This window comes from Musa acuminata, chromosome BXJ3-1 (genome assembly GCF_036884655.1).
Source record: "Musa acuminata AAA Group cultivar baxijiao chromosome BXJ3-1, Cavendish_Baxijiao_AAA, whole genome shotgun sequence".
In the NCBI taxonomy this organism is placed as follows: domain Eukaryota; kingdom Viridiplantae; phylum Streptophyta; class Magnoliopsida; order Zingiberales; family Musaceae; genus Musa; species Musa acuminata.
In genome coordinates, this window is record NC_088349.1 from 16703442 (window position 1) to 16775530 (window position 72089).

Genomic DNA, 72089 nt, shown 5'->3' on the forward strand with positions numbered 1-72089 from the left:
AAGAGCTCAAAAGTGTTGTAAAGCCTTTAAGTCTCCTCCTTCTGTTCTTCAAGTTTTCAGTTGTAAAGTGAGGAGAGAAAGGTCTGTAAAGGTTGTCTCCTGAGCCTGTCAAAAGGAGAGAAACTGTAAAAGGGAAGTTTGGCCTTCGCCTATTGAAGGAAGGCCCCTAGTTGACGTCGGCAACCTCGTCGGTGGAGGAAGCCAAAAGTGGAGTAGGTCAAGGCTGACCGAACCACTCTAAATCTCTGGTTTGCGTTTATTTTTGAGCACTTTATCATTACTGCAAACCTCCTCCATTACTACTGCTCTCTGCGCTCTCACGAACAAGTTCTAAGTGATGTTCTTCCGAATCTGCATTCAGACGTAAATTCGTATTTTCGTACATTACAGTTTACGTTTACGTTTGATTCTGCAGAACTGTCTTCCGTGCTTTTACGAAAGAGTTTCTTTGCAGTTTACACTTACATTTTGATACTATTGATAACTGCAAACTGTCCTCTACAATTTTACGAACGAGTTTCAACATTTAGACGTAAAACTGCATTTAGACGTAAATCGGCTTTCCTCTCACAATCATCAGTTCTCAGTTCACGTTTACGTCTTGATTTCAACTGCATACTGCCTTCTGTGAGTATACAAACGAGTTTCAAAGTTTAGACGTAAATCTGCGTTTAGACGTAAATCTGCGTTTAGACGTAAAACTGCGTTTAGACGTAAATCGGAGTTTAGACGTAAACTGCGCTTAGACGCAAAACTGCGCTTAGACGCAAACTGTGTTTAGACGCAAACTGCGCTTAGACGCAAACTGCGCTTAGACGCAAACTGCTCTTAGACGCAAACTGTGTTTAGACGCAAACTGCGCTTAGACGCAAACTGCACTTAGATACAAACTGAGAATTAGCTTTTGCATCATAATAGCTTTTATTGAACGAACGCAGCTTTTGGTTTTTAATCGCTGTAAGATTTCCGCTGCACTAATTCACCCCCCCCCCCCCTCTTAGTGCTCTCGATCCTAACAGTGCAGTGCCTCACCGGGAAGTTAGCAGCACTCAGCAGGTTCGTGCCGCATTCAGGTGACAAGTGCATCCCCTTCTTCCGAGCTCTGCGATAGGCCGGCCAGTTTACGTGGACCCCGGAATGTGCAGAAGCCTTCGAAAAACTAAAGACATGCCTCGCCCACTTGCCTCGACTTGCTTCGCCTGACCTAGGTGAAACCCTCAGTCTCTACCTAGCGGCATCAACGCAGGTAGTCAGCTCGGTGCTTGTTCGAGAAACGCCCCCAACGCAATAGCCCATCTATTACGTCAGCCACGTCCTCACCAGACCCAAGGCGAGGTACTCCCCGATCGAAAAGCTGACCCTCATGCTGATAAAGATGGCCCGAAAGTTGTGTCCTTACTTCCAAGCCCACACGATCAAAGTGATTACCGACCAGCCATTACGATGGATCCTCTCTGACTTCGACGCCTCAGAGCAGATGCTGCGATGGTTGGTCGAGCTCAACGAATTCGACATTCAGTACTCACCTAGGACCACCATCAAAGCTCAGGTATTGACTGATTTCATATCCAAGTTAACCCCTAAAGATCACACCTTTGAGCAGGAGAATGGCGAGAACACATAGATCCTACACGTGGATGGGTCGGCCACCGCCGAATCAGTTGGGATCAGACTCATTCTCAAAAGCCCATCAAGGGAGACCTTCGAGAAATCACTCCGATTACAATTCCGAGCCACGAACAACGAGGCCGAATACGAAGCGCTACTCCACGACCTCCGCCTCACCCTAGAGATGCATGTTGCTAACCTCGAAGTCTACAACGACTCCCAATTGGTGACAGGACACATCAACGGGAGTTGTGAAGCCCAGGAGCCAACGATGGCGCTGTACCTGACAGAGGCAAAGCGGCTCACCCGCCACTTCAATCGCCTCTCGATCACTAGAATACCTCGAGCACGGAACACATGGGCCAATACGCTAGCCAAATCAGCCTCAGCCCATGACTTGCCGACAACCCCAACATTGGAGTTCGTATTGGCCCTGACAGCACCAACTTGTGAGGTCGCCGACACAAAGATCTCCCTAAACTGGATGGAGAAGATCCTCCACTTCAAGAGAGACGGGACGAAGCCCGATGACCCCGCAGCGGTGAGACGATTGAGGCGGAACCAAGCTTAGTACTGCGTGGTCGGCGGGAAGCTGTACCGCATAGCCTTCTCTCAACCTCTCTTACGCTGCCTCGCATAACCGGAAGCTGAGACGGTCCTCGCTGAACTTCATGAGGGGATCTGTGGGGAACACATTGGTGGGCAGACTTTGGCCTTCAAGACCCTAAGGCAAGGATACTACTAGCCGACTATGCGCCAAGATGCCATGGCATACATACGACAATGCCAACAGTGTCAAATGCATGCTCGACTACAGCATCAGCCGGCGATGCTTCTTATCCCGATGGATGCTGCGTGGCTTCGCCCAATGGGGGCTGGACATCCTCGAGCCTTTCCCTCCTGCCTTGGAATAGCGGTGTTTTCTGATAGTTGGGGTCGATTACTTCATGAAGTGGGTCGAGGCCGAACCTTTGGCCTACATCACCGAGAAGAAGGTTCAAGGCTTCACATGGAAGAATATCATCACTCGGTTCGGAATCCCAAGGGTTATTGTCACTAACAACAGAGCTCAATTCAACAACCCTAAATTCAAGACCTATTGCCAGTCGTATGGAATATAGTTAAGGTTCAGCTCGGTCATGCACCCCCAGAACAATGGACAGACTGAAGTGATGAATCGGGCGATTCTAGAGGGTCTCAAGAAGAGGCTCTCGAGCGCACGCAACGCTTGGGTGGACGAGCTCCCTAATGTCTTATGGGCGATGCGGACGACCCCCAAAACTGCCTCGGGAGAGTCCCCATTCAGCCTAGCATTTGGAACCGAAGCAGTAATCCCGCCAGAGATGCTATTCCCGACCTGATGCACCTCCAACTATGAACCAACAAGCTCTGCCGAGGGCCTGCGAGCAAACCTAGACCTCCTCGAGGAAAGGAGAGCCAAGGCGCATATGCATACCTTGGCGTACAAAAAAGCGGTGGCCCAGATATACAACCGCAAAGTTTGACCATGACCGATCAAAGTTCGAGACCTCGTCCTCCGAAAGTCAGAGGTGAGCGACCTGACCTGAGCGCGAGGTAGACTCGCGCCTAATTGGGAAGGCCCCTATCGAGTATACAATGTGGTCCGAGAAGGGACCTACCGACTCGAGACCATGTAAGGAGCCCCTCTACTGAGGACATGGAACGCGACGTAAAGGCCGAGGGGCGAGCCTCCCCGAAGGAAGCATCTAAATACATGGTACAAGAAGACGAGAAATCGGAATTCCAAAATAAAACCTTTCAGTGATAAAGGCATATACACATCAAGGACAGGCGATACAATTTCAAAATTCGACCCGACCAAAACAAAAGGAAAGGGAGAAAGTACAGCCCCTAGCTCCGAAGGGGGGTCTCGGGCCCGTCATCAAAGGGGACGCTTGCCAGCATGTCGACATCTTGGTCCTCCGGCCGGTCGGCAAACGAGTCTAGCTCTAGTTCTTGATCCGGGTACCTTGCTCAAAAGCGAGCATAGGCTACACGATACCCGAACTTGTATGTCACTCACCCCAACCTCACCAGGTCGTGCTCAAACTCGGCAGATGACTTGTACTCGGCAAGTGCCTCCTTTATCTTCCCAGGCAGCGCCAGCGGCTCCTCCTTCAAAACTTCTTCGGCGACCAAAGCCGAAGATCGGGTGGTCTCGATGTCATGGGAAAGGGTCAGTAGCTCATCGTCCAACATCCGAACGCGCGACCGGCTCTCCTCCAGCTCGCCCTTGAGGTGTGTCACCTCTTCCTCTAGAGCTAAGGTGCGCTGCTCAACCGCAGCAACGACTTCTGAATCGCCTCGATCCCTCAACTCCTAATTCTCTTGCTGAAGGGAGGCATTAATACCCGCCTGGCACTCGATCACCGGCCAGCATCGAGGACCCAGTCGATCAGCGCCATGGCGTAGTGTTGACCCTGCACAAAGGTCTGCGTTAGGACTCACGAGAAGAGAGGTTTGGACCAGGGTAAAAGCCACCACTTACCCAGACAATTGACTTGGCTACCCGGTCCACCAGTGCTTCCAAGGGGGAGCACTAAAGCTCTTTTGCCATTGCTGGATGAAGTGCCCCGCGGAGAAATTCTCGGGCAGTGGAGCTGTCGCCCCATATGCGGCTGTCGGCTTGGAGAGACTTCCATTGAGGGGTGTAAGGGGTCCCCGGCTCCCCCACTGGAAGATCGGCCATGGCGAGGGACTCGAACTCCTCGCCGTCGGCCCGAGGGCGGGCGCGACACAGATGCCGCATGGATGTCGGGCGCGGAGGCACTCTCCTGGAGGGGGGTCACTGCCAGATGATCCAGCCACCACCTTTGCACTCCCCACGCCCCCGACCTATGGAGCAGCCTCGGGTGATCCCGAGACGGTACTCCCGCGAGCTGCCGAACCCGGGGGCTTCTTTCGAACCGTGGTCTTCGTCTTCTTCTGAGGGCGGCTCGCCTCGGGCAATCCCGTTCTCTTCAGTGTGCCCTTCTGCGGGGTACTCTCGGTTCGGGAAACATCGCCACCTCGGGACGAAGGTGTGGTAGCCCTGCCGTGGGACGATCCCTTCACTCGCTGAAGGTTCACCATTTCTGCAACAAGAAGCCCGATCGGTCAAGTGCCTCGGGACGAGCATGCGACCCATAACACCTTAATAACCATACCCTTGGTGGCAGGGCTCAGCCCTGCTTTAACCAGCCACTCCTCCCTCATCACCTTGACTGCCCGAGAGGAGGACAAGAGGCCTCTCAGCCGATTCATGTCTGCCATTTCTCCAACATAAAGCAACGGGGGGGTGTTGTCGACGGTTCAGGAGGTCCATCCAGCACTAAAGTCCCACTCCCGACTACAACTGATGAAAAAGAAGCGGCTCTTCCAACCTTTGTTGTTGGAAGGAGCGTCGCTGATCTTAAACCCATTGCGAGCGATAAGGTAATACCCCCCTTGACCCTTACACAAATAGAAGCAGGCCAAGAAGAGAGTCCTGGTCGGCTTGATCCCGGCTCCCCTACACTCCTCGAGAAACGCCACCGAATAATGCCAAGAGTTCGGCGCCATTTGGGATGGTGATATGCCCCACTTACGGAGATATTCCTCGATAATGGGATGTAGCAGGAACCATAGCCCCGCCTCGAGGGCCCCTGCGGTCAACTCGAACCCATTAGGAACCCGACCATATGGTCGCTGGCCGGGCTGAGGGGCGTAAACCTTATAGCACTCTGGGATACGGTAACAATCCCGAAGTACCTCCAAAAGACCCTCGGTCACCACCGAGTCCATGTCGTGCCACGATTTGAGGCTTTCAAGTGCAGAAGAACTCCCTGTGGCCCCTGAGCGAGCACCGTCAGAGGACACACTAACAACCTCGGCCCAGAGTCCCCTAGAGGAAAAAGTCGAAGAAGAAGATGAAAGCGAAGATGCAAAAGAAGAAGACGAAGGGGAGGATAGAGACATCCCAACCTCAGGGCTGAAAGGACGGAGCTAGGTGCAGGACGAAGGACCGGGCAAAAGTAGTGACGACTACTTCAGGAGAAGATTATAAAGGGTAGCCTGCCCTGCTGCTAGGGCAACGGTTACTTCTTCTTGAGGAGAGTGATGGACGTCGCATTTAAAACCCATCATGACTCCTCGGATACACCAGATTCATCGCCCTCGAGAATCCCACCATAGGCGCCTCGTCACTAGAAATCTCTCGCCAGAAATCATTCAGCTTCCCGCCTAGTCCTGGGCCTCATCGGGCCCGACCGCCATGTTGTCACGACCTTAGCTGGTTTTGCCTAAGGCGTGCGGCACCCTCGCGCGTCCGTTCGCAAAGGTCAGCCTCCCCGAAGCCTCCCATTGTCCCTTAGGACCAACAAAAGAGAGAACGGGTTAAAGAGAACGCCTCAATCGGGATCCACAAGCAAACATGTCCGAAAAACACTTCATAGACAATGCAAATTACAAACAGACTTTACAAGCTCTGAATAGTTGCACAACAAAGGGTAAAATGGTCCATTACAGACCGAAAAGCTCTCGCACGTGTCCACATGACACAACCTTTATTTACAAGCCTAAAGAGGCCACCAACCCAACTAACATGGGACTATTTAGCCTTCGGCCGCCCCTCTACCTGCTGTACAAGGCATGAACATGCCAAAAGACAACGGACAGACATAAGCATTACATCCAACATCTTGTTTAGAAGTTTGTCCGTTACATTCTCCCCCACTTATCCCTTCGACGTCCTCGTCGAAGCCTTTGTGAACACTGCAACTCTTCGCCTTTGCTGAGTCTTCAATCTTCCGCTCCAGCTGCAATGCGCCTCCTGGCTCCCAGCTGCTCTCCGCTGCTGTTTCTGAGTAGTCGAACCTTTGATCCGCCATGCTGCTTCAACTCGCCAATGACTCTGACTCTGGTGTGGGGTTGGCTGAGTTGTATTGATCCTCGTTGATTCCTGCGGATCCACCAAATGAAGGAAAAGACCATCCTTAGTGTGCCAGTCTCTCAAAATTTCCACATGCTGCTTGAACTGGGTGGATGCTTGTTGGAGCTTTAACGAGCATCGCCTCGCAAACTTCTAAAGTTTTGGGTCCTTCCTCCACAAAATCTGCTCATTGGCTCTTCTTTCAGTTAGTTGTCACATCCAAGTATGTTCGCATCACTTCCGCTTTCGATTGGCATTTCGTTGGGAAATGAGGCGGACAATCTACTCTCAGTAGCACTGATCACCGTTGGTGAGGATTTGACAACTATTGTCTTCCATTATCTTCGAAGGGTCTTTGAACTTGTGCAGCGCTCCTCTGCTGGATAGATAAGAGAATTGGGGTACTCGGTTTCGCCCATTCTCTTAAGAGTTGAGAAGGCAAAAGTTACTTGACTTCGCCCGCCTCCTCGAGGTTGTACTTCATGCATCGAGCTGGTTACTGGCCTTCGCCTGCTCTTTGCTCACACTTCTGAAGCACTTGAAGTGTTTGCACTCCTTGCGTTGAGTTAGTTACTGTGATTCACCTTCTCAATGCCATTGAACTTCTGGAATGCAGGAAGTTTTCACCCCAACTTGGAGTAATTCTCTGATAGATGAGGTCGCCTCTGGGATTGTACCGTCTTCTCCATCAACCCTGTCGCCTACTCCACTGAGTAGCAAAGGTACAGCACCGCGTACTGCCTGCTTCGTTCCTTGGTCGTGCACTCTTGCATGACCCGAAGTCCTTCACTTACGGCTATCTTGATGAGAAACTTGTTGACACCGGTCTTACGAAGTTTCTTGGCCTCTGCCCTTCAGCCTTGTCTCGGTACTTGGAGATTGCCTCTGCATGCTCCACCTCCTCGGCCCCTTTCACGACCAAGCGCTCTCCCTCCGTGAGAGCAAGGGATCAATGACTTGCACGGAAGTCCCGCCTCTGCGGTACCATGGCGCTGCCATGCCCCATGGCCCTACTATCCGTCGCCTCGCCTCTGTATCCCTTTCCTTCACAATCAGTAGAGATGTCTCCGTGGCACTCCTCTGAGTCCACCTCCATTCTAACTGATGCTTGATTTTGGGTAGCTAAGTCCCTCTGGACTCGTCGTCGCTTCCTCGCCCCTTTCGACCCCCTGCTTCAACACCACTGTGTTCTCCAAGCAGTCCGTTTGGTCAATGGAAAGACAGATTGCAACTCTCATCCATGGCCTCTGCCATCACGTTGTAGAGTTTGCACCGATTCTGTTCTCCTTAGCTTCCTTGGTAGCAACGTTCGCTTACTCGACCTTGTCCTCTGACTTGTCGGGCTCCCTTAAGCGAATATGAGCTCTGGAGCAGTCCAACTCTCCAGCTGCTTCGATCATACCTCTGTATGATCAAGTCCCTCCCATGGAACTCACTGGTACTTGCATTCGAACTTTTCCCTTGGTGGAACCCAGCCCCCATATGCTGATGACCAAGGTTTTCATCCGATGCAAAATTCGGTGCACGCCCGGAAGACCCGCCTCTGCGGTACCATGGCCTTCACTCCTTGAATCCATAGCCCTTCCTGCCGTCGTGTTGTTCACCAAAGCGGAGCTCCCAGTAGCTCCCGATCATACCTCCATATGATCTTATCCCTCACGGGACTATGTCGTGTGTGTCGCATTGCCACGAACTGTTCCACCATGATCCGCTGCACCATGTCGCCTCCTGGTGACATCTCCATTGCATTCTGATCCTTGTGGAATAAACTCGAATTGTGAACCCTCCATGTGTGGCCTCTGCCAATACATCGCAGGGTCTCCTCCACCTTCGATTTTGTTCGCTCCTTTGGCAATCGACCTTCATCCACCCACTCTTGGGTCACACCTAGATAAAGCACCGCTCTAGGACAGTCCGTCGCCTAGTAGCTCCCGAAGTCCACCGACTTCACTGTAATTTGTGCACCATTGTCTGGATCCTGGGCCTCTGCCCCTACCAGCACAATCTCCACTGCGCACCGCTTCCTTCATAGCAACTCGAATGGCAACACTGTGGCATATTCTTCAAGAGTACCTGCCTCTGCGTCCTCTTGCCCCATGCTAAGGCCTTCTGTACCCAACTTCGCCTCCGCAAATTGAGTCGCCTTAGTTCCTCCATCAAATGCTCCTCCGAGATAAGGTGCATGTGTCCCGAAGCTCCCTTCGTCTTTGGCACCATGCAAGATGAGTCCGCTCTGTCAGAATGAAGGACCCAGGGAACAGCATGATTCTACTCCTGCCTCTACAAGAGTTCATGTCCTTGACCTCTGTCTAGGGAAAGCGTTGTGCCTCTGCTCCATGTTCCAACTTCTATGCTGGCTCCCTTCATGCGACTTGGGTACTTCGCCAAGTTACACCCAAGTTGCTCCGCTCCTCGTTTTTGCATTGAGTCGATGGTGGCCCTCGCGCCCACCATTCCATGGGTCAGCCCTCCCTTGAGTTGCTTTGGGTCACTCCCCCACTTGATCTCGCAATGCATCCACCAATGCATTCTCTCGAGCGAGATCATGCGACAACTCCTCGCTGCTTGCTCGGTCCATTGAGCTTCGTGGAGTTGTTGTTTATGAGGTACTTCCTCCTCAACATGTGAAGTCCGTCTCACATGATTCTCCCTCTGGAGAGCCGAGACTTATCCCTCCTGGATAACTGTCCCGTTGGAGCAACATCTCTCTTCGTTTCGGAGACCACCATCCCCTTGGACTACTCCGATCTGCTGAACAAACTGTGCATTGTTCTGCCTCTTGCAAACGCACTTGCTAGATTGCGCCTCCACGTCAATACAGCCACCGCTGCACCCCTCAAGGCCTAGCAACATGCTGAACTCGTTGCACACTTCAGCCTCCTCCGGACGTATCCTTCGCATGCCGAAGAGAAAGTTTTAATGCTCCATGGCGCCGAGTCTCGACTGCCTTGGGATGGCCACGAACATTCCATCGTCCGCATACAAGCCCATGCATGAGTACCGAATTCTTCAAGTTAGCAATTCCCCTCACCTCTGTGAGCTTTGCACAACTCTTTCGGTCGCTAAGCAACTCATTCCACTTTGCATGGTCTCGTCCTTTTGCCAAGCGCCTCGCTTGCCTTGAGCACCATCAAGTAAAGTTGTCAACGTTGAGCCGTAGCTCAAACTCAGCCATCCCAACCTTTGTGCGCTCCGCATTCTTCCAAGCTTGCCTGTTCTCGTGGTGCCTCTCGCGCGAAGGGTTGGCCATTCCTCTGAATGCCAATGTCAGATGCCCGCTCCTTTGAGCGACTCTTTTCCCTACATCTCCATGCCCGTTTTCCCTCAAACGGTCGCGCGTTGCTGACTGCCCTCCATGCAGCCCCACTAGGTCCCCCACGTTTGCATATCAAGTGTTTCTATGAGTGCTTGTCCGGCTCTGATACCATAATGTCACGACCTTAGCTGGTTTTGCCTAAGGCGTGCGGCACCCTCGCGCGTCCGTCCGCAAAGGTCAGCCTCCCCGAAGCCTCCCATTGTCCCTTAGGACCAACAAAAGAGAGAACGGGTTAAAGAGAACGCCTCAATCGGGATCCACAAGCAAACATGTCCGAAAAACACTTCATAGACAATGCAAATTACAAACAGACTTTACAAGCTCTGAATAGTTGCACAACAAAGGGTAAAATGGTCCATTACAGACCGAAAAGCTCTCGCACGTGTCCACATGACACAACCTTTATTTACAAGCCTAAAGAGGCCACCAACCCAACTAACATGGGACTATTTAGCCTTCGGCCGCCCCTCTACCTGCTGTACAAGGCATGAACATGCCAAAAGACAACGGACAGACATAAGCATTACATCCAACATCTTGTTTAGAAGTTTGTCCGTTACAATGTGGCACACGATTTTGGGTGAAATTTGGTGCGTCGCCTGACAAGGCCCCCAGCACACAGGTCCAATCGGCCCGAGCCGCTCCAGATCGATTCCCGTCTTGCGGCTCGCCGGCCCAACTCTTGCCCGGGTCACTCTAGAACAGTTCCTGACTTGCGACCCGTCGGCCCCAAAACCCGAGCCCGAGCCGCTCCAGATCGGTTCCCGACTTGCGGCTCATCGAACCAACTCCTACCCGGGTCGCTCTAGATCGGTTCCTGACTTGCGACCCGCTAGCCCCAAAACATGAGCTCGAGCCACTCTAGATCGATTCCCGACTTGCAGCTCGTCGGCCCAACTCCTGCCCGGGTCACTCCAGATCGACTCCCGACTTGCGACATATCGGCACAGCTCTTGCCCGAGCCGCTCTAGATTGGTTCCCGACTTGCGGCTCGTCAGCCCAACTCCTACCCGGGTCACTCCAGATCAGCTCCCGACTTGCGACCCGCCGGTACAGCTCTTGCCCGAGCCGCTCCAGATCGATTCCCGACTTGCAGCTCGCCGACCCAACTTCTGCCCGGGTCGCTCTAGATCGGTTCCCGACTTACGACCCACCGGCCCCAAAACCCGAGCCCGAGCCACTCCAGATCGATTCCCGACTTGTGGCTCATCGGCCCAACTCCTGCTCAGGTCGCTCCAGATTGACTCCCGACTTGCGACCCGTCAACACAGCTCTTGCCCGAGCCGCTCCAGATCGGTTCCCGACTTGCGGCTCACCGACCCAACTCCTACCTGGGTCGCTCCAGATCGGCTCCCGACTTGCGACCCGTCGGTATAGTTCTTGCCCGAGCCGCTCCAGATCAGTTCCCGATTTGCGGCTCGCCCTAGATCGGCTCCCGACTTGCAACCCGTCGGCACAACTCTTGCCTGAGCTGCTCCAGATCGGTTCCTGACTTGCGACTCACCGGCCCAACTCCTACCCGGGTCGTTCCAGATCGGCTCCCGACTTGCGACCCGCCGGCACAGCTCTTGCCCGAGCCGCTCCAGATCGGTTCCCGACTTACGGCTTATCGACCTAACTCCTGCCCGGGTCGCTCTAGATTGCTCCCGACTTGTGACCCGCCGACATCGAAACCTGAGCCCAGACTCACTCACTCGGCCCGCAAGACCAACCTTTAGACCGAGTCACGCCTCGCGGCCAATCTAATGCCCGAGTCACATCTCGGCCGACCCAACGTTTGAGCCATGTCTTGCGGCCAATCTAATGCCCGAGTCGCATCTCGGCCGATTCAACGCCCGAGCCACGCCTCGCGGCCAATCTAATGCTCGAGTCACATCTCGGCCGATCCAACACCCGAGCCATGCCTCGCGGCCAATCTAATGCCCGAGTCGCATCTCGACCGATCCAACGCCCGAGCCATGCCTCGCGGCCAATCTAATACCCGAGTCGCATCTCGGCCGATCCAACTTTCGAGCCACACCTCGTCGGCCTAGTCCATTGTCTGAGTCGCTCCACGACAATCCTTGACTTACGACTTGCAACTCGCTCCATCACGATCCATGACTTGCGACTCGTCGTCCCAGATCCCATTCACGAGCAACCGACGCGGTCACACCACTCCGATTCCGGCACCCCTCTCGGCCCTTCCAAGACCCCATGACACGCCATGTTGGGGGTGGGGGGGTGGAGGGTGGGGAGAGAGGTGATAGGGCCTATTTTGGTCCAAAATATGTCACAGCCGGTATCACACGCCATGTCAGAATTCGTACCAAGCCGCTGCTTAGCAGGTCTCGGGAATCCCAAGATGGCACCGCCTCCAAGACACGACAAGTCTGAATCCATACCAAGGCATTGTTTGACACGTCCACCACGCCAACTCGTGTACAACTGACCCTCGGACAATAGTATAAAAACCTCTGGCCGGCATCTGGCTCAGGAGGGGAAAAACAATTTCACCAACAACTGATTTACTCGTCGGAGGGGCCACAGTCAGGAATCACCCGACGAAGGCCATTTTTTTGTAGGAAAGCGGTCACCCCGAGCCACGAGCGCCTCAACCCGAAAATCGCCACCCAGTGAGGGAGGGTGAGCTGTCACCTATCTCGGGAACGAAGAGACGCAACTCGACGCAGACGGCGCTTGGACCAACAAATGCTGACCAACACCCCGTCGCGAAGGCTCAACCCACCTAGGCGTCCAGCTCAACCAACAGAGAACTCCCGATATTGATTCGTGGACCTAACCGTGCTGACTCAACAGCCACGACACCTTTGTTCACTAACATATATAACAACCAAACATTAATTTTTAGATTTATTTTCTTTACAAGATATATTTTCATATAATGATTCCTGGTTCTCTTAGTACATTTGGTTATAAAATTCCCGATATACTTATCAACTGCGACAAAATCGAATGAAAATGCATAGAAAAATTCACTAGGAAATAAGTTAGTCTGTGCCGAAGCTTCAAGTTTTGGTGTTCAAGAGAGGTGAATTATAAGTATAAGGCCAGACTGCAGCAAGCAAACCAAGGAAAGAGAAGCACTCGTGTCCCGATCCCAAGTCACCTTTTGCACAGATCTCCACTGAGCTTAAATGGCCAGAAGTCTCCCATTAAACAAATGAATACCTCGTCACTCATCACTCTGCACAGTCTCACCCACACACACTCCCCCCAAAGAAACAAGGAGAAAGAACAGGAGCATTTGCTGCAGGGACGAGTGCTTCGAACTCTCCTGTAGTGGGTTGTGAAGGCAGCGAAGCCTTCCGCTGTCGGGCGTGCTCTCCGGGTAGTCCATCGAGATCTATACAATAAGGTCGGAGGAAGAAGGTGAGTAGGGGAGACGGAGGTCAACATGGTAGACGAGCGCAGCGACCTTAACGGACGCGCCCGTCTCGGGTCGGGCGCGGTGTGTCTGCCACTCCGACCCGACAAAGCAACTAAATTAACGGATGGCTGTTTGAATCCATCCATCCATCTTTAAACTATTTTTCCTAAAATCTCTCACTAATTTTTAATACCAAAAGATGAATTTATTTGATACTAAAATATATTCTTCTTCTTCTTCTTCTTCTTTTTGACAAGTTTGTAAATGTTTAACCTAATGTTGGAAAATAATAATAATAATAATATTCCTACAATAAATTGCCTATAAAACAAGTCACTACTCTATCATTCAATTGATTAGAAAAATATAATTTACGATTCACTTTACTAAAACTTGAAAATAATATTAAGTAGTTCTATTTATTATTTGAATATATATCAACCAACTTAATTGATAAAAATTCTATCAAACACCACAACTTCCAATAGCATATTAGGTTATTGTTGGCTCATTATTCATAATATATGAGGAGGGTTAAAGTGTCAATATGACTCGAGATTCGAATCGGAATTGAATCAGAACCATATTGATCGACGACGGTTCATTGATTCGAAATCGAATTAGAATTGAAGTTGGGTTATGATTTTTGGATTTGGGAAATGGAAACCGATGATTCTACGAATCGGAATCAAAACCATCCGAAGCCGAACCGGAATCAGTCCAATTTGATTGGGTTCGAGTTAGTGATCTTGCAAAACAAGTCAACTATGGAGGAAAAGAAAGAAATCAATTGGAGGTCTAAATTCTTCTCGGGATTGGGTTATCAATCTTCCACCAACCCCATGAAGGAAACTCCTCTATATAAAGTACTCAGCCTCTCTCCCCACTCTACCTCTCAATCCTAAGCTCCTCTTCTTCCTCCTCCTCCAGCTTCCTATCTGTATGCGTAGGATGGTCCTCTTTGTAGTCTTCCACAGCTTTCTTGAACTGCTTCCGTTGAATGGGAGTGAAGACAATCTCAATTGCAGTTCAATAAAGCTGTGGGAGATGACAAGGAGCGGCCAAAGAACCAAAGCCACACCATGTGGATGTCAGTCAGTCCCTTCTACCATCCTCCTCCTCCTCCTCCTCTGTGTTTCTCAGGTCGGTTTCTGCACTTACTCTATGTCAAACACAGGATAAGAGTAAATTATCTGACTTGTTATCCTCTTCTTTTTCATCATCATCTTCTTGATCTCTTTTTTCGATGAGAAGTAGAGTCTTGTAGAGTTGCTGTGGCAGCTGGTTTGTTTGATCTGAGGATGGTTCTGTTGAGTGGGCATCTCTCTATCTCTCTCTCTCTCTCTCTCTCTCTCTCTCTCTCATCATGGAAGGAAAGGTGCATTCCTGATGGGATATCAAGCCAGGCTTTTTCTTCTTCCACACATTACCATCCTAGTTGCTGATGTTCCTTTTTCTTCCTCTCAATTAATCCTTTTCTGGTACATTTTCCTATCTGCAGTCATCAGACAAGGTTAGAAAGGAAGGCAAAAGAATTGCATGTACACTTTCACTAGTACTAATCTTTACTCAGATATGAAGGAAATCCCTTCTATATATCTGCCTGCCTCACTGGCTTTACTACTGATACAAGGGTCTGAATCACATACATATTTGTTCTGAGATGTTAAATCTAAATCATAGTCCACATGTTCTAATAATAAGAAGGTTATAGATATTTAGTTCATGAGACATCTTTAAAAATTATGGATTCTTGTGTGGGGTGAATGCCTCATGAAATTTCTTAAATATCTGAGAAATTACAAGGTGGCAATAAGTATAGGCCTTTTTCTATTTTTAACTCAATATGATTTATCTGTGATCTCAGTTTTATATGGTCTAGATAAAGATTTTCTTTATGTATCTCACTTACTATGTCAAACTAGAATATGATATCTCCTAACAAGTAAAAAATATGTATATACAGACAAAAAATGTCATCTAAAAATTTTATTGAAATTGCATATATTTTAATTATGATGATATTTATTTTTTAGTTGCCATGGAGAAGTCAATAGGTATAATGATATGGTGCTTGTTTTGTCATGAGGATTGTGATTAGGGATACCCATTTCAGAGGTTGCATTCTGTTTGATCACTCAGATTAATGTGACAAGTGATGACCATCCAAGCTGGTCCAAAGCTTCAGGTCATGGCTTTCTGAAGGTAGGCATGGCTTTTGAACTAGAGCAGCTGAAGAGGTTGCATTTCAAGATTCAGATAAGAAAAGCCTAAAACTATGACATAAATAGCAGTATAGTATGTTTGTACAATCTTCTCTGTCCTCTCTCTGTATAATGAGATCTCAATGAATGTAACCAAAAAAAGCAGAAAGAGAGAGAGAGAGATGAATTCTGCAAAGCAAGCGTTGCTAAATCTAGATGGAACAAACAAAAGGAATCAGACATGGGATGATGAAAGCTCAAAGCCCATAAAGAATGATGAGATCTTGAAGCCACCCTCTCATAATTACTCAACCATGTTCATGATTCATTAATAATTAAGCAAAACATAGACCCCATATTTGATGATGACAACAAAAACAACTGGATTTACTTGTTGAGCTTTTAAATTTTGATTTCATTTCCATCATTCAGAGTATAAATCTGGTATGTGTTGGAGGACAGAAGACCTCAAAATTAAAAGAGAAATTCCGTAGATCAATAAGTAAATAACAAATTAGTAAAATCAGATTTTTTTTACTATATTAAAAAAATAAATACAAGGAATATATTTTTTTCTTAAATTAATCCAAACCTAAACTCAAACTCAATACTTATGTAAACCATCATCCTATACAACCTTTGAAAAATTCTTCTCTCAACCTTACTTAGTTTTATTGGAAAAAAAACTAAAAACACCCAAATTGCTTCTTCTATACCTCTCCCTCACCCAAACTGTGAGTTGCATTAAACACTTTTTTTATTTTAAATAGTTTGATTTAGCTAATAGCTAAATCGAAATGTATGTGATGGAAAAAAATTAAAGATAAGAATAATTATCTTAGGAATGTGGCTACAGTGACGTTGGTCGCTGGTCGAAAACAAGAGCCGCTTTTCTTAGCGGTGTTAGTCGTTGGTAGATGGCAAGGGCGAAGTTTCGCTTTTCTCACTACTCTGATACCATGATGGAAAAAATAAAAAATAAGAACAATTATTGAAGAAGTTTTAACAATTAATGTAAACACGTTGTATCCTTGTTTGTGGTTTGAATCCAAGGTTTAATTGTAATTCCATTGATATGACAATGTTAGTGTATATGTATGTTTGAAGCAAGCAACAACAACCATATATATGAAATTGATCATCACCATTTGAGTGAACAAAGTAGATTTTTGGACGAGTGATTCAATCTCTCTAGTAAGATGATTGTTTTAATAACCGAGCTGATGTAATTATTCAAGAGTAAAATATTGAGCATTTAATCAAATAGAAAACGAGTACATAAAATTGTTTTAACTATTTTTCCATTTCGCACGATGTTATAATAATAAAAATAATAAATATTTACAAAATAGAAACTAAAATATAAAAAAATGCTACCAATGAGCTGGCAAAATAATACGTATCGTTATGGATATGACCTCCTGGCAATGAGAATCGTGTTGTTTATGTAGAACAAGAAACAAGCTATTGTTGAAATGATTTTGTATTATTATTATTATTTTTTCTGGATGAGATTTTTTGCCAAATTTCTTCTTATTCAGCGGAATTCCCAAATAGTCAAAAGTAGAGTAGGAATTAATTAGGCAGGTTTGACTCGTTAACCGGCTTCCTTCGTTGGTCGTCGCCAAAGGTCAAACACGGGCGTCGACTGCTACTTACTCAGATTCATTTCACATGCTCTTCTTCGCCATCGCTTATCGCTTTCCCTCACCAACCATTCAACTTTGTACGTAGTCGAATCCAACCCATGCGATCATTCACCATCACCATTGCGTAGCTAATTTTCCTTTGCTGCTGTCACTCGGTATGTTGACGACCTATGAAGCGATTCATTTAACCCATCCCTCCCCTATCAGACGTTGACGGCTTATTTCCTAAAAATAATTGTAGTCGACGGTCAAAGCCTTTTCGTCAATTGAAAAAGAATAAAAGAATAAAAATATTGTTTCCTCCGCCGCCTCTGCACCGCTGTTTCCGTGGCGGGCGCCGCTGTCACGCACCGCCGACCTCGATTTTTTTCTGGACGCGCCGCCCTCCGCTGTCGGTCGTTGGATCGGACCTGGAAACCTCCATCCCACCGTCGGTGCTGGTGGCGGCCGCCTCCCTCGTGATCTTCCGTGATCCGGGAGGGCAAGTCGCCGTCGACGTCGGTGGCGGTCACGTGCCCTCGCACAGCCACGTCGTCGGCACACACCTACACAAAAACTAGTAAATCTTTCGCGCAATACTTTGGCGCACCGCTTTCCATTTGTCGGCCGAGTCACGTGGCGGTCGACACACAGCCGTCCTATTTCCCGGCTTTTGAGCGCCTCCCTCTTTTTGTCATTATATTACGCTACGCGTTCGCTCCAAACGATGTCCGTAACGTCCCGTTACAGCAATTACGGATTAATTAGTAAACCCACCCGACCAACTCACTTGTTTTATGGGACCAATTTTTTTTTTTAATATATATATATATATATATATATATATATATATATATATATATATATATATACATCATTTTCTCTCTTTCCTCTATATTATTTTTCTGATCATATTGAAACCACTGTAACACGATGTAAAAAAATATTAGAAACATAATATATTTTTTATTTATATAATATTATAGTGTTTTTAACATTATTAAAAACAATTATAAAAAATAATATTTTAATATATTAGATAAAATATGGGGAAAAGTTAAAAAAAAGAATTTGTTTTAATCTATAATATCAATATTAGTTAATTTAGACTTTAGATAGGCAGTCACGGCGTTTTCCTCGTAGGAGACTCGCTCGTCGTCACCGTGCTTGGCTCGCTATCGGATAAGCAACTCCAACAGTACCCAGCAAGATGTGCTTGCTATATATTGCACACCCTAGAAAACCACAGCTAAGATTTCCCAATATATACGATCGTAATGAAGAGAGGGAGCTCAACAAGAAGAGAGGTTTGAGAGAGAAAGAGAGAGAGGGATGGAGATGGAGATGGAGATGGAGGGGCAGTTGCCACCAGATAAAGCGGCAACGAGGCCGAAGGAGAGGCCCTTCCGAGGTATAAGGATGAGGAAGTGGGGGAAGTGGGTGGCGGAGATCAGGGAGCCCAACAAGCGGTCCAGGATATGGCTGGGCTCCTACTGCACCCCCGTGGCCGCCGCCAAGGCTTACGACACCGCCCTCTTCTACCTTCGGGGCCGCACCGCCCGCCTCAACTTCCCCGATGACATCTCCATCGACGACCGCGGGACGACGACCGACATGTCGGCGGCTTCGATAAGGAAGAAGGCCGCCGAGGTGGGCGCCAAGGTCGACGCGCTCCAGATGAACGCTGCCGCGCTGTTCGGCTCTCAGGAGTACCCGCGTCGCGAAGGAGAGACTCGGTACAAGAACCCTGACCTTAATCAGGCGCCGACCCCCGACACCTCCGATGACAACTGGTGTCGCAGTGAGAAGGAGGAGATGTTCATAGGCTGTGAATAGAGAGAGAGAGAGAGAGAGAGAGAGAGAGAGAGAGAACTTTCTTTCTTTCTTTTGATCTCTACTTGTAGGTTTTTAATTTGTTGGTGAAGGAAGACAGATTAGAAGATGCTTTGTAGGAGTTGAACTCTTCATTATCCATGTAAAGAGCTTCAATGCATGATATAACTAAAAGAAATAGCTTCCTTTTCGTTTCCACTTCCACTTCCATGCAGTCATGGAGAGAAAGCATAAAGAGAGAGAGAGAGAGAGAGAGAGAGAGAGAGAGATAGAGAGAGGAGTGAAAGGCATGCTTCCGCGACTTCTGGGTTAAAAGGCGGTTGCCTAAGACACTAAATCGCTATAGGGTGTCTCCACACACCGATGAATAAATCTTCCTATTCTCCCTCTGCCATATTAACATCCCAAATGTTTTAATGGGTCATTATGTGGTGTTCGAGCTGCTTAATTAGCTTAATCTCGGTGTTACTATAAGTTGTGCTATAAATCTTTCATTCAATTCATGTGTTGACATCGTAGCATAATAATCCGGGCGTGCCTATATACGAAAGATTAGCTGCTTTAGGCATTTTGGTGGCACATTGTTGCAGGTTTTGTGGTGGGGATTCTGACTCAGTCCATACCTTGTTCAACTCTCCTTTGTTGTTAGGTTCTAAAATATGCTCCAACTTAAACTAAACATCCAATTCCAACAAAGAGGGGAGTGGATGAAAGGAAACAGTAGATTGGATTTGGATCCAATGATCCTTAAAAGAGTGTTGATAGCTAATGTTTTATGGCTACTTTCGGAAGACTAGAAATGAGGCCAACAAATTTAATGATATCCAAGTACTTTTTCTCCAAGAGATTAGTTGTCTCTTAAACTACTGCTGAAAGATCCCCTTTCGAAGGGAAACAAAAGAATACAGATGGATTTGTTGATTCCACCGATGGTTTTGGGGGTGATTAGGGATACTAATGGAGAATGTATTGTTGGTAGTGGTAGGTTTATTTTGGAACATTTCCCTAAATGCTACGAAGATGCTGCTTTGAAATGCCACAATCAAAGAGGGGTGTCGCTTGTTAATCTTGGAGAGATATTGCTCAATCTAATGAACATTATTATAAAGGACATACAAATATTATTTTAAATTTTTCGATATTGTGAGAGTACTTACTATATGTGTTTTAGAGAGTGGTTGTGATAGCCAATCATACTAGAATCTCTCAATCCTTTATACAAGAAATTTTAATTTTAATTTTTATCTTTATAAAATAATTAGATTTGATATAGCTAGAAACACTTATCATAATTTTGCTAGGCTTTAGAATCATCTTTTTTTTTTTGATAAAAAAAAAATCTCATAACCACTAGACCTAATGATATCTCTATGCATTCTTTTTTATTTATATATTTTGAATATTTTCACTTTCTTCCTATAATCCTCTAACCTAGTTATTTATCCCTATAAAAAAAATCTAACTAGGAAAATATCCTCTCTCTTTTTTTTTTGTTTTTTCTGATCAATCACTCCCCCCATTTCAAAAATCTCAAAAATACTCAAAAAATTATGTTCTTGTTTCTCAATCTCATCGATTTTGGGAATCACCCTAAGAATTGATTTATAGGGTGCGCCAGTCCATATAGATGGATCGATCGATTTGGTCCGTGGTTTACCCTAAAATACTGTTTAGGTTCAACTTTCTTTTTTTCCCTCATTTCTTCAAAACAAAAAAAAACCAAAATAACTCTTGTTCTTCTCTCTAAACAGTATAATATATATATATATATATATATACATATATATATATATATACATATATATATATATCATGGAAAACATAAATAATCTAAATTTTTTTATTGTGACCTTCCTTTTTCTTCACTCTTTTTTTTTCTCATATAGATCTTCTTATATAGTCTCAAGCAACCAAAAATAATAATAATAATAATTTTTGTTTTATGTTATAGCTCCAATTGTTATATAATCCTCTCATTTAATCGAGGCTTATCCAATTACTTGTTGTCACGTCTTAATTATAGGAAAACTTCAAAGTATAAAATTATGTTTTGATCCTCATATTGAGAAAATACAACTTTATAAGATTTTATCTATGTTATTATATTTGCACCTTAATTACTTAAGTTTGCGGAATCCTTAATATTTATGTATATTTTTATTTTTAATTAATGACTTGAATAAATAAATTAATGGTTTTAAATTCAAGTCGATCGACAAAATTATATTTTAATTATTTTTTGTGTACCATATTGCTCATTTTTTATACAGCATACTGTTGGAAAAGGACATTAAGAAATCAAAGAATGAAAATAATTCTCTGCCATAGGCAAAAAGAGGTATCTCAAAGTCGGAGAAGACAAGTTAATGTACAACTTCAACTTCTAGAAGTTGAATATTCCAAGATTCATTTTAGCTCTACAATTCCATGTTTCTTTGACCTCTTTAATGTTTTGAAATTGTGCTTCACATTAAACAAAAATACAAAAAAAACATCCTTATCATATTTGAAGAAACGTGTATGTATGAGACTTTTCATAGGTAGATGTGTTTGCTTGTACATCAAGAAATGCAAATTTACCATTTAAATTAGGTATTTTTGTATTTATCCCTTTGAGCAAGTTCAATAATTAAAAACATGCTTTGATGCCAAAAATATTATATATATATATATATATATATATATATATATATAAAAGGAAAGCTAAGCGAGATGAAGGATAAATATCCCACAACCCTACTAAAAAATAATATAACTATATAGAAGTAAACTTTTTATCCATTATAAATTCGACTAAAATAAAGAAACTAGTTTGTATTGATTTTTGAAGCACTTATAGTGTATTTATATAAGTGACTATTATGTTATGGTTTTTATAGAAATCGATGCCAAACACTTAGTCATACATCAATTTTCAATTATTACTATTTATCGATCTCCTCCTCCTGAATAAAGATGGTAAAAATTAATTCTTAATGGGTCACGTTGACTATTAGAGGAATCAATTTTATATTAAGAATAATCCCTTTCCTTTGTATATTAATTGTAGGTATCCATATTAAAGATGGATAGGATAAAATGAATCTTTAGCTATGAAAGAGGAGTTAGAAGTTACTAGCAAGCAAAGGGTGTATAACCTCCTGATGGAAATAGATTCTTCTTTTCTTTTACAACTTACTAAAGATATGATCAACCCCCATAAGCCTTACAAGATATTGCTTGTAATATTCTTGATTTATTAATTTTTTCGAAAGAAGATATCATTTGATGAATTGAAAATAGACTACATGAGATGGATGATTTTGGTTGTCATAATGTTTTAGAGTAATATAATTTTTATTAAAAAAATAATATACTTATTTAAATTTAAAATAATTTTTTTTATCTTATTAAAAAAAATAATATAATTAATATAAATACAATACAATTAATTATTAAAATATAATTAATATTTTGGAATAAAAAAATTATTCAAAGTTATAAAAAAAAAATGCAATAAATGGGAAAGAAAAATAAGAAGAGCCTATCAAGTTGCAGAGAAAGGGAAAGGACAAATATCCCTTAACACTTTTATTACTTTTCCTCCTAAATTGAGCGGTCTCTTCTCCTATGCTTCTCCGAACCGTCTCTCGCCTCCTTCCGCGGGTCTCTCTCTCTCTCTCTCTCTATAAATACCAGTAGAGAGAGTCTCTGCAAGGGAAGAAGGGAAGTAGAGACCGAGCGCGAAGAAGAGAGAATAGGGATTAGTTTAGAGAGTGCGAGTAGGAAGGATGCTGTCGATGGAGTCTCTTTTTGTCCGCCCTTCTGCCACCGTCGGTGTTAAGCCCGTCCGCCACAGCCGCGGCAGCCACCTCCTCGACCAGCAGCGGCCCCGGCGTTTCCTTCGTTTGGGCGCCGGTGCCGTTGGGCGGGATGGGGCTTCGGCGACTAATTCTTCCTTGCCGGTGAGGCTCTCGCTTCTCCCGTATCCAAGTCTTCCTTCTCTTTATCGTGGTTCTATTTTGGGATCCAATTCGAACCCTAGGTGGGCAGCTTTGGATCTTTTCCTTCCTGTCACTCCTAACTGGATGGTCCTGGTTGTTATGCGAAGCTTTGTGCCGTATGTTTCCATCTTGATGACTGATTTGCTTATTGTATTGCATGTGTTATATCTAATTTTAGAATTTGTTGACCACTTGTTGCGTTACTTGGTTGTAGAGCCCATTTGTTTTAGAAATCTAGCAACAATTAAGTAGCTTTTGAGCCTTCAATCTTATAGCTACTTGTGTTTGTTTTCAATCTACATGGCTGGAAGGTACTATTATTCCTCGGTTACGTTGGATCGACCTTAAATTCTGCCCACTACACCTTGTAGAAGATCATGCCTGAGGTGTCACGAAACTTTATAGCTAGCTGGTTAGTCCACGCTTGACAATCATCTTGGCTCTTAATAACGGGAAGCAGCAATTCAAAGTCTTTCACATGATGTTGGCTGTTTTACAAGTCAGTTGACATTTTCTTACCTTAAGTATAGGGTGAGACATTTAAGCGGCTGAGCAAGACATCGTCTTACTTTACTTTAGTTAAAAGATTCGTGAAACTGCAGACCTTCTTTCGGGAATAGAAAGCCTGCTGAAATTTTGGTTTTATAATTAGGAAGAGTGATATTAGTTGACGTTTGCAAACTTCATTTTCATAAGCAAAATATTATGTACATCTGGATGGTCTGCAAAAATAGTGATTTAAAAACTAAGAGACAAAGCAGTTGGGTAGGTTTTGTTTGGGAACACATTTATATTTTTAATGTGCAGTTAAAGAAAGGGTTTTGAGTGAATGTACAGTTGTGGAATGCTTTAAGCGTTTGACAAATGGTAGATCAAAACTGTATTTTAAATATATATTGACGTAAATATTATTTGGTAAAATTGTATTTCAAAGGTTCATTAAATATTTTATGGCAAATTTACTCTTCTAATATTTTTAATATTTATTCAAAAGTGAATACATAGTTTTTATTTAAATTAATAGGTAAATAAATAAATTTAATCTTATAAAAAATTTTATATGGCCTAAATATATAATAAATAAAAAATATAATCATATAAGTAAATATAAAAATAATATTTTAAAAAACTAAATAAAATTTTACCTTTATAGAAAATATAAATCATATTAGTTTCTCACTAAATCATTTTGACAATCTTATAATTTTAGATAAAGTCATAGGGTACTTTCGAAATTTGAAAAATTATATTAACATCCCGCAAATGTTGAAATGTTAATGCTACCCGAAGGTAGCATCAGCATTTGAGCATTTCTAATGCAGCGTCCAATCCATATTTGAAATGTGCATTTGGCCCTCAATGCACATTTGAAATGTGTTCCCAAATGCACCCATAATAGGATGGTTTTGTTTGCAAAATTTTCAAATTAGGTAAATTATTATTCTGTTCAGTTTTCCTTGTTTATTCAACTTGGTTTCCTTTTCTTAGTTTAGTTACCTGTGATGCCCTTGTATTGCATCGGTTCTAAGATGAACATCATGTTTAGCTTATTTTGTGAGTGTTGCATAAAATCTCTTTCATTTTGTTGAGACATGTATCAGACTAATCTAGGTTTATTTATAGAGCTCACAACCATTTTCTATATTTCAGTAAGATTATTTTCTAATGTTTCAATTTGAAAATATTACTAATTGATGAGTTGCTCCCTTTTCTTTTTTGTTCCTAGTAGAGTATCCATCATATAACTTCTAAACAAGATGTTTTTAAGTTAATATTTTCTGGTTTAATGAGTTGCAGCAACGCAGTGGTGTTTATACTGTTAGTGATTTTATGGTCACCAAGGAAGATCTTCATGTTGTGAAGCCTACCACTTCAGTTGATGAAGGTTCCACCAGTATCATTTATTAGTTAATCATTTACTCATTATTTATTTATTTATGCTTGGATCCTGGAATAATTGCTTAGCTGATCATTCATCATGTGATATCAACAGCGTTGGAGATGTTAGTGGAGAATATGATCGCTGGCTTTCCCGTGATTGATGATGACCAGAACTTGGTATTCACTTTTTTCTTCTTCTCCTATCCCTTTTCTTGACCAAATTTCTTCCTCTGCTTCCTGAAACTCTTGCTTGTTTGTGATGATTAAGTTATTAGATTAGGTCTCTTCACCAAATGAACTTTTATGTACCATCTTATTGTGATGAAAATTGATGGCTCCTTGGTTTAATCTGTCATGCATAATTCTTTTTTCTGAAGATATAGTAATGCCCTAAATATAAGCAATTATGACAAAAGCTGTAGGTTTTATTTCATGTATTTTCATATGATTATGCACACAGAGATACATTTTGTCCATTTTATCTTGAGCTTTTAAGAATAGCATTACTGTTTGCAACCCTAAAAGATATAACCCATGTGTTGCTTAAAGTTGAGATTTCCCTAAACAGAGCTTGATGACTGAAAAACATCAATGTAACTGACAACAAGTGGTTGGGATATTACTGCTTCTTGTTGTTATTTGCTTTAGTCGGTTGACAATCCAGCCATCTGGTTTTTTGTTAGAAAGGCGGTCCGGTTTCTTGTTCCACAGCCTAAGCTCCGAAGTTTCTACTGGCTTTAGTCTCAAGACTCAAGAGTATTCTTGTTGTCACCAATTTAGAATACTTATATCATGTTGAAGTACTTTCATATGTCATCTGTATGATTGAAATGACGTTGCTCTTCCATGATGGCCTTCTGAAATCAAATGCTTAGTTGAATGTTGATTTGGTACTGCAAGATGTTTGTTGAGTATGAAGATTGGTCTTGTTTGTGCTTTTTTCTTTGCATCCATCTCGGAATAACATTCTTTTAGCATGAATAGCTTATGTACCTGTTTTGGAGTGTTTGTCTTACAGAGCCTGTTTCCTTGTCCTCTTTGCAGGTTGGACTAGTTTCAGATTATGATTTATTAGCAGTGGACTCCATTTCAGGTTTTCTTAGTTAATTTTTTGCTGTATTTTTGTTAACTAATTCCTTTCAAGGTTTTATAACTATTCAGACTCGTGGTTTAAGAACACAGATACTTAACAATGTCATGAGCACCACAAACCTCAATAACAGGAAAAGAACCGACCCCAAATAGTTGGTACCCAAAATGATATAAACAAAACCTACACACCTGGCATTTTTTTTAACAGTGTGATGATATAGTTGGTACCCTTATGCATGCTTAAATTTTCTACCATCCAATTTGGCGTTTACTTTTTAGCTGGATGTAATGGCGAAGATTTTCAATTCTGAAGCCTAAAAGCATTGCTAGATTATTGGAAATCTTGAAACCTTTATTCCACCTGGCCTTAGCTTATGTTGTTTAAGATTTTGCCTATTTTGATGTCTCCGGTACCCTTCAGTTTGTGATCACTACCTCATTTTACTTGATCATACAGATAGTTAGGTGGATCTGTCTTCTTAGAAAAGTGGTTTTCCATCCCTTGTCATTCACCACAAACTCAAGGGGGGAACTAAAAATCTTTCTGTTATTTCTCTGAGCATAGTCTATTTACTTGGTGAGTGAAGAGGTCAAGGAAAGGAGATTCTTAAGTTGAACTTAATTATTGGAATTATGGATGCCAAGTTTTTCAAATAAAAAAATCATCAAAGGTCTCTTAATATGGATAAGTAAGCTTTAAGAAACATATCTGAGAAAAAAAAGAAAAAAAAGGAAGCATATCTGAGACAGAGAGGGAGAGAACGTGAGAGATCCTTTTTAAAAAATGATAGATATTATGCTAGTTTATGTAGAGTTTGATACCAAGCAAGCAACACATGTATTTAACAATTTGTTCAGCATTGTCAACACGGATGTGCACTTAACTCATAGATAAGCAAACATCACATGAATGCACGTTTATCATGTCTTTTTAATAACGCACCTTTGATGCAATATATTTGGTAAAAACAGGAAGTCTAGGAAAGATGATGGAATAATGTGATAGGTTGTTTGATAACCTTGAATATAGTTGACTCATAACACATCCATATTTTGAGATAGCAATTAATGAATGTGAGCTCTCACCTAAAAAGTTGGAATTTCATTTTTACGAGTACATTAAGCAAAGTAACATAATTAGTTATTATGCTAGAAGAATGTTACGACACCCAAACACAGAAACATTCCTTGTCATGTATTTCAAGGTGTCTTCTAATCTCCTTCCCTTCGTCTTCCAATTTTTGTAATAGAAATCTTAGAGTCAGCCTTTGTACAACAATGAGATTGTCTTTATACGACCTGGGTTTTCAGAATTCAAGTCATGAAAACTTGTCTATTTATAGGTGTAAGATTTAAAGACTACATAATTCTCCCCAAATTCCTAATTGGTGGGAGTCTCATACACTAGGTTTGCCTTTTTTATTTATAAATGAAAATTTTCCTTGTGAATCAAGAACATTTGCTATTAGATCCATCATGACTCTAACATAAATTTAATGCTCCTTTTCTGCTCAGGAACTGGAAGAATTGATAGAAGCATATTTCCTGAAGTTGATAGTACGTGGAAGGTATGTATGATTTTGTTCTTGTAAAGGATATGATTATTCAATTTATTTGTAGATTTTGTTGTCTTGATAAAGTTTTATGTATCATTTGTGATGAAGTTCTGCTTCTTGTGATATATTTGATGATTGACAAGGAACTAGAAAACCGAGATAATATTTGTTGGGCTTTCAGACATTAGATAGAACTAATATGATATCTTCATAGCATACTTAATGCATATTAAAAGTCGCTTCCTTGATGTCTTCTGACAGAGTATCCATACATAATCGAGTTATAAATTAGTCAAGTTGATGAACTCAGAGGCATATGCCCTATTTCTTAGCAACCTCATATGACATTGAGGGATTTTTTTTTTTCTTTTTTCTGTCATACCTCCTGTATTGACTTGTCAACCCAGATATAATATGTTTAATATGCACAGAAGGTATCATGGTCGCAACTTCCTTACTCAAAATTATATGAACTCACATTCTATAGGAGGAAAAAGAACCACCCATATATAGTTTGCTAGATTTGCAAGTGATCCAAATAAGGAGATTATCTATTGGCTGACACACATGATGATACTAACTCCTAGACTTGGTATATTGTTTATTGCTAAGCATTTGGAAGAATAATCCTCGTAAGCATTATTGGGAGGTATTTGTTTATAAGATAGGATGTATATGCTTTGCTATGCAAGAGTCAGATGTAGAGAAGAAGGCAAGATCGATCACACGAAAATTGAGTTTATGTGTTTTGTTACATTGAATATGTAGCAACTAATTGCTGTTTGACATTCTATCTAAATTTTGATATACGATGTTAGGCCTTCTCTGGTGCCACTGTTGTACAGTTGGACAGACAGCTAGATTATGTTATTCTACCAGACTGGGGCATTTTCTCAGTCTACATTGTGCTTCACCTTTGGCCTTTGTCGAACATGGATGATGGTCACATTATCATTAGTATGACACATATATCTGGTTTTCGTGCCTACTCCAGATGATTTGTCAAGGGAGATATTATACAAAAGAAACCACCATGTTCTATCCTGTTTGTACAACATAATGATTCATAAAGCTGAACTTACATTAGCCTCCTGCTGCAGGCATTCAATGAAATCCAGAAGCTGCTAAGTAAAACCAATTGCAGAGTAATTGGCGAGGTGATGACTCCGGCCCCTCTTGTAGTTCGCGAAACTACCAACCTTGAAGATGCTGCAAGGTTCTGAATACCTAAATTCTTGTTGTTGATGTTCTTTTCAGCTTTTAACGAAATGCTAAAGAGCTTGTCGTTTCCAATCACAGGCTACTACTGGAAACAAAATATCGTAGACTTCCAGTTGTGGACAGTCATGGTAAATTGGTACGTGAATCATCCGCTAAGCTTTTTTTTTACCTTGTACTTCTGCTCAGTGCTCGTCATTAAATGTTTCTCGATGTTGCAGGTTGGGATAATTACACGGGCTAACGTAGTCAGAGCAGCACTCCATAGAAAGCATGAAAACAACAAAACCTCTCCAGTCTAAGGTGGAACTCACATAGCAGGTGATGTCTTCACGGGAAGAGCAACCCCATTATTAGTAGGATCATCACTACTAGTTTAGTGCAGCTCATTTTTGTGATGTATATATCTTTTGGAAACATCGAATTCTTTTATGTTGGAAGTGAAACCTCAAAAATACCAAATGTATCTTCTTCCATGCCTTCAACCTTGTCGCCACCATGCGTATCTTGGGCTTGTTGTTACCGTTGCCACGGGCATGTTTAAATTTTATTTATTTAGTTCGATAAAAAATAATATAGGTCCGAACCAAAATTGGTTTGAACCTTCCTAATAATTTGGATAATTCATATATAATTTAAAATAATATATATATATATATATATTCGAATAAATTATATTATAATTAGACCAACATAATAAGAGAAATTATAATATTTTAAATTAAAATTAGAAATTTGAATCGATTTGATGAATCAATTTATTAGTTGATATTTTTTAATTATAATCAATTCAATCCAAATCTATTAATAAATCAAAATCAAAGAATGAACTGATTTGTATAATGGATTCGATTCCGATACTATCTGGTGATATATGGTTTTTTAATATGTTAGGACCGGTATTATTATATTAATACACTGCCATGCACGCCACGCGAAGGCATCCATCGCGGTCACCGAACGCACCGAAGCACAGGTTTGCGCCTCGATCCATCCCTGTGATCCGTGCGACACGTTCTACGGCCTCGCTGCGGAGAAGCAGCGACGCTCGGTCGGTCACATGCGTAGGCGTACCGCATTCCCTTTCGCTAATTATGTTGTGGCGCCCCAGTCCCCACGTGCCCCCTGTGCCGCTGAGTCCCAACCCTCCCTCGCACTTGGGTTGGATCCTCTCCACTTCCACACGGATGCAATTCCCCTCCCGTTCTGCCGTGAGACCGCCGGAGACCGTCGAATGTTGTTGTATCATCCAAAACGGAGAGGATCCCCACTCGGCGGCCTCCGCCTGATACCTGATGAGACCGAGGAAGAAGAACAGTTCCGTGAGCTCGTAAACCACTTAGCAATGGTGGGTGAAGAAGCATGCAAGTTGACGACGTAATAAACAGACAAGTCCGATGGGAGTGTGTGCGTACGTACATGTCACTTGGATTTGGAATTCAAGTAGACAGTCTCCTTTCTGTTCGTGGGACTTGGGACCGTATCATCTGGCTGTGTTTGGGTTGTTGGTCAAGTATTTTTAGATTTTTTTAAAAAAAAATTAAATAATAAATCTTAATATAGAAATGATCTTTTTAAGAAGGAAAAAAAAATTATCAAAAATTAGGAATTAATTATTTTATAAATATCTTGTGATTTTGTTGGGGAAAGAATGATAGAAAATATTTTGGGTGTGGCTATTGGACCTTTGAAAGGCAAGACGAAAAAAATTCTTATGAATCTGTGTAAGATAATAGAATTTATCTTTGAGTCGGAGTTAACTTAATTAATTTCATGATAATGAATTTATTTTTTTTTGTATTAATACAGGTTACGAGTACAAAACCATGTTAGTTTTATGTCATTTTTTTAGTATATTATCTATTCGTCGATCTTTGTGAATTTTTTTTTTAATGTATATTTTAGAGATCTTCTTCTCACTTAATCTACTTAAATGTAAGCATTATTTCAGAAGGATTGGAGTTAGGGAGGATGTTTTAATCCATATATATACTCGAGATAGTATTATAGAGAGAGAAATAAAAATGTTTTAGAGAGATAAATCTTGATGTTATAGAGAGAAATAGTAGAGAGAGAATATGAGGAGATAGAAATTATATTGAAGCAAGGCTTGTGGGATCGACGGATTAAAAATTTAATCATTTTCAAAAGAAAAGATTGAAGGTATAGATGATGATTTATTTTGGATATCATTATTACCTAGATTTGATGGGGAAAAAAAAAATTGAAGATGAAAAATTATGAAAAAACCTTTTCAGGAGGTTTAAAAGAAATTAGGTTGGATAGTTTTAAATATATGATATACAGTAAAGATTTTGAATAGAAAAAATAGTTGATTTTTAATAGAGAAGAAGATAAAATAACATTAAACCTTATCTCTCAACCAATAGTAGAAGACGAAAGTATTAACAGAAAGAAAGAAAAAATTTGATTGATATTAGAAGATATTTGTAAAAGATGTATATATCTTATATCTCAACTAAAGAAGACAAAGAAGATGCGATAAATTATCCCAACAATATTCTTATTGATATTCAAGATATCAAGATCAAACAAGACCTAGATTGTGACGTAGATAATATTGATTTTATTGGAACAGATGATTTTAGTTTCATTGAAAACATAAAAGTGATTTTACCTCCTTATAATAGAAGATTTTACTCAACCAATTATTAAAGATTTAGAAGATGTTGCTATCGCTATTATGAAGATCATCATCTTTGAAAATATATAAGTAATAAAGATTGATAAATATTTTATGATAAAGAAGTTAGATATCTATGCATATAATTATGTTAATAAGATTAATTTTGTATTTATAGATTGGTTTAAAAAATATGATAATATTTATTTCAAATAAATAAGACACATGGATAGCTATTGTGAATTGTGTGGCTTAGAATTTAGGGATTCCATTAGACACTACATACAATAATAACATCATATGCGATTGCATCAAACTTCAAAGTTTTTCATAACATTACTTGTAAGTTTATTTTAAGAGAAGATGTTGGAATATAAATTAAACTTTATGATTAGATAAGATTATGGTTTAGAAGTCTTAGTTCAGACAAGAGTATCATATTTGAAGTGGAGGTCTTGAGTTCACTGTTCTATAGAGTTATGCTTTAGACATACAATTAGGAGAAATAAAGAATCAAAAGGCTTAGAGATCTAGGATTGAGATATTAAAAGTTTTTATATTTAATAAAAATATTTAGTTTATTAAGATTTTTTATTTTCTTCAATACTCTCATTTATGATTTCTTGATATCCATCATCTTTTCTCTCGATAGATTTTCTAATATGATACTAGATCTTTTTAATTTTTAATACTCGTCTGACTGTTCAATGGCTTCATTCAATTATATATATATTTTTTCTATTTTTTCTGCATCGGAATAGTTAGGAATAGTAATTTTGTGAATTTTTTTTCTTTGTATTTTTCCATACATTCAGAGACAAATAGATAAACATTACTTTATTTATCATTTATAAATATTTATTATAATTTATTTATTCATCAAATCATAAGTAGAAAAGTAAACATAGTGACGTTAACTTCAAGAATCATCCAAGTGGCTCTATTTAGCGGTAAAGGAAGCTTCGCTCTCTATTGGAATCCGATTTAGTACTAGAGGGAGGTTGCTCTGAAAATCAAAATCAAGAAAAAATTAACAACATTGAGTAAGAACCCCAAAAGTCAACTCAAAATGAATACATGATCAAAATTCAATTATCCCATTGGCGTATATCAAATATCCGAAGAAGCACTCTCCTAACAGCGGATGGAGAGACTTTATCCTACAGGATGAGTTTGTATTCTCCCAATAGCATATGGAGGTAAACTTATATCGCACTCCCAACAGTGGATGAAGTGGTATCCCTCACCCACCAAAATGGGGATACGTTCCTCTCAACAACGGATAGAGGAACCGTCAAGTTGCCACATCTAACGGCCCGCTAATCCCCGAAGGGAATCGCCCTACCTGCTCTCGGTAGGGAAATAACATAATCTCACACTGGTCATATCCATATCGGGATGAAATAACATATTTAAAATATCTATTTCAAATATCATCAATATCAAATAATATAAATTAGCCGATTTGAACTCTAGTTCAATCGATCCATTTGAACTCAATTTACTAGAAACTAATTGAACCGATCTCTAATCCTTATTTAACTGGTTTGGAACCACTCTAGACTAGTATAATTTGGACTAGATTATGTTCAATTTAGGTTAAACTAATTTGAATAAGTTAATCAGTTCGGAATCATCCTAAATCGATCTAGACCAATCAAGCCTAGTTTAGTTCAATCAATATTTGGGCTCAAATCCAACAATAATATTGGGTTAGATTGGCCAGCCTATCTATTGGTCATGTGCATTATACATGACTGGGCATGCATCACACAAAACTAGCCCAGCCTTGACCCATAGACTGATCATGTGCATCACATGTGATCGCCCATGATGGTTGGGCTAGGTTAGCCTACAGGCCAAACTCTTGGGCTAGGCCTGACAAGTGAGTAATTTCAATCCAATTAATATCCAATTTCATACCACAATATATATTCATTAATAATATAAATATAAACATAATAATATATTAAAAGATAGATAAGGAGATAAGCTTTAATACAAGGAAATAACATTCTAAATTTGAATAGAAATCATAACACATTAAAAGATAAATCAGGAGATAAGCTTTAATATAAGGAAATAACCTTCTAAATTCAAATAAAAATCATGCTTTCAACACATGTATAATTTCAGCATATTCTAGTCAAATAAATTTTAAATCATTCAGAATAGTACATTTTAAATTTCAGATCAAAGAATATCAAAAAATTTTAGATAATATTTTTTAATATAACAAAATTTTAATCTAGATAAGATTAAAGATAAATTTTAATGCCATGAAATATCATATAAAACATATAAAGTTTTAACATGTTTAAATCTATAATAAAAACCTTAATCAGGGGTTAAAAAATATTATAAAAACTTTAATTGATTGATTTTAATGTAATAATAAAAATTTGATATTTAAAGAATTGATAAATATTTTTTAAACTATAAAACTTTCAACATTTAAATAATCAAAATAAAAATTAAAACTTTTATATTCAAGATAGGTAGGGAAACCTACCTCTCGTCAGTAGGGTATAACTCATCGTTCCTCTCGTTGTTGGGCTTCGCTAAGTAAGGAACGAATGAGAGAAATCCCTCCCCTTATATAGAAGGAGGTGAGCATCCATTAAAGAAATCTATTTTTATTTTTATATTTATTTAATATAAATTATTTCTATTTAATATACTAACAAATATGATATCCTCCTATTTGGAATGCTTAATAGTTATTTCCTAATTCGTATTAACAAACAAGAAAATAGATTAAGATTTTCTAAATTACAATGATAAGCAAGGAAAAAAAATTAATTCTTAACTTATTATTTGATTTGATTACATTTATCCCCTTCTATAGGAAATTTGGTCCCCAAATTTAGCTCATCTTAATAGAATAGATGAGGATATTGCTCTTGCATATCTTCTTCTCTTTCTCACATTGTCTCTTGGTATGAATGGTGTTGTCAACAAATCTTTACCAAAGGTATAATTTTATTCCTCAGAATATGTTCTTTCCTTTCCCAGGTCTGGGTTAGTTGTTCTCTAAAAGTGACATCATCTCTTAGTTGTAGAGGTTGCTATGATATAACATGTGATGGATCCCTGATATATCTTTGAAGTATAGATACATGAAATATATCATGGATGCTAGCCAAAGCTGGGGTAATGTCAATCTGTATGCCACAGGCTCGACCTTTTGTAAGATCTTAAATGGGCCAATGAATCTTGTGTTAGGATTAAGAGAGGCACTAAGAGGAGGAGGAGGAGGGGGGGGGGGGGGGGGGGGGGGGGGGGGAGTGAATTAGTGTAGTGGAAAATTCTTCGATTTCGTAGAAAGTTCATCTCGATTCAAATTGTTTCAGAAAGATATTGAACTTAAAACTTTCATAAGAATGTAAGGAGAAGCTCAAGGAGATTTGTAGTAAAGTAAATTGCATAAAATGAAAAGCAAACCAAAATTTAGAGTGGTTCAGTCAATGAGACCTATGTCCACTTCGGATTTCTCCTCCGTCGAGGTCACGGGCGTCCACTAAAGGCCTTCCTTCAATAGGTGAAGACCAACCACCTCTTACAACGCTTTCTCCTTTTGCCGAGTTTAGGAGATAACCCTTATAAGTTTCACTCCTCTTTCTTGGATGGTTACAAGGCTAAGAGAGGGATGAGAACTTTTCTCACTTTTACAACACTTTTCACACCCCAAACACTTAGAATTTTTCACACATATGATAGCACTTTGTTATACTTTCATGCAAAAAAGGGTGGGGTATTTATAGGTCCCAATAGCTTCAAAAGTTGGAGCCAAAAAATTCAAATCCTTAGATTTCGGGATGTTGGCGGTACCACTGCCATTAATGGATGGTACCACCGCGTAACAAGGGCGGTACCACTGCTTGGACCACCTGGGAGACTGGGTCTCCTAGGCGGTGTCACCGTCAGCCCTGGCGGTGCCACCGTCGGCCATGTTTTCAGGGGCTGAATGAGCTGTTCAATCCGACCCAATTCAACCTTGTTAAGGGCCTAATTAGCCCATAATTAAGTTAGTGGGGTTACCTCTCAATTATAACTCAATCTACTGTCTAACTATAATAACTAAGACATAATCAAAGCACTCTTATTCGGATATGTCAATTGCTCTTCCGGCGATCTTCCGATGAACTCTCAGCAATGTTCCTGCGGACTCCCGACAAGCTCCTGGATGTTACGACAATCTTCTTGGTGAGTTCCGATGAGCTTCTTTGGCAAGCTCTTAAACTTCTCGGTTGGTTCTGACAAAACTTCCGATGAACGTTCGGACTTCAAACGAACTCTTGTACTTCCAACGAGATCTCGATTTTGACTCCGGCACAACACCTGCTTTATGTCTTACTGCTATCGTAGTTAATCCTACACACTTTTCTTAATATATAGATTAGTTCAAACAATTTATAATTGATTTCATCATCAAAATCTGATATTCAACAATCTCTCCCTTTTTGATAACGACAATCAATTGATGATGGAGTTAACCTTAACTCCCCCTATCCATGTGCCATACTTGAGAAAATACATTCTTGAATTCAAGGCCTTTGAATTCAAGTATCAAATTGATAAATTAAGGTTATTTAAATTTATCAACATGCACATCATGATCAAACCGATAAGTTAAGTTCATTTAAACTTATCAACATGCACATCATGATTTAACATTCTCATAATATGATGCCATTTATTTATCAATGAAAATGATGTCAAAGCATGACATCCATTTTCAAGTGTAATCATAGACATTCATCATTTGTAAGTATGATACACATTTTAAATATGAAATATAGCAAGATGACAAAGATAGTAATTCATCATTCCATGGTAAGATATCAATTGTAGAATATCAAGCTAAGCTGAAGATATCTTATCATAATGAAAAACATTTATCAAGAATTCACAAAGCATTCAAGTGTTTATGACAAGCATTTATGATAAGATTGTTGAATCTCGTATTTTGATAATGAAACCAATTGATAAGTGTTTATGATTTGATTTGCGTTTTTAGTGATGTAGGATGCTTTGATCAAGATGAGACAATTAAAGCAGGAAGAATCATGTTGGGCTAGTGGAACATATCAAAAGATTGGATATCGAGCCGGAGGATCGGTCGACGTATCGACAGAAGGCTTCGGGCTATAGATTCGGGCATCGGGCCAAGAAGAGTGGATATTGCGCCAAGGATATTAGAGTTGCGGAGTCAGCTGGTCGATTGGGCAATAGACCGCAAGAGAGGATGATGCGTCGAAGAATCGGATGAAGCGTCAATGGGCCAATGACATATCAGATAACATGATTTAAGCTTAGTAATAATTGTCTAGATCGAAGTGTGTTTTTACATGTGCAAGATTAACTATGATAGCAAGGCATAAAGCAAAATGAAGTCCCAGAGTCAAGGACGCGATTTTGTTGGGAGTTTGAGAGTTCGTCGGAAGTCCAAACGTTCATCAAAAGTTCTATAGGAACTAACTGAGAAGTCCAGGAGCTTACCAGAAGAAGCTCGTCGGAACTTGCCAAGAAGATCAACGTGAAGTCCAAGAGCTTGCCGGAAGTCCGTTAGAACATTACCGGGAGATCGTCGGAAGTTCGCTAGAAGCTTGCCGGAAGAAACCAAGACCTAGGGACTTGTTTAGCTTAAGTATGCCTTATATTTCGTAGTTAGTACGTAATTGGGATTAGATTTGGGCCAACCCAATTTGGGGCCAGTTGGGCCCATGTAAGAACTGTGTTGGGCCCAATGAAAAGGCCCAAATAGTGGCCCAAGAGATGGCACCATCGTGGCACAGTCTCCGAGATTGTGTCAAACGGTGGTACCGTTGGTTTGGGTAGTGGTACCGCCTAGCACAACCTCCCAAGCGGTGGTACCGCCTAGTGCAATGTTAGTGTCAGATTGACACTAACGGTGGTACCGTCCAGCATAGGTGGTGGTACAGCTTGGACCTAGGAAACCCGGGATGAGATGTTTTTAGGCTTCAAGTTTAAATCAACTTGAGGCCTATAAATACCTCTCTCATCCCTGGTTAAAGTACATAAGTATTGAGAGTAAAAAGGAAAGAAACTCTGTTGTAATCTTATATGAAACTCCTCTCAAAGTTCTAAGTATTATAATAGTTTGAGAGAGGAGTGAGTGGGGTGTAAGGGTTATCTCCTAAACCCGGTAAAAGGAAAAAGAGCTGTATGAAGGAGGTTGATCTTCGCCTATAAAGGAAGATCGATAGTGGATGATGGTGGCCTCGACGGAAGAGGAATCGGTGGAGTGGATGTAGGTCACGATGACCGAACCACTATAAAATCAGCATGTTCTTCTCTGGTTTGCATTTCTATATTTGAGCAATTTACTTTACTGCAAACCTCTTAACTTGCTTTACATCTACTATGCATCTTCCATACGCTTTCAAGCTATCTTTATGAAAACGCTTTCAAGTTAACCTCTCTTCGAAACGGTTTTCGTCAAAATCGATTTTTATCGTACGAAGATTTTTTTGAACCGACGTACTTTTACCGCTACACTAATTCACCTCCCCCTCGAGTACCGCTCTTGATCTTAACAAAGATACATTGCATATATTTACAATGCCAATTTATCATCAATTGATCACTTTTTGGTATTATTTCTCCCCCCCCCCTATCATCAACAAAAAGAGAACAATTCAATAATGTAAATATTGTAAAAATTCATGCAAATTAGTTTTTATGTTGTTTTTATGTGGTAGTGCGCAAAAAAAAGAAAAAGCCACTGGTTTTTATGTGGCTCAAAGATTATATTATGTTTATAGGCTATTAAATTTGTGCATTAGTTTTACTATTTACCTCAACTCATTTTTTTTAGAAGATATTTGTTTGATTAGGAAAGGAAGACTTTTGACTATCGATAGAAAGAAAAGATCTTCGGATCGAATCATTCTCTCACTATTTAGTTATTTATGAAAAATAATAATAATAAGTAATAATAAAAGTTGGACAAAGTATACAAAAAAAAATGAAAAATATGAGATGAGGAAATTGAGGAAAAAGGTAGCCCAAGAAACAAAAGGGTTGATGATGGGATCATTGAGACATGCTTCTACAATTATGGTAATAATATTGTCCAATTAAAAGATGATACTCTTTCCATTACAATAATTATGAGGTGAGAAATTACAGTGTTGTGCCCCTTAATCAGCTGTCAACTGATTAAATCCAATTAAATCCATGATATATATTATTGCACTGTGAACTGAAGAACTCAAACCATCATTCAATCAATCCATCAATAACTGCACCTTAATCAGCTGTTTATGTACTTGGATGACTCTTCAATGAATAGTGTCTTCAGAGGAAAAGACTACTAAACTATGGTTTTTGGTGAGAGTAGACATACATATCTCCAGATTGTTGCAGTGTGAGTCAACCTGGAGAGATCCAACGCCTTTTTGAAGGAGGAAGTCCATCTTTGGCAACTAAAGTTGACAGTGGAGACAGCAACGGATACTGCAGCAGCACAAATGAGTGGAAGGGGAAGTGACATGGTGATTCCTCCACAGCCACACAAGAACAAGGACCTTTTTCCTGCCAATCCAATCATGGAGCCTTTTCAAGATACCCCCAAATCTTTCCCAGATCTACACACTCCTTGTTCTGTCCTCAGAAACAAGTTCCCCATTCCTCCAATTCCTTTCCGGCATATATATGAACAAGTCAAACCACCACTGTTGCAGCCTTTTATCTTTATTCCTCCCATCACTTTATTCTTCGTTTTGTCGTGGAATGTTCCCTGGTGATATGTACCACATTTTGCAGATTGTATTCAGTCTGATAACAAAAGAATTCTTCTTTCCATGAGACGATGAAATCTGGTATACGATGATCATGCCTTGTATGTTTGGTTGCAAAGCATCCTTCTCCACTTCTCTTTATGCTCGATCTCATCAACGAAGTAACGATGCGATACAGATTGAAGAGGAGTTGATAGGAGGAGGATGATAAGGTAAGTGCAGTACCAAAACTGATGAGCGTCCATGGTAAATTGGTGAGAGTTACAGTAGAAGATCGATGGTGTTCACAAAGTGGCAGGCAGTAGGAAACTGACAAAGATCACCATCATCAGCCTACTACGATTGGAAATGTGATGGGCACCTTCAAGGACCTATTGTAATGGTGAGGGAGGGGACCATGAGTCCTTCCATGTGTACAGTGAAGAACATTGGGTTCTCTTCTCCTCTCCATTATTTCTTCCTGCTCTCTGGTTGTCTATCTCAGTAATTGGCATTGAATACGAGGTGCAGCACCTCGGCTCTCAGTAAATGGCATTGAATACGAGGTGCAGCACCTCGACTGTCCCTGCCCTCTGATTGGCACCCTCCCTCTCTCTCTCTCTCTCTCTCTCTCTCTCTCTCTCTGGGATTGGACTCCTCTACAGTCTCTTTCCTTTCTATACCATTATCCTCCATTTCCATTTTGTGATGGCTTTGGTGCTGGGAACAGTCTTCCTGTCCTACTTTACATGCCCTCTTCCTCAGTCCTCGGCATCTCAACGTGTCATCCTTTATATGATTTGGACTGTAAACTACAGTAAAGCTTCATCTCTGCTGCCCACTTTAACTACTTCGATTGATATGGATAATCTCAACAGTCTCTAATGACCAAATTTTATTGAAGGACCTTTTAAGTCTTAAAATCCTCTTTAATCAAGAAAAACTCACATTACATAATCTACTAATCACAATCTCAATCCTAATTAAATTAGGATTCGGTTAGCTCTCACTCAATAGGGGACAACCACATAAAGAGATTGATGTCAACTCTTAATAAAAGTATGATTTTGATATGTCAATTCTAAATAAGTTCTAATCGTACTAGGATTTTTTAAATCTTCAATTTATTTACGGTCTTCAAGTCTAAATTATATTAAGATTCTTCGAGTCATAACATAGTTAAGACTTCACCCCTTTTCACAACTATGGAAGGAGGAGAGTCTCGTCCAACGCATCAACCAAAGAAACTAACAACAAAAGCTCAATCGACCCTAGTTTCTCTAGCCTTAGAAAAGAGAAAAAAAAGATAGAAGAGAGAAGGGTAAAGTTCTAGGCAACTGTACCTCATTCTTCGATCATAGATTCTTCCTTAAATTCCAACATCAAGTCTTCAACATGCTATCCAAACCTCGGGAGAAGGGTTCTAATAGCAAAAGAGGAGGAGATTGAAATCAACAATGATATATAATATGTCAATCTCCAACAATGATATATAATATGTCGAGAGTACGTACGTGCTATCCAAAGATAATCTACATTCTTACATATCCATAAGTTTCTTATTATGTTTTTATTTCATTATTTTAAGTCTTGTAATTAGTACTTTGACTTTACAAGCAATATAGATTATTTTATTTTGATTTTACGCTTGATTTTTCTATGATAATTCTCTTTACAAAAACTTTTATTTGAAAGATAGCATCGAGTCGACGGATTATCAAACTTGAACTTCATATAAATTAGATAGTATCAAAGCATGATTTTATGGATAATGATAATAAGACAAAGATACAAAGAGTTGGGCAAAGAACATCTAGAGGAAGAAACACCAATGAGATGACAACCAATAATATGAAAACCTTGGCTAACTTTATTACCCAAATGACAATATTAACCCAATAGATGGAGTTCATAATAGGTTGGATACAAGCTCAAACCAATCTCATAACGAAGGATGATCGAAAAGTATCATAGTAAAAGAAAGAGTAACTTATATTCAAGACGTGCAGTCGTGAAGAAGGTGCTACTAAACCAAACATTCCAACAAGGACTCGACCCTTTTCGTATCGAGGCTCATATCGATATACTCTCCTACGATGACTCAATCAACGTTAAAGTATTATACTTGTGGATAGATTAACTTGATATATATTTTGATTTATATGACTATAATAATAAGGATAGGGAGATACTTGTGCAACTCAAGTTGACCAGATATGCGTTTGCATGGTGGAAAGTTGATCTTCGAACCAACAACGATAAAGATGTGTCATGAACATAATTCAAAAGGTTTATATAAAAAGAGTTCTATCTTATTGGGTATCTTAAAGAAAGATAAAGGAAATGACACTACTTACGCTAAGGGACTATTCCGTGCAAGAATACACTATCGAGTTCTGACAATATGCGGTGGCATTCGGAATTTCCCTTAATGATGATGAAATATATCACTAGCCTCCATAAATAGAGTCATATAGAATTGAGCCTCTTCAGAGTATATGATATTTTGATTGTTAGTAATATGACAATGATGAACGAGAGAAAGAATTACACCCACAGTGAGAAACCCATGGAGAAGGTCAAATTGAGTCACCCGAAGGCCCAAGAGAATCTCAACAATGGATTGCAAGTCATTATAAAATTGTAGGTTACTCTAGCAAAAAGTGTTCAAAGGTTCACCCAAAATTTTTTCCAAAGTGGTTGAAGAACGATCAAAGTTGATAAACTATGACTATAACCATAGGCGATGACTCAATTGAACTTTTATCGATTTCACACTTAGATCCAAGAAGTTGTTGATACGATCTTTGACATAGGGTGCTAAAAGAATCTCATATCAATGAACTTGGTTAAGAGACTTGACCTAGAGACAAGATTGCAACTATGCTTATATCCTCTTGGATGGCTTCATGATGATGTGGAGATGAAGATCGACCAATAATGTAAGATATGTTTCGTCATCATTAAGAAATTCATTGATGATATAACATACCAAGTGGTTCCACTTGATATATGCCAAGTTATCCTTAGGAGCCCTTATGAGATCAAAATATTAATTACTTTTGTCTATCCTAGAAGTATTAAATTCATAATGATGGAAGGAAGTTCTTCATCATCCGGGATCATATTGGTTCTATGGAAGACATTTATCAGCCAAGCAAAGAGGATGGTGAATACTTGCTAAAAGTTCATGGCTCTTACGATACGCAAAAAATCAAAGTATTCCTCCAACATAATGAAAGAGAAGGAGAAGTCAAAAGAGGCAACAGTAAGTTTGAAGCCCCAAGAAGTCCAATAAAACTCTAAAGTCGACAACAATTGACTATGAGGAGAACCTCATCAAAACAGCTCACATAGACAACATAGTCGAGCATGGTGATACCGACTACATCAACATAGCAAAGTAAAATCTCTAACCTATTAATAGAGAGAGAGAGAGAAGAAGCCTTAGAATAAGATTCAAAGGGATATAAATCTCCTAATTGAGGGAGTCATAATCAAGAACGATCTCAATAGCTCTCAACCGAATTGACCATGCTCTATTAATGATCATCTTGAAGCCTCAAGCCTTTTTAGCTAAGCAAAGCTCACATCATATCACCCCACTAACCTCAATCCAAATCCTAGTTGGATTAGGATTAGAGTAGCCCATACCCAAATAGGGGTAGCCATAAGAAGAGGTTGATGCCAACTTCTAATAAGAGTAGGACTTTCATATGCCAACCCTAAATAAGTCCTAACCACATTAGGACTTTCCGAGTCCTAAATACATTAGGACTATCCAAATCCTAATTGCATTATGATTCTCTAAGTCCTAACATAGTTAAGACTCCACCCCTTATATAGCTATAAAAGGAGGAGAGCCTAGTCCAAAGCATCCCAAAGCAACTAAAGAAACTAGTAGCAAAAGCTTAAATAATCCTAGTTTTTCAAACCTTAGAAGAGAGAAGAAAAGAGAGAAGAAGACAGAAGACCAAGGTTTTATGCAACTGTAGCCCATCCTTCAATCGCAAACTTCTTCCTTAAATTTCATCAATCAAAGCTTCGTCTAACTATTGTGATAAGTCCCCAACACGTACTGTTTGCTGTCCAAACCTTAGAAGGAGGTTCTAGTAGCGAGAGAGAAAGATGAGATCGAAATCAATTGTGATATATAATCTATCGAGAGCACCTACGTATTGTCCAAAGACAAATTGTATTCTTATACATTCATAAGCTTTCTATCATGTAGTTTGTATTTTGACTTTACAAACAATAAAGATTGTTTTTCTTCAGCTTTATGCTTGATTTTTTTACGATAATTCCTTCCTCCATTAAAATTTTCATCCGAAAGATGATATTAAGTCACAAATCATAAAACCCGAATCCCATATGGATCATCAATGCTAACTAATGCCTCCTCCCATTAATAATTTGAATTGATTGTGTAGAATGCTTATCAACAGGTTGGCTGCCGTGAGTCATGTTGCAATGATTCCTTGACTGGGCTCTCAGGACCACCCACCCTACATCATCGCCAACTGGAGATGTTTGATGTAGTAAATGCTCAGATGTTCTTGGTTATGCTACTTGTTCCTCCGCTTGATCTGCACATTGCTCTTTCTCATAAATAACAACAGGAAGATTCCTCATTCGTCCTCATGTTGACATCAAATTTGATCAAGCGAAACAAGTATCTGTTTACAAGCTCTCTATCAAGGACAAACGAGCAGCATAAGTAGCCATTGTTTTGACAAAAGCTTTGGGAATCAGATTGGATAAGGCAGAAGAAAAGGATGATGAAAGCCAGTAAAAGGAGTACTTAATAAGACTCTTCCGAGGGAACAAATGTGCTGTACACCTGAGTAGGATTCAGTGATGCAGGGGATGGTTTCTATCACTTGCCCATTTCCACCGGTATAAAATGAGTCGGAGTGGGCTGTGGTGAGCGAAATGGGAGTAAGAGAACCCATATGAGTGACCGGTAGGATTGGATCGAACCAAAGGAAAGGAATGTACGGAGGAGAGAAAGAGGGTGAGCAGTAGACATCAAATCACACCATCCACCACCACCACCACCACCACGATGGTCGCTCCCTCCCCCCGAAAGGAAAGCTTTCAATTCGTTGATGCATCGGTGAAAGCTCTTTCCTATCCTTTTTGCTTTATGCAACATATAAAATATTATCGTTCTCGCCGATGCCAATTTTGAGGGGTACCAAGTTGAGTAAAGCTGTTGCCTTTGGGCATCGGAACACTTTCCCCTGCCGCCTTTTTGCCTCATCCCCGACTACGTTTTGTGGACTTTGGAAGAAGTAAACGGGACGGAGAAAGCCATATATATTATATAGAGGATGTGGAAAGAAGAGAAAAAAGATTGGATTTTGAGGGTGGGAAGGACATAAAGTTGTGTTTTTACCGAGCCCAAAGGGGTAAATAAACGTATCGGCCTTTGGATGGAAGGAATGTGGGATCTCAACAGCACGGCCTCATTGGCGGTGGAGGAGGACGACGACTCTCCTGCAGCCTCAGCCGCTGGGGACGGCGGCGAGGAGGATAGCAGGAATGTAGCGGCGGCCTCCTCTGCCGAGGCCGAGAACAATGCCTCCAGCCCTTCCGCCCTCATCATCGAGGCTTCCGATGAAGGGGAGGCAGACGGCAGCGCCGGTAAAGTCTTCGGATTCTCCATCTCCCGCCACCGCGAGGATAGCCCCTGCGGGGAGAGAGAGCCCGCGATCGTCACCCACGAGTTCTTTCCTTTGAACGGCAAAGCAGACGCTCGGGGCGGCCGCGGGGCAGGCTGTGGTGCTTTGCCACCGCGGCCGCCCCCTAGTTCGCACTGGGCCGGCGTCAGCTTCTGCCACTCGTCGGAGCGGGTGGTGGTCGGGAAGCCGGCGGAGGTTCCCCAACAGGTGAAGAAGAGCCGCCGCGGGCCGAGGTCGAGGAGCTCCCAGTACCGCGGCGTGACCTTCTACCGGAGGACCGGCCGATGGGAATCCCACATATGGTTAGCTTTCTCTCCTCCTTCCCTGTCTTTCAAGCACCAAAAGAATGGATCTTGAACCCGTTTTCTGCCTACTTGAGCAGTCTCATGCTTACCTTTGTTGCTCCTCCTCCTAATCCGCAGGGACTGTGGAAAGCAGATCTATTTGGGTAAGTACGGAGAGGTTAGCGAACAGGGTCTATAAAAAGAGGAATGGTTTCTGCCGACATGAGTCTTTTCTTCGATCTAAAGAGTTGCAACTACTGATTGCTTCTTATCTGGATGATCTTATCTGTAGGTGGATTCGACACTGCGCATGCTGCTGCTAGGTGAGTTGATACAGTGTCACCTGCTGTGGCTTAAATTTCCGATTTAGTGGCTTGCGGTATACGAGATGTGGATTGCAAATTTTACTGCAGGGCATATGACCGCGCTGCCATAAAGTTTCGGGGAGTGGATGCAGATATAAACTTCGATCTGGACGATTACGAGGAGGAACTAAAACAGGTGAGGCAGTGTGATCATCCTTTTCTATATTTTTCAGTTTTTTACTTCACTACTTTGTTCATCGTTGTTCGTCACTCCCTGTTAGAGGAATACAAGCATGAATTGTGAGGTTTGGGTGCAGATGAGCGATCTCACAAAGGAGGAGTTTGTTCATGCTCTTCGACGCCAAAGCACAAGCTTTCCAAGAGGCAGCTCCAAGTACAGGGGTGTCACCTTGCACAAATGTGGGAGATGGGAGGCTAGAATTGGCCAGTTCCTGGGGAAGAAGTATCCTCTTTCCTCCATTGCATTACCAAAATCCTTGGTTCACCTACTCATGTGTAGTCTAACAACCATTGTGCTATCCATTCTTCAACAGATATGTTTATCTTGGCCTCTTTGACACCGAAATCGAAGCTGCCAGGTATCTGAAACTCTTAGTTTTTCGCATCGTGCTTTGTTTAAACCGTCTACTTTGCTTCTTATTTACATTGGGATAAGGAAACTCAGCATTTTCAGGAAAGAAATAGATTGAAAGAAAAATTCACATCATTCTTCATAGTTAGAAAATTATGGATTGGTGGGATCTGACCAGTTTCATTTTGGAGATACAGAGCTTATGACAAGGCTGCAATCAAGTGCAGTGGCAAGGAAGCGATAACAAACTTTGATCCGAGCATCTACTTGAACGAGCTCAATATCCAGAGTGAGTTCCTTGTTGTTGCACACTTCTTTGTCATCATATCCTGTTGTTAAGTTTCTCTTACCTCTGCGATCTACATGTCAAAACTGTTTAGCTGGCACGATTGAGCATAATCTGGACCTTAGTCTGGGGAGCTCAGGATCCAACAGGAATAACCTTGATCAAAGAGACAAAGGCTCTAGTGGAATGGACCAAGGAGTTCGAATTGGTCCCGAGCCAGAATGGAGTCGCAACACCAGATCGAAGGTATAAATATCATTCCAATTTGCTTGTCTCTTCTCCTTACTAAACTGGATCGAAGGACTCCATATCCTTAAACTTAAACCTCTGGTGCATTAGTTTCATGGGAAGCTTAAGCTGCCTGAAGATAAAGCAAACGGGAGTTATAAATCACAAAACATTAGCTTCCTTCATTCTCCGACTCTCTTTGAGGCCAATGAGATGTGCAATCACCAACAGCTTCGAAGCAATGGTGAGACACTTCCAATAGTCCAAATCATACCGCAGCAGTTTAATCCCCCTTTATTTCATCAAGTGGGTATCCCCCAATCAAACCGAAATTGATGTTCTTCTGTGATACTTTAACGTAGCTAATCTTAAAACCCTTCCATGCTGCAGTATGCAAGCAACAGGGAAGGAGCAAGGACTTCTGTCGCGCTTTCTTCATTGACTGCTGGTGAGCGACACCAGAGTCATTTAGGTCAGGTGAAAGGCAGCATGACTTGGTTGTTGCCCGCCATGCCATCATCTCAATTGTTCTCGGCCACCACTTCTGCAGCATCATCAGGATTCCCACCACAAGTAACAGCGCTGCCATCCAATTTGCAGCAGAAGAATGAGTGTCAATCTTCCGTGAGACACAGCTGAAACAAAGTGCGGTTCAGTGGTGGAATCCACCACTATGCTGACGAAAGACCCATTTTGGCTTTGTTTTGTTGCAGTTTTAAACCAAACAACTACTAGAAAGCATTAAAACTTTGTCAAACTTTTGAGTGCAAATGAGACAGCAAAAGTGGCAAGAAGGGTGGGAAGAACTGATGTAGCATCATATCAGAAGACAAGATGCCTTCATTTGAAGTGGTATTCTGAAGTTTAAAGAAGGGTTGTAGTATTACAAATCTTCATGTAGTTTGGTCTTCTACTTTGCTCTCTCTAACATTTTGCCTGCAAAATTTGGTGGTAAATGGAGACCAGAGAAAAATGAATGATAGTGTTGTAAAACCCACACATATTTGGGAGTCTATATTTGAATTATTTTACACATGTTTCATGCAGAGATGCCATCAGCTTGAAAACCTTCTCTGGTAGCAATCCTGTGTTTTCAACAATTTGGCATGCAGAAGAAAATGGCATATTATGTTTTGTGTTACAAGTCAACATTATATGTAATATCTTCAGATTTTGATACTGCCTGAATAAACCCACCCAAAGGTGAGATTGGCAAATAGAGGGTGGTGATGAATGCTTGGGACAAGCAGAGATGCTTCCTGGTGAAGAAAGAATTCAGCCAATTGTTTCTAGTTTTGTTCACTAATTAGTCTTTTTCTTTTCTAAGAATGAGTTCACTCCTTTATTTTTAGACATCCGAAAAAGAACAATTTTACATATAATTGCAACAGAAACTTTTATTTATGTGTGGACAATCCGAGTCTACCTCGTGTCCTGTCAATTGTCTCGTGCATGCATGCATCAATCAGTGTCGACTTGATACCATCTTATACTGCATGCATCAACTTGATACCATCTTATACTGCATGCATCAATCAGTGTCGACTTGATTCCATCTTATACATTATCATGTACACTCAACCATTCTGACACGTTAATCGGGTCTCCTCATCTCATTAACATAATAAGTTTATGCACGATAACTATAATGGTCAATGGTTCGATAGATGCCTTCGTGATCGAATAATGATCGACAATTCTATATAACTATCTCCGTTGATTAACTCGCCACTTCAATGATCGCCTGAACTCCTTATAAAAAGGTTCATTTTTATAAGATCTTCTATCAAACCTTTTTTTTTATCTTTGGACAATAAAATTCTGATAAGCTTGGATCTTATCAGATTCAAATCGGCTTCAAACCAAACTTTTGATGTGTTGAACAACTATGATCTAAGCTTAACAACTAAAATCTAATGTGACGGTTTAGATTTTTGTGATGAATGCTTCAAGAAAAAAATTTGAGAAAAAATTAATAATAATAAACAAGAACAATCGAGGAAGAGGAGTAAAAGCAAAAATCTTTAATGAAATATCTGCTATAAGATAAAATAGCCTGTGGTAATGGTTATAATTCTATCTGCTCAAGAACAATCAAACTGTTGCCAGCACATCTATTTTCGTCCTCTCCATGCCCTTTCTGTTCCACCTTCCAATCTCTCGATGAGAGTAAGGCCTAATTGCATCAAACATTTCAAATGTGCACTCGTTATTATATGCGATGTGATGGATACAGAAATCAATAGTGTTGCCAGGGAGAAAGGGAGAGAAGATTAAATCATAGAGATTAATAAATTATAAATATATTAAAAAGTCTATATAAAGATTTAATATGATTTGATATTTTTATTTATATTTATAAAAAATAAATATTTTATTATATGAGAAAAATTACGACATCCTTATAATTTTTACGAAAGAATTTATATATTTTTGTTAAAAATCTTAAAGAGTCTCTCTCTATGGACCTAAAGAAAAATTATGAATACTAAAAGTATTCTAATATTTATAAAAGAACCAAACTCTAATTTCTAAAATTTTCTTCCTTCACGAAGATTCCTTCTCGTACTATTGTTTTATGTTCTCCTCAAGAAACTTAAGGATATCAAAACACCAACCTCAAGAAACATAAAATACTTATCAAATCTAAACATTCTTTCAATTGGTTTATATTTTATCTACCACCACTTCAGAAGATAAAATAATTTTATTTTATATTTTTTTCAATCGTCGTTGCTCAACCTTATCGAATCTCTAATCATTGTATTTTTTTTGGCTCTTAAACTAGTTGTTAGGAAGGGAGATAAGACTTCTAAAATCAAAAGAAATTACAAAGATATACTAGAAAATTGATATAAAATTTAACGTGGCTTGATAATTTCCATCTACATCTACGAAGAAAATCACATTCTTCACTATATAAGAGAAACTACAAGATCATTAACTTATCCTCACTCTAGCATAAATTTTCTTATATAAACTCTAAACTATTTATATTTTTTCTCTTACCAGCTTTGAAAATCATAAGGAAAACTCAAAAGTATTAAAAATATTTCTTATGTCTTAGTTTTCTCCATCAAAACCCTAACTTCTAGAGTTTTCTTCTTTTACGATTACTCTTTTTTGTTCTAAGATTTCTTATCCTATCCTACTTTGTATAACATTGATTTCAAGAATCTAAAGATATTTATCAATTTCAATACTAAGTAATTCTTTTTTTCTTTTCTTTTGGGACAAATAACCTTTATTCTTTTGAAGTGTTGTTAAGAACTACAAAATTTACCAAGCTAACATGGAAAATATACATGGAAAATCTTCAACTTGTTGATGATAATATTACATGTACATGACACACTAGCATTTTTCACAAGAGCACAATACGAGTATAGGCCCTATTAAACTAAGACGATTAGAAAAATAATCCATGCATCAAATATGTAATGAAATATAAACCTATTCCTATCATAGTTACCTAAGAAGAAACATTTAGAGAATGCATAGGCTAGATTCATCAAGTTGATTTCTTAGATTGATGTACCCACAAATGATTGATGCCTTCTTCTAGTTTATACTTTATAAAACCTCAAGAGAATATGTACTTTGATGAATGACATGTATACGATGAGTGGGTATAGGACTAAGAAGACAATGTGATTGATAGATCACAGGCTTTGTACTAGTCAAAGGAAAAAACCTTTATGATGGAGTTCTTATGACAAATTTGACGTTTCTTTTCAGCTCTCTATTATGGCTATCTATTCATATATATATATATATTATTTTATTTTATAGGATGAGCCTTTCATATAGTAGGGCTCTATTATGGTGCACTTCAATCTAAGTAGATGAGTTCAATAATATGAGTTTGAAATGAGAAAAATCAAATATCAAAACTTAAGGACATGCTGTTGCTGATAGATTTTTGTTTTAGTCACAATTAGATATACGTCTTCTTTACAAATAATACACAAAAGGAAGATGAGGCCAAGACAAAAAAAAAAAAATAAAAAAAATATATATATATTATGAGAGAATAGAGGAAGACATAGGATTGATAAAAGATAGGAAATTGTTAAATAAAAGACACAATCCTCTTTTTTTTTCTTAATAAAATACTTACTGTTTTATGCTTAATCCTTTCATCCATCATCTAAGCAATTTAAAATAAATTTAATAAGAAAAAACTCAGTAAAAATAATTTTATTTGGTCATTAGTTATTATGTAACTCCATATCACCATGATGATAATAATACTGTTGAAATTATTGTTAAACATGTGGATTATGTTATGAGATTCCAATTGGACACCATAAAAGATGAATGGCCAGATAGATAGATAGATAGATAGATAGATAGATGAGAGGATCTCTCCCACTTGGGGGCATACCACTTCCAACCTTAACAGCACTATGTAATACATGCGCATGGAAGTCCAATCAAATAATTGAGATCCATGGAAGGGCCAAAAATAGTGGGACGATAAGATATACATATACAGTGAGTGAGTGGGTGGTCACTTCACAGAAACCCATGCTTCCTATCATCCTCCTTTGTCCTTAGATCTTATCAAAGCCTCTCATTTGGGGCACTTGAGTGGGTGGTCACTTCACATAAACCCATGCTTCCTATGTCCTTGGATCTTATCAAGGCCTCTCAGTTGGGGCACATGCCTCCCCCTCCCTCTCCTCTTCCTCTGCTGCGCCAGCAGGAACCAAGTTCTCTTCCAAGGAACGGCAGGGCTGCCCCCATCTCACTGTGCTCATTTGACCACTTCCTTCTTCTTTCCTTTCTCTTCCCTTCTCCACAGTCTCGGTCATGGGTGGGGAAGAGAAGAAAGGGTTCTGCGTGTGATTCCTCCAGCTGCTGCTGCATGAACACTCATCGCGGTCTTTTGTGGCAGCTCTGGACCACTCAGAAAAGGCACACTACAAAAGGACGGTAATGCTTTAAAGAGAGAGATGAATGGTGGTGCATGGTGTCTCTGAAACCCTAAAGAGGGTTGTGATCACTGATTAGCCTAAGACCATTATCGGAAGCTGGGGTTCCGTGACAGCTACTCGTGTGCTTCGTCAGTATCTTCTCTCGAGAACACATGACTGCAGTGCAGTAATGAAGGAAACCAGCATTGGTACAAGCACCATTCAGACGTGCAACACTTCGATTCCCCCTTTGTGGGCTTAAAATTGGGCTTTAATGGTCTTAAATAGTTGAGGAGTTGTACTCGCAGTACCACCTTTCCAACTCATGTATAATTAATTACGTCTAATTATCAGATCATTTAAAAAGATAATGGTTGAAAACTTGTCATAATTAATCAACAAACATATAGTAACCATTAATGAATAGTAATCATTGACGAAGTATGATAAGAAATATTTTGGTAGTCAATCTTATCATGTCAAATAGTCACCACAAAGGCATCGACGTAAAAGACGATTGTCAGTGTCGAGTCACCCCCCACGGGGTAGTGACATGGAAGCCATTTAGGCTAGCCCAATTGACCCCGGTGGATAGTAGTTTATTGGCAACAATTCAAGTCTACCCTTTCTCGATCAGCCCCTATGGATAATAGTCCACAGGAGGCCATTCAAGCTTATTGTCCCCATGAACAAAATGCTAGGGGGAAGTATTATGGTCATTATAGGTCTCACCCCCTAAGACAAAATGCTAGAGGGAAGTCATTACGACCATTATAGGTGATTCCCTTTATCAAACAAGTATAAAAATCAACCCCCGATGCCAGCCTGAGGGTCAAATCTCTTAGCAACTAACCTCTTACATCACATTCCACTCTAAAAGCTAACTTGAGCATCAAAGGGATCAGACTCCACCTCGGTCTAGCCTCAGGACCACCTCAGATCCTTGGACTCCACCCAAAGGCCACCTCGAATCCACCTCAATCACCTTGGTGCCCCCCTCAATCGCTTCGTAAGACACTCGAGTGGATCCACCTCGGACGCCCTTACACCTTCGAGTCCAGACCGAATCGAGCCAACTCACAATCGATGGTATATTCCCCATAACATTTTGATGCTAGAGGAAGGCTCCACCCCCAACCCATAGTACCTTCGTACAAAGGATGGCATTTACCCTCCTTAGGTGGATATGTCTATCTCAGCTCAAACATCTGGGTGTTACTAGCACCTATTCAACGACCCTAGACTCACCTTCGAGAGCAAGTGTGGGGCACCTAGTTGTCCTTGCCGAAGCTTTTCTAAGCCTCACACACCGGGTTTAGGCACTCATAGGGATGATATAAGCTATCGCCCCACTTCTACCCCAGTTGGCTTAATATGCTACCCTACCATCACAACTGTGGCTAGCGCCTTAACCACCACTAGCACTCGTGCCCACTAGGGTTCCCTTGGCTCACCTAGTGCCAACAGCCCAAGACTACCCCTAGCCAACTGAAATGCCAACTGGAGCATCTCGCTCTCCGATAGTGGAGTTCAACATGCCTTTGCACTAAGGGCTAGCCTTACTTGAGTCAAAGATCCAATTGGTAGATTCGATGGATGACTCTTTGAGGGCCCAACTGTGATAAATGGACTGACACCTGGATAAGATATGTTGAGAGTTCCAGCAATCAAAAGGGAAAGGCACAGATAACCCCATGTTGGGCTATTTCCGATTCATCTAAAGCATTGAAGATGAGATAATCTCGATGAACTTTTGCCTCCAATCATTGGAGGCCTTTGAGAGCAACTTTGATCCAGTGGAGCACACTATAGTTTTCATGTCGAGTCCTAGATTTTGATGATGGAATCAATTGATGAGTTTATGATCTAATCTATGATTTGAGAAAAATAATGCAGGACTAACCTCGATCATGAAAAGGTAAAATAATTAAAGTAAAAAAAAATTAAAAGTTAGGCTGAAGTCAGAGATCGAGTATCGGGCTAGAAGAATCAGACATTGCGCTAAGATCAAACATGTGGAAGTCAACATATCGATGGATCGGGCGATACGCCGAAGGTTCGAACAGCGCGTCAAAAGTTTGTTGGGAGTTCAGATGAACCAATGACATGTCGGACAACTTAGATTTCTTATCTTATAATTGTTTAAATCTTAATTATCATAGTTATGTCTTAAATTAAGTTAGTTTTGGGTATAATCTTACTAACTCAATTAGGGACCCATTGGGCCTGATTTGAGGCTGAGTTGGGCCTATTGAGAGGCCCATTCAGTGACCCAGAGTTAGGTTAGGTGGTGGTACCACTAGACCAGGCGGTGGAACTATCTATGAGTTAGAACATATGAAGTGTAAATTTTTTGGGAGACCCAATGGTGTTACTATTGAATCTCAAATTTTTATGATGAAATTATGATCTAATCTATGTTTTGAGTGATGCAGGACTAACTTCGATCAGAAAAGGTAAATTGATTAAAGTAGGAAGAATCATACGTTGGGTCGGAGTGGAACATATCAGGTGATTGAACGTCGAGTCGAAGGATCGGTCGATATGCCGGCAGAAGGACTTCGTGCCATGAGTTCGGGCATCGGGTCGAAGAATCGAACATTGCGCTAAGGAGATCGGAAGTTACGGGAGGTTAACATGTTGATTGGATAATACACCGAAGGAAAGGACGATGCACCGAAGGATTGGACAAAGTGCTGGATGAACCAATGACATGCCAGACAATATAAAATTCTAATCTTATAATCGGTTGTGTCTCATTTGGTCATAGTTACATTATAATTGAGTTAGTTTTTGGTGTAATTATACTAACTCAATTAGGGTTCCATTGGGCCTGAGTTGAAATTATTTTGGGCCAAGTAGAAGGCCCATTCGGTGACCCAAGGTTAGGTGGAACTACCTATAAGCGGGAAAAGTCAAGAGCACACCTTTTTAGGCTGTCAAGCAGTGGTATCGCTAGATTGAGCGGTGGTACCACCTAGACATAGTCTCCCAAATTGTGTCAGGTGGTGGTACCATCAGTCTGAGTGGTGGTACCGCCCAGTGTCTGTGCTGCAGGCAATTGTATTGCCCAGCATAGGCGGTGGTACCGCTAAGACCCAGGAAACATGGGATGAGACCTTTTTTGGCTCTATTTTTAAAGCCATTTGGTGCCTATAAATACTCTAGTTATTTCTGTTTGGAAGTGCATGAAATTGAGTAGAAAAGAGGAAAAATATACTTGAGAAAAAAGAATTATAATCTCTATAAAGTTAGTGAGTCTCTTCCTCCTAGAGTTAGAAGGTTTCTAATGGAGGAGTGAGGTCTAAAAGAGAGAGGTGTAAAGGTTCTCTCTTGAGCCTGTGAAAAGGAGAAAGAGTTATAAGCATAGTTGATCTTTGCCCATTGGAAAAAAAATCGGTAGTGAAAGTCGACGGCCTCGAGTGAAGAGGAATCGAGAGTGGACGTAGGTCGGAATGATCGAACCACTATAAAATCTGGTTTGCATTTACTTTATAGTTTTCATTTTCATTGCAAACTAATTTCTTACTCTCACTATGCTCATTACCTCATTCATCTAATTGTTATGAACAAGTTAGCACTAAGGGAGGGGGGGGGGGGGGGGGGCGAGTAGTGGTGGTGAATTAGTGCAGCGGTAAAAATTATATCGGTTCAAAATCTCGTTGCAATTAAACCCGTTTCAGAAGATGTTAACTTGAAATCACACGAAAGAGTGTAGTGGATGTAAAGCAAGTAAATAATGGCAGTTTACAGTAAATGTAAATTGCAAGAAGTAAATGCAATCCGAGTTATAGTGGTTCGATCGTCGTGACCTACATCCACTCCACCGATTCCTCTTCCATCGAGGCCACCGACATCCACTAACGATCTTTTTTCAACGAGCGAAGATCAACTACCCTTCTACACCCCTCTTCTCCTTTTCATAGATTTAAGAGTCAACCTTTACAAGTACACACTCCTCCCTAAACTGAATTCTAAACTTCGAATTAGAGGAGAGATTCTCTCAAGTAATTTCTATAGCGTTTTCTCACTTTTAAGTTCTCTGTGCTTGTGTGTGTTAACCAGGGATGAGAGAGATTTTTATAGGCCTCAAGTTGATTCAAACTTAAAGCCTAAAAATGTCTCATCCCGGGTTTTTGGGGTACGAGCGATACCATCGCCTGCACTGGGTGGTATCACCGCTTGTAACCTGACACTAGGCAGTACCACTGCCTGATAGTCTCTCAGAGACTGTGTCTGGGCGGTACCATCGCCTGATACTGACATTGGGCGATACCATCACTTAGACTAGTGGTACCACTGCTTGATATAGTCTTGGAGACTATGCCACGATTGTGCTACCTGTTGGGTCACTATTTGAGCCTTTAATTGGGCCCAACATAGTCCATACATGGGCTCAACTAACCCCTAATTGGGTTGGCCCAATTCCAATCCCAATTATGTCTAACTACGAAATTTAAGACATTTACTAAGCTAAACAAGTCCGTAAATCTAGGTTTCTTCCGGCGAACTTTCGATGATCTTTCGACAATGTTCTAGTGGACTCCCGACAAGCTCCTGGACTTCACGACGATCTTCTTGGCGAGTTCCGATGAGCTTTTTTTAGCAAGCTCCTAGACTTCTCGGTCAATTCTAGTAAAACTTCTGATGAACATCTAGACTTCCGACGAACACTCGAACTCCCAACGAAATCGCATCCTTGACTCTGAGACTTCAATTTGCTTTATACCTTGCTATCGTAGTTAATCCTTCATAGTTAAAACCTACTTCAATCTAGACAATTATTACTAAGCTAATCAAATGTTGTTCGGCATGTCATTGGTTCTGTTACGGTAAGTAACTTTTTTAGCTGTGACCTTGGGGTCGACGCGGTTGGTTCAGGGGTTCGAACGGCTGGGATCAGGCGTGACTGGGGGGATCTTGTGACGGCCGATTGCGAGGGATCTGGCTGGAATGCTCCGTGACGCCGGGTTGGGTCGGCTTTGGTCGAGTACCTGCACAGAGGTCGGGCCGGACCGGCCCGACCCCTCCGACGATCAAGTCAGTGATTGGGAGAGGAGTTTTTGGGTGAAGTCGTGCTCCTGTGTGCTTGCCTGGCTCGCTTGAAGCCCGAGGGTATTTATAGGTAAGTTCGATGTTACCTGATACGCCATCCTGCTGGGGCAGGGCCGTACACCCGATTGCGTCTATCGTCATCGTGGGCGTTGCGTGGGAGGCCGAGCTGCCGCAGGGTATGGCGAACCTTGGTCGATGCCTTCCCCTGCCTCGTCCGATCATGCGGGGTCAGACGATGAGGTCGTCTGGGTACGGTGAGTGAGGGTGCACATTACGTTGGTGTTAATGCTCGCCCCCTGGGGTAGTGTGCCGTCCAGGGGTGGTTGACGTCGGGGTGTATTACGTCAAATCCGATGTGTTACGTCCAATTTGTTTTTACCCCCATCATATTCCCCCCCTGAAAGGAGCTATGCGTCGGTTTTTGCATGTAGGGGGTCCGATGCATGGCTGCTGCCTTCTGGTGGGTTGGCCACGCGGATCCGAGGGGCTCGACGTCGGTGGGTCGATCGGGCAGAGTTGAACTCGGGGGTCATGGAGCCGATGGTGTGGTCTCGGGCGACGTGCAGCCGAGGGCCGAGGAGCACGACGCAGGCGGGTTACCGCGCAGGTGTGGTCTCGGGCGGCGTGTAGCCGAGGGCCGAGTAGCACGACGCAGGCGGGTTACCACGCAGGTGTGGTCTCGGGCGGCATGTGCTAGTCATAAGTGCCCAGCAAGCCAATCACGTGAGTGATGGCACGTGTGACTTGATACAGAATCTTTTTGCTTATTATATTTTTGGTGTATATCACTTTATAACTATTGCATAAATGCATATGTATAGTGATGTCCTTGGATTTGTGCAATGGGAATCGGATCGTGATGAGATCACGATAATGAGATCGATTCACCTTTAAACACATATCCTAAATAATCCCGGTCATAGGTTACTCGAGAGGGACATCGTGATAACCGGATAGACTGGTGTGCTGTATACCCGTCCATATGATGGATGCAGCTGGTCTCATAGCTGCTCGTGTAGGGACACTAGGGATACAGTACAGGTGCTCATTGGAGAATAAGTTCACTGATTGATCCGCTTACGGAATGCTGGATGGTTGATGATGCCTTATTGTCAGACAACGATTCCGTAGTCCTAGTGGTGTATCTGGTTCTTAGACTTGAGACACCAAGGATGTCCTGTATGAGTGCTCCACTCTTTGATACCAGACTTATAGGTTTGGCTGTTCCCAGATCTAGTACAGCTGGTCATTGGGAGTGGTAGTCGACCTTACGAGGGCTATTGAGTGTCGATAGAGGATCATCCACTCTCGGTATCATGAGAGGAATATCCCATGTGTTCTTGCTCAGACAAATCCCTGGCCAGGGTCATTCGGGTTGAGAGAGAAAGAGTTCTCCGGGAGAATCCGATTAGAGCGAGACTCAAGTAGAAACCGTATGGGTCTGACAGCACCATGCTCGATATACGGTCTCTGGGATATTAGATGGATGAGGGACTATAGGTACATGGTAACTGAGGACAAACAGGTCTAATGGATTGGATTCCCCTGTATCGTCTGGGGACTACGGCGTAGTGGCCTAGTACTTCCGTAGTCGATGAGTCGAGTGAATTATTACAGAGATAATAATTCACTTAGTTAGAAGGAGTTCTGACAGGTATGACTCACGGCCAGCTCGATATTGGGCCTAGAGGGTCACACACATATGGTAGGCATTGCGATGAGTAGAGGTTCGGATATGAGATATCCGACGGAGCCCTTGTCTTATTGGATGCAGATCCAATACCCACTAGGGAAAAGGACCCATTAGGGTTTTGACACGGGATCTCTATAAATAGGAGGGATTCACAGCCTCATAGGCTAGAGTCTTTGCTTGCCCTTCCTATTCTCCTCTCCCTCTCCACCTCAGAGTAGGCTTGGAGTTTTGAGGAGCGTCGTCGCAACCCTGCTGTGTGGATCACCGCTAGAGAGGAGGACGCTTGACCTCCTTCACCCTCTCCTGAGGATCTGCAAGGAAACAGGGATATACGATCTCCCTAGGTAACACAATCTCTATACGCAGTTTTGTGTTTTGCGGATTTTGCGCACCAATCTTCGCACGACGACGAACATCTTTTTGGGAATCGGGGATTTTTGTTTTCTTGTTCTTCCGCTGCGCATATGATGTAGCCCCCCATGATTTCCCAACAGTGGTATCAGAGCCAGGTTGTTCGTGCGAATGATTGGTTTTTGAACTGCGTGTGTTGTGTTTAGGAAGAATATTGACGTCAAAATCGTTGACGCAAAAGCAAGGAAGGGCAGCAACAGTTGCTGCCCTCGATCTGCATGCCTGCAGCCAGGCAGCACAGCGCCGGCGCATGCACAAGCGCTGTGCCTGCAGTAGCCGGCCGGCGATCTGCTTGCAGCAGGCTTGCGGCCGGCGGGGCTGGGAGCCCGCTCGGTAGAAGCGCCTGCGGCCACTAAGCCCGCGGGCAGAGGCGCCGCGGGGCAGCAGCGCGGGCTGAGGCACCGCAGGGCAGCGGCGCCTGTGGCCGTTGCTCCCACGGGCAAAAACCCCGCAGGGGCGGCCGCCAGCGAGACAGCACCACCTGCGGGCGCTGACTCGCGGGCAGAACCGCCCGCGAAGGCGGCGGCGCCCGCGGGGGTGCCCACCTGCAGCGGCAGCGACCCCAGCGGGCGTGCCACCTGCAGGCGAGGGCAGTGCCCTCGCCCTCGTCGCACAGGCCGCCGCCAGCAGGGTGGCGGCGGCGGCGGCGCAGCAGCGAAAAGGGGAAAGGGTATTAGGGTTTTCTGCGCAAAAGATAGTTTTGCCCCTCGGAATTTGAGAAATTCCAGTTTCTGTCTTTTGTCCAAATTACGAAAATACCCTTAGGAATTGAGAAATTCCCTATATATCCCTGATTTCAGAAAATATTAATTAATTAAAAGGTTTAGTTGATTATTATTTTTATTATCTAGTAGTCCTACATAATGACGATTATTTATACATGTGATGTATGATGAGTGGACGGATGATCATGGACCGTGTGCTATGTGTACTTGTGATTATTATTATTGAGGTCTACGAACCTCCATTATATTTCTCGTTTATTGTCGGGCCTGCGTGCCTATGATTAAGTTGTAATCACATGAGGAGGCGCAGCGGGAGCGTGGAAGCCATAGCGGGACCCACGAGACGGACGATCGTGATGCATGAAGATGCATCAAGATGTCGACGGAACCAACGAGGACGAGATGGACGATCACAAGGCATGGAGATCCACCGTTGCACACATAGATCTTGATGTGAGTGATTAGGCCTACTGGCTCGGGCCTGATCATATTAGGTTGTGGTCCATGATCATCTGGTGTGATTGCTTATACACATACTAGATATGTATATATATTTGCATGCGATGTAGATATATATTAAATATGTACATGTGTGACATGTCATAATAGGAGACCAAATCATAGAAACATCTCTCGATAATATTAAGTCGGTAAACGTGAGGCAATTAGATTGACCCACGTGGCCTTCCATCGTTATGAGTAGGAACCGAATCCCGGTGTAGGTTGAGTTGGTCGAGTCCCTCGAGACTCACCTATATCGCGATTCGCTATCTTGCTTATGACATAGAGATGTCACCGGTGACCTGAGGGCATGATATGCTTGGTCGAGTCCCTCGAGGGTATATCATCAAATCAGACTCATCTTGTAACGAAGGTGTTGACTTAACCGAGCATCATGGTTGGTCGAGTCCCTCGAGGCCATGGTGATTCGGAGGCCGAACAGGACGGGAATCACAAGGAGTTGTGATCGGCAAGAGTTGTCTACCTTTTAGGCTTAGTGTGATTGGTCGAGTCCCTCGAGGTTACACTAAGACGCTGATTGGATCCTGATCCCCACTAGAAGTCTGCCGGAGACTTCCGTTTCACGTGCTGAGGGTGTCGCGTGACTCGTTAGTAAAATAGTGGGAGCATATTAAGATAGAAGTCCATATCTTGATAGTTTATTTCTTGCAAAATCTGCATGTTATTCATTTTTGCTACATCTTTATTTTCAGAAAATGTCGCTTTCAAATCCCTTACGTGGCATACTTGATGTCAACCGCCTCACTGGTCCAAATTATACGGACTGGCTCCGTAACTTGAGAATTGTTCTCACAGCGGAGAAAATCGTGTACGTCCTTGATACAGTGATGCCTACGCCCGAAGAAGGGGCAAGCGAGGATGAGATCGCTCGCTACGTGAAGTACATTGATGACTCCACTCTTGCTCAGTGCTATATGTTGGGCTCTATGACTCCAGAGTTACAGAGACAACATAAAAAGATGGATGCCAGATCCATTCTCCTACATGTCCGTAAATTGTTTGAGGAACAGGGAAGGACTCAACGATATGAGATATCCAAGAGCCTTTTCCGCGCTAGGATGACTGAGGGGACACCGGTTCAGAACCATGTCCTAAAGATGATTGAGTGGATAGAGAAACTCACAGGTCTAGGAATGGTCCTAGAGGATAACTTGTGTGTGGACATTGTGCTTCAGTCCCTACCAGATTCCTTTTCACAGTTCATAATGAACTTTAATATGAACAAGCTTGAGGTGACTCTCCCAGAGCTCCTCAATATGTTGAGGGAGGCAGAGAGTACTATTAAGAAAGAGAAGCCAGTTCTCTACACTGGTGAGACCAGAAAGAAAAGGAAAGCAGAAAGGTCCCTTAAGAAGGGAAAGGGCAAGGGCAAACAAGGTAAAGCAAAGGTTGCTAAGAAAGACCCAACAAAGGACAAAGGCCAGTGCTTCCACTGTGGTAAAGATGGGCACTGGAAGAGAAACTGCAAAGAGTACCTTGCAGAAAGGGCGAAACAAAAGCTTGATGAAGCTTCAGGTACATTCATGATCGGTCTCCATTTGTCAGACTCTTATGATAACACATGGGTATTAGATACCGGTAGTGCTTATCATATATGTAATTCGTTGCAGGTTTTGGCAAGGCCTAGGAGACTAGAGAGAGGCGAGATGGACCTCAAGATGGGTAATGGAGCAAAAGTTACTGTTTTAGCTGTTGGCGAGGTCGCCCTACATCTGCCTAGTGGAGCTTTTATTGCATTAGATGCATGTTATTTTGTTCCTTCTATTATCAAAAACATTATCTCCATTTCATGTTTAACAGTTAGCGGATATAAATTTGTTTTTGAGAACAATGGTTGTTCGATATTATTAGATGATAAGATCATCACGAAAGGAACATTGCATAATGGTTTATTTATGTTAGACACCACTCCACATATCATGAATATAAATATGTCCAAAAGGAAACGAGATGAGTTGAACAGTGCATACCTGTGGCATTGTAGGCTAGGTCACATCCATGAAAGAAGGATTCAAAAGTTGCTAAATGATGGATATCTAGATCTATTCGACTATGTGTCATATGCAACTTATGAGCCTTGCATTCGTGGAAAACTGATCAACTCTCCATTTAGTGGAACTGGAGAGAGAGCCACTGAGTTGTTGGAACTCATACATAGTGATGTATGTGGACCCATGTCAACTCATGCCATTGGAGGTTACTCCTACTTCATTACATTTACTGATGATTTCTCAAGGTACGGATATGTGTACTTAATGAAGTACAAGTCCGAGGCCTTTGAGAAATTCAGAGAGTATAAGAATGAGGTGGAGAACCAGACTGGAAAGAGTATCAAAACTCTTCGATCAGATCGAGGAGGTGAGTACTTAAGTACAGAGTTTACTCAGTTCCTCAAGGACCATGAGATATTATCCCAATGGACACCTCCTTACACACCTCAGCTCAATGGTGTCTCTGAAAGGAGAAATCGTACGTTATTAGATATGGTACGGTCCATGATGAGTTTCGCTGACCTACCCATCTCATTCTGGGGATATGCCCAAGAAACCGCAGCTTACCTTCTGAACAGAGTTCCAACTAAGTTGGTAGTGTCTACACCATATGAGATATGGAAAGGGAAGAAGCCTGATCTTAAGGTTGTTAAGATTGGGGCTGCCCTGCCCACGTTAAAAGACACAACCCCGATAAGTTAGAATCAAGGACAGAGCGATGCATATTTGTGGGATACCCCAAGGAAACTTGTGGGTATTACTTCTATCATCTCGAGGACCAAAAGGTCTTTGTAGCTAAGAGAGCAGTGTTCCTTGAGAAGGAATATGTTCTTGGCGGAGACAGTGGGAGAATGATAGAGTTGAGCGAAGTTAGAGAACCAAGCTCAAGCACCACTCTACAGCCCGAGTCTGTTCAGGTACCTAATACACAAGTTTCAACTTTACACAGGTCTGATAGAGTATCTCATCCTCCTGAGAGATATGTGGGACATATTAGAGGAGAGGATGTAGAGGATATTGATCCTCAGACCTACGAGGAGGCTATTATGAGTATAGACTCCGGGAAGTGGAAAGAAGCCATGAATTCTGAGATGGATTCTATGTACTCCAATAAGGTTTGGAACCTAGTTGATGCACCCGAAGGTATTGTACCCATCGGTTGCAAGTGGATCTTTAAGAAAAAGATCGGAGTAGATGGAAAGGTAGAGACCTATAAAGCAAGGCTAGTGGCTAAGGGGTATCGTCAAAGGCAAGGTGTTGACTACGACGGAACTTTCTCACCCGTAGCAATGCTAAAATCCATCAGAATTCTATTGGCTATTGCAGCACACTATGATTATGAGATCTGGCAGATGGATGTGAAAACCGCATTCCTCAACGGGAACCTGGAGGAGGAGGTGTATATGATGCAACCTGAGGGATTCGTGTCCAAGAACTGCCGAGATAAGGTGTGTAGGTTGCTTAGATCCATTTATGGACTAAAGCAAGCTTCCCGAAGTTGGAACATAAGATTTGATGAGGCAATCAGATCTTATGACTTCGTTAAGAACGAAGATGAGCCTTGTGTATACAGAAAGGTAAGTGGGAGAGCTATCACCTTTTTGGTGTTATATGTGGATGACATCCTCATCATTGGGAATGACGTAGGAATGGTATCCACAGTAAAGACTTGGTTATCTAGACACTTCTCCATAAAGGACTTAGGGGAAGCATCCTATATCTTGGGGATTAGAATCTATAGAGATAGATCCAAGAGGATGCTTGGCTTGTCCCAGTCCAGGTACATAGAAACCATTGTCAAAAGGTTTGGCATGGAAAATTCCAAAGGGCAAACATGAATATGATACCTTATGCCTCAGCAATAGGGTCTATCATGTATGCCATGCTATGTACTAGGCCTGATATAGCGCATGCTCTGAGTGTCACGAGCAGGTATCAGGCGGATCCAGGCTTGGAGCACTGGAAAGCAGTAAAGTGTATCCTTAAGTACTTGAGAAGCACTTAGGATCTTTTACTAGTATATGGAGGTAATAGCCTTAAGGTTGAAGGCTACACTGACTCAAGTTTTTAGTCTGATGTCGATGATAACAAGTCGAATTCAGGGTATGTGTACACCTTGAATGGAGGAGCAGTGTGCTGGAAGAGTTCCAAGCAAGATACCACTGCTGACTCGACCACAGAGGCGGAGTACAATGCTGCATCAGATGCAGCAAAGGAGGGAGTCTGGGTGAAGAAGTTCATCACAGATTTGGGAGTCGATACAGATAGCGACAAGTCGACTTCCTTATATTGCGACAACTATGGGGTGATTACTCAAATAAGGGAACCCGGGTCTCATCAGAAGTGTTCTGAGGAGGTTCCAGCTTATAAGAGAGATCGTAACCCGAGGAGATGTAGTAGTGGAAAGAGTTCCATCCGAAGATAACATTGCAGATCCACTGACAAAGCCGTTGTCTCATTTTGTCTTTGAGCGTCACAGGAGTCTGATGGGGATCAGACACATAGGTGATTGGCTTTAGGTCAAGTGGGAGATTGCTAGTCATAAGTGCCCAGCAAGCCAATCACGTGAGTGATGGCACGTGTGACTTGATACAGAATCTTTTTGCTTATTATATTTTTGGCGTATATCACTTTATAACTATTGCATAAATGCATATGTATAGTGATGTCCTTGGATTTGTGCAATGGGAATCGGATCGTGATGAGATCACGATAATGAGATCGATTCACCTTTAAACACATATCCTAAATAATCCCGGTCATAGGTTACTCGAGAGGGACATCGTGATAACCGGATAGACTGGTGTGCTATATACCCGTCCATATGATGGATGCAGCTGGTCTCATAGCTGCTCGTGTAGGGACACTAGGGATACAGTACAGGTGCTCATTGGAGAATGAGTTCACTGATTGATCCGCTTACGGAATGCTGGATGGTTGATGATGCCTTATTGTCAGACAACGATTCCGTAGTCCTAGTGGTGTATCTGGTTCTTAGACTTGAGACACCAAGGATGTCCTGTATGAGTGCTCCACTCTTTGATACCAGACTTATAGGTTTGGCTGTTCCCAGATCTAGTACAGCTGGTCATTGGGAGTGGTAGTCGACCTTACGAGGGCTATTGAGTGTCGATAGAGGATCATCCACTCTCGGTATCATGAGAGGAATATCCCATGTGTTCTTGCTCAGACAAATCCCTGGCCAGGGTCATTCGGGTTGAGAGAGAAAGAGTTCTCCGGGAGAATCCGATTAGAGCGAGACTCAAGTAGAAACCGTATGGGTCTGACAGCACCATGCTCGATATACGGTCTCTGGGATATTAGATGGATGAGGGACTATAGGTACATGGTAACTGAGGACAAACAGGTCCAATGGATTGGATTCCCCTGTATCGTCTGGGGACTACGGCGTAGTGGCCTAGTACTTCCGTAGTCGATGAGTCGAGTGAATTATTACAGAGATAATAATTCACTTAGTTAGAAGGAGTTCTGACAGGTATGACTCACGGCCAGCTCGATATTGGGCCTAGAGGGTCACACACATATGGTAGGCATTGCGATGAGTAGAGGTTCGGATATGAGATATCCGACGGAGCCCTTGTCTTATTGGATGCAGATCCAATACCCACTAGGGAAAAGGACCCATTAGGGTTTTGACACGGGATCTCTATAAATAGGAGGGATTCACAGCCTCATAGGCTAGAGTCTTTGCTTGCCCTTCCTATTCTCCTCTCCCTCTCCACCTCAGAGTAGGCCTGGAGTTTTGAGGAGCGTCGTCGCAACCCTGCTGTGTGGATCACCGCTAGAGAGGAGGACGCTTGACCTCCTTCACCCTCTCCTAAGGATCTGCAAGGAAACAGGGATATACGATCTCCCTAGGTAACACAATCTCTATACGCAGTTTTGTGTTTTGCGGATTTTGCGCACCAATCTTCGCACGACGACGAACATCTTTTTGGGAATCGGGGATTTTTGTTTTCTTGTTCTTCCGCTGCGCATATGATGTAGCCCCCCATGATTTCCCAACAGTATGTAGCCGAGGGCCGAGGAGCACGACGCAGGCAGGTTACCGCACAGGTGTGGTCTCGGGCGGCGTGTAGCCGAGGGCTGAGGAGCACGACGCAGGCGGGTTACCGCGCAGGTGTGGTCTCGGGCGGCGTTCCCTTCAGTTCGATGGCGGCGGGGATCAAAGAGCTGGCGCATTTAATTTCTCTCCTGAGGGGGAGTTGATTGCTTCCGCCGCACGTCTTAGGGCGCCGGACTCGAGGCGTCCGGATGCTGCCGTTTTGGCGGGGTCGCCACGTCAGGCCTTCATTAAGGCGGAGCGCCTTTGGGTATTTTCCGATGCGACGCGATGGTTACACGCGCGTCCGAGTGGGCTGCCGCCCACTCTCGGGAGGCGAAGGGGCGCTGGTTCCAGCGGGACGTCCCCTTTAAATGGCGGGCGCCTGGCTTCACCTCCATCTTTCACTGCTGAGTTTTTTTCCTTCCGGTCTCGCCGTCTTTCTTCCGGTCATCCTCCTCGCCTCTAGCGTCGCTCTCCTCTCCCATAGCACCTTCCCCAGTTAAGGTCAGTTAGGATGGTGTCCTCTCCCTCCTCCTCTTCTATCCATTCCCCCGGAGTTAGGGAGGGAAGTCCTGTTCCGCCCCTTGTCGAGTCATCTGAAGGGGAGGTGGCGCGGGCCCTTGAGGCCTTGATGTGGCCGCATGATCAGGACTCCTCTGTGAGTGAGTCGTCATTGGTCGGACTCCGGGAGCGCTATGGTATCCCAGGGGACTACGTTCTTGGTGCGCCTGAACCGGGACAACGGGCGTACGACCCGGTCCCGAAGGGCTTCGCCTTAACCCTAGACGCCCTGGAGGCAGGTTTGCGCCTCCCCCTGCACCCCCTCATTGTGTCCTGTTTGTCTTTCTGGCGGATTTCGCCATCCCAAGTGGCGCCGAACTCCTGGCGTTACTTGGTGGTATTCTTGGGGGAATGCCACTATGCCAATATCGCCCCCACCCTCCACCTTTTTCTTTCTTGTTATCGCCTCACCAAGGGTTCGGGGGGTTTTTTTTGTCTGCCCGGAAGGGCTTCCGAGTTAGAGGGGCCCCCTCTAATAATAAAGGGTGGAAGAGGAGGTTCTTTTATGTCAGCCGCGCACAGGACTGGGGTTTCAGGGTTCGTTGGTCTGCGAGGGCGATCGACAACACCACCCCATGTTTGGGCGAAGCAGAGCGCCTCGACCTGGGGAGGCTCAGGGAGATTCTCCCCAGGTCCCAGGCCCTCCGAAACATGACCGAGGAGTGGCTGGTCGAGGCGGGCCTCAGCCCGATGCCTCTGGGTACGTTAGTTGTCATTTGGTTCGGGTATTTGCATGGTTCTTCCTTAGTGCTGACGTTTTTCTCATCTTTTGCAGAAATGGTGAACCTCCGGTCGCTCCTCGGAAACGACGCGCCGCAAGCTCCTCCTTCAGCAACCCCGGCCGACCCGCAAGCTCCTCCCCCAGCGTTGCTGACCGACCCACAGCTTGGCACGAAGGATGCGCCTCTAGAGGTTGAGGCCGGGTGCCCTCGGAAGAAGGCGAAGGCGGCGCCCTCAAAGGGGGCTGAGGAAGGCCCCCGCCGGGGCGAGGCTGGGCCCAACCGGCGTGCGGTTGGGAAGGATCCGCGGCCGACCTCCATGCGTGACTTGTGCCGACTACCAGCCGGGGACGGGGAGCCGTTCCTGACGCGACTGGTAGGGGAGGCTCCACTCGGGAGGCCCAGCGACCCCCTAGTCGCCCACTGGGGCGGTTTGTCCCAGGGGGACAGAGTGTGGGCCAGAGGGGACCCCACCGCAACGTTCCTTCGAGGTGCGCTTCATCCCGACATGGCTCGGGATTTATATGTCCTGCCCTCAGAGGCGTTGCTTAACAAGTCCGCCCAATCTTTGATCTGGGTAAGTACTTTCCTTCTTGCTTTAGCTAGTCTTGTTTGCCTGACATCACCCCCTTTTTAACCCGTCCTTTCCTACCGCAGATCCTCCATTATATGACGGCCCTGATGGACAGGGTGCGTGACGCCGGGCGGATCATCGGGGGCCTCATCAACCGCAATGCCAAGCTCCACCGCCAGGTGGAGGAGGTTTGCGCCGGGGCCGGTCCAGAGGCCGTGGCAGCCACCGAGAGGCGCGCGGCTGAGTTTGAGGCGGAGGCGGCTCACCTCTTATCGGAGCTCGAGGCCTCGAAAAAGGCGAACGAGGAGCTCCAAAAGACAATAAGGTTGGAGCGGGTCGAGCTCCGACTGTTGAAGTCGGAGGCGAGCGCCCTCAGCAAGAAGCTGGAGGGGGCGAAGGCCGAAGCGAGAGCGGCCTCGGAAGCATTGGCGGAGGAGGCCCGACTTCGACCCGCGAAAAACAAGGAGCTCCTCGAGGCATACAAGAAGTCGGAGGGGTTCGAGCTTGGGCTGACGCGGACGGGGTGGGTATCCTTCGAATATGGATACCGAATCGCTACTTCCCGTTTCCGCGCTCGTCACCCTGGTCTCGAGGTGGAGGATAACCCCTTCGCTCCTCACCCCGAGGACCAAGGGGTGGACATGCCCGAGGAGGTCCCCTTCGACGATTGCTTGGAGGAGCCCCAACAATGAAGAAGGGTCCTGTATTTTGTTTTGCTAGTCGGTTTTTGTAAGTCGGGTCCTGTAAGTTGGCTTGCTTTCTTCAATAAAAGGAAAAACTTTTCTCCTTTCGTCTTATTGTCTCCTTCTTCGTTTCCTAGGCAAAAAGCTTCTTCCTTCGGAAAAAAAGTTCTTCTCTAAACGAAAAAGGTTTCTTTGTTTCAGACGAAAAACTTCTTAAGGTTCCCGACGTTCCAGGTTCTCGGCAAGGGAGAACCGTCCATTGTCGTGAGCCGGTAAGTACCCGGTCGGACTACCTCGACGACCCGATAAGGTCCTTCCCATTTGGGGGCTAGCTTCCCCCTGGCTCGGGTCGGGTCGCTGACCTCGGCCTTTCGGAGGACCAGGTTGCCTAACTTAATTAGTCGGGGTTATACCTTCCTATTGTAGACCCTTGCGACAGCTCTCTTATAAGAGAGGGCCTTCAGGTGTGCGTCAGCGCGCCGCTCCTCGAGCATGTTGAGGCTGGCTCGAAGTCCCTCGTTCGAGACTTCCTCGTTGTAGCTCCTCATCCGAAGGGTGGAGATAGCCACCTCGGGTGGCAGGACAGCTTCGGTTCCGAACGTCAGGTTGTACGGGGACTCTCCGGTTGCGGTTTTGGGAGTGGTGCATAGTGACCATAGGACGCTAGGGAGTTCGTCGGTCCAGGCCGATCGGGCTGCGGACACCCTTCTTTTGAGTCCGTCCAAGATGGACCGATTGGTTACCTCTGCCAACCCGTTCGTCTGAGGATGGGCCACTGAGCTGAACCTTAGCTGGATGCCATGACTGGCACAGAACTCCCGGAACCTCCTACCGGCGAACTGAGGTCCGTTATCCGTAATGATGGTTTTGGGCAACCCGAACCGAGTCACCAGGTTTCTCCACATGAACTTCTCCATTTGTTGCTCCGTGATTGTCGCCAACGGCTCGGCCTCGACCCACTTCGTGAAATAATCCACTCCCACGATGATGTACTTTCGCTGCTCCGAAGCCGGTGGGAAAGGTCCGAGCAGGTCCAACCCCCACTGTTCGAACGGCCACGCGCACGCGATGGGGCTAAGTGGGACCGCGGGCTGTCGGGGTGCGCGGGCGTGTTCTTGGCATGAACCGCACCGCTGCGCGTAAGCTTTCGCGTCTCGGCACATGGTCGGCCAGTAGTAACCTTGGCGAAGTATTTTGTGTGCCAATGTTCGCCCGCCGCTGTGTTCTCCGCAGACTCCCTCGTGGATCTCGGCTAGGACCGTCTGGGCCTCGTCATGCTCCAAGCATCGTAGGAGGGGGTAGGTGAAGGATCGCCTATAAAGCCAGCCACTCTCTTCAGTGTACCACGCGTGTGTACGACGCAGACGCCGAGCCGCAACTTCGTCGTGGGGAAGGGTCCCATCCCGCTTAAAGCGTAGCAGCTCCTGCACCCATGTGATCGGCGCACTGCCGGGGGCTGTATGTTGAATCTCGGATTTTGATGATGAAGTCAATTGTCATTTGTTGTCTAATCTATGTGTTGAGATAAGTGTGCAGGATTAACTACGATGAAAGATAGATAAGCAGTAGGAGTTGCGCCGGAGTCAAGTTCATGATCACGTTGGGAGTTCGAGAGTTCGACGGAAGTACGGACGGTCGTCGGAGGTTCTGCGGGAACAGATCCGAGAAGTCCAGAAGCTTGCCAAGCAAAGCTCGTCGGAACTCGCCAAGTGGATCGTCGCAAAGTCCAGGAGTTTGCCGGAAGTCCGCAGAAGCATCACCGAGGGTTCATCGGATGATCGACGGAAGTTCGCCGGAAACTCGCCGGAAAAAGCAATTGACGTACCGAAGCAAAGCTGCAGAAATTGTCTTAGATTTAATCATAGTTAGCACGGTGATTAAGTTAGAAATGGGAGGTGATCCCATTAGCTTAATCCTGGGGCAATTGGGCTCCTGAAGAACTCAAGTTGGGTCGAATGGTTCAACCCATTCGAACCCAAGAAGCTGTGGGAGGTGCAACCGCCCAGGCAGGGAGGTGCCACCGCCCAGGCTAAGTCTCCCAGCGAGACTGGGCGGTGCAACCGCTCCAGCCAGGCGGTGCAACCGCCCAGGCTAAGTCTCCCAGCGAGACTGGGAGGTGCAACCGCTCCAGCCAGGCGGTGCAACCGCCCAGGGCTCAGTCTCCAAGCGAGACTGGGCGGTGCAACCTCCTCTGTCAAGCGGTAGCACCGCCTGAGCTCAAGTTTCGAGCTCTGCCTGGTGATGCAATCACCGAGCTCAGTCTTCGAGCTCTGGAAGAGAAGTACGACCTCTCTGGCCAGGAGATGCACAGCCTAAGCTCAGTCTTCGAGCTCTGGCAGAGAGGTGCAACCACCTCTGGCAGAGAGGTGCAACCACCTCTGGCAGAAAGGGGCGATCACCTCTGGCAGAGAAGAGAAACTTCTCTGGTCAGGAGATGCACCGCCTGAGCTCGGTCTTCGAGCTCTGGCAGGAAGGTGCAACCACCCCTGACAGAGAAGGTGGAACCGTCCGAGCTCAGTCTTCGAGCTCTGCCAGGCGGTGCCACCTCTCCAGTCGAGAGGTGCAATCGCCTGAGCTCAGACTTCGAGCTCTGCCAGGCGGTGCCACCTCTCCAGTCAAGAGGTGCAACCGCCTGATCCCGGAATTCCGGGATTTGATCGTTTTGAGCTCGAAATTTGAATTGGGTTGGGGCCTATAAATACCCCACCCATTCAGCACTGAAAAGATACAGACCCACACCGAAATCTTGATCTTTTCTGTGATTCTAAGAGCTCAAAAGTGTTGTAAAGCCTTTAAGTCTCCTCCTTCTGTTCTTCAAGTTTTCAGTTGTAAAGTGAGGAGAGAAAGGTCTGTAAAGGTTGTCTCCTGAGCCTGTTAAAAGGAGAGAAACTGTAAAAGGGCAGTTTGGCCTTCGCCCATTGAAGGAAGGCCCCTAGTTGACGTCGGCAACCTCGTCGGTGGAGGAAGCCAAAAGTGGAGTAGGTCAAGGCTGACCGAACCACTCTAAATCTCTGGTTTGCGTTTATTTTTGAGCACTTTATCATTACTGCAAACCTCCTCCATTACTACTGCTCTCTGCGCTTTCACGAACAAGTTCTAAGTGCTGTTCTTCCGAATCTGCATTCAGACGTAAATTCGTATTTTCGTACATTACAGTTTACGTTTACGTTTGATTCTACAGAACTGTCTTCCGTGCTTTTACGAAAGAATTTCCTTGCAGTTTACACTTACATTTTGATCCTATTGATAACTGCAAACTGTCCTCTACAATTTTACGAACGAGTTTCAACATTTAGACGTAAAACTGCATTTAGACGTAAATCGGCTTTCCTCTCACAATCATCAGTTCTCAGTTCACGTTTACGTCTTGATTTCAACTGCATACTGCCTTCTGCGAGTATACAAACGAGTTTCAGAGTTTAGACGTAAATCTGCGTTTAGACGTAAAACTGCGTTTAGACGTAAATCTGCGTTTAGACGTAAAACTGCGTTTAGACGTAAATCTGAGTTTAGACGTAAACTGCGCTTAGACGTAAAACTGCGCTTAGACGCAAACTGTGTTTAGACGCAAACTGCGCTTAGACGCAAACTGCGCTTAGACGCAATCTGCGCTTAGACGCAAACTGCACTTAGATACAAACTGAGAATTAACTTTTGCATCATAATAGTTTTTTTTTTATTGAACGAACGCAGCTTTTGGTTTTTAATCGCTGTAAGATTTCCGCTGCACTAATTCACCCCCCCCCTCTTAGTGCTCTCGATCCTAACAATTGGTATCAGAGCCCGGTTAACTCTCAAAAGGAT

At 42.9% G+C, this 72089-nt stretch overlaps 3 protein-coding genes across 5 annotated transcripts; all 3 read left to right on the forward strand.

The window, feature by feature from the left end:
• Positions 1–18290: 18290 nt before the first annotated feature.
• Positions 18291–19160, forward strand: LOC135628351 (ethylene-responsive transcription factor ERF011-like). Its single transcript, XM_065134975.1, has one exon. It carries the CDS (start codon positions 18368–18370, stop codon positions 18869–18871), a length of 504 nt encoding a protein of 167 aa, XP_064991047.1. The 5' UTR covers positions 18291–18367; the 3' UTR covers positions 18872–19160.
• Positions 19161–22472: 3312 nt separating this feature from the next.
• Positions 22473–29083, forward strand: LOC135628906 (CBS domain-containing protein CBSX1, chloroplastic-like). The gene is made up of 8 exons (XM_065135885.1): positions 22473–22812; positions 24649–24736; positions 24845–24909; positions 25777–25825; positions 27340–27392; positions 28481–28596; positions 28680–28737; positions 28820–29083. Exons 1-8 carry the CDS (start codon positions 22639–22641, stop codon positions 28898–28900), a joined length of 684 nt encoding a protein of 227 aa, XP_064991957.1. The 5' UTR covers positions 22473–22638; the 3' UTR covers positions 28901–29083.
• Positions 29084–43942: 14859 nt separating this feature from the next.
• On the forward strand, positions 43943–47408 carry LOC103998487 (AP2-like ethylene-responsive transcription factor TOE3). Of its 3 annotated transcripts, none has more exons than XM_009419980.3 (10): positions 43945–44973; positions 45094–45119; positions 45248–45278; positions 45369–45456; positions 45578–45723; positions 45815–45859; positions 46050–46141; positions 46233–46384; positions 46478–46610; positions 46757–46967. In XM_009419980.3, exons 1-10 carry the CDS (start codon positions 44423–44425, stop codon positions 46816–46818), a joined length of 1326 nt encoding a protein of 441 aa, XP_009418255.2. In that variant the 5' UTR covers positions 43945–44422; the 3' UTR covers positions 46819–46967. The 3 variants fall into 3 exon arrangements, with proteins under 3 accessions (XP_064991786.1, XP_009418255.2, XP_009418248.2); XM_009419973.3 differs by having other exon boundaries at positions 43947–44973; positions 46478–46672; positions 46757–47408; XM_065135714.1 differs by lacking the exon at positions 46478–46610 and having other exon boundaries at positions 43943–44973; positions 46757–47408.
• Positions 47409–72089: the final 24681 nt, after the last annotated feature.

Coding starts and splice junctions, on each gene's coding strand:
- LOC135628351 (XM_065134975.1), top strand. CDS start 18,368: ATGGAGATGGAGATGGAGATGGAGGGGCAGTTGCCACCAGATAAAGCG.
- LOC103998487 (XM_009419973.3), top strand. CDS start 44,423: ATGGAAGGAATGTGGGATCTCAACAGCACGGCCTCATTGGCGGTGGAG. Junction 45,120..45,247: donor TGGAAAGCAGATCTATTTGG/GTAAGTACGGAG, acceptor TCTTATCTGTAG/GTGGATTCGACACTGCGCAT. Junction 45,279..45,368: donor ACTGCGCATGCTGCTGCTAG/GTGAGTTGATAC, acceptor ATTTTACTGCAG/GGCATATGACCGCGCTGCCA.
- LOC135628906 (XM_065135885.1), top strand. CDS start 22,639: ATGCTGTCGATGGAGTCTCTTTTTGTCCGCCCTTCTGCCACCGTCGGT. Junction 22,813..24,648: donor CGACTAATTCTTCCTTGCCG/GTGAGGCTCTCG, acceptor AATGAGTTGCAG/CAACGCAGTGGTGTTTATAC. Junction 27,393..28,480: donor AAGTTGATAGTACGTGGAAG/GTATGTATGATT, acceptor CTCCTGCTGCAG/GCATTCAATGAAATCCAGAA.